At 45.9% G+C, this 64,766-nt stretch overlaps 1 long non-coding RNA gene across 2 annotated transcripts; it reads left to right on the top strand.

Annotated features, from left to right (window-relative positions):
* The first annotated feature begins 33,508 nt into the window (after window positions 1-33,508).
* On the top strand, window positions 33,509-63,619 carry LOC309369994. Of its 2 annotated transcripts, none has more exons than XR_014168324.1 (3): window positions 33,509-34,167; window positions 62,938-63,069; window positions 63,493-63,619. It is a non-coding gene; the product is annotated as an uncharacterized lncRNA (long non-coding RNA). The 2 variants fall into 2 exon arrangements; XR_014168325.1 differs by lacking the exon at window positions 33,509-34,167 and adding an exon at window positions 39,730-39,973.
* The last annotated feature ends 1,147 nt before the right edge of the window (window positions 63,620-64,766 follow it).

The following is a 64,766-nucleotide window of genomic DNA, read 5'->3' as shown; positions in this document are numbered from 1 at the left end:
AGAAAGCGTACAGCAAAGACACCTGCCTGATGTCAATGGGCAGGGAGTTCCAAAGTGCAGGTGCTGCCATACTAAAATATTGATTTCTTACAAATGTGGGGTGCGTTTGCCGGCTACAAATGACGGAAGCTCCTTAACATGGCCAACTTCCTGCAACACAACTATAGGAATTCTGGTTAAGTTCAGTGATGCTTCGGTGCGTGCATTCCCGGTGTTAAGGTTTTGGGACTTGGAGAGTATTCTGGTGTCTTTTTGGGACCTCCCTGCGTTATCCCAGAGAGCTCTTTTTAAAGTCCCTCCTTCTGTGAAGTATGCAGTTGAGACCAGGATGGCACAGAATGCCATCTTTGTTCTCCAAACCATTGCAATCTGTTCTATGCAGAGTAGTCTTTGAAGATGCTCCAAGAATTTCAGCCGTTGAAGCAAGCTGTGAGCAAATGTGCATATTCTTACTTCTGATGCCCTAAACAACTTGGGTTTCCAGTTATCGCCTGGAATGCATCCTTCCCTAGGACTTCAGGCCTGGTGCTTGAGACCTTCTGATGAGGCCCTGCTCTGGGTACAGGGTTCAAGGTTACAGGGAGCTTAGAATCACCCCTGTCACAAGCAGGGCCTTTTCCGGAACAGCCCCGCTGCTACAGAACCCCTTCGGAGAGAGAGGTTCATGCATCCTTCTCTCTGCTGGCTTTTCCAAGCCAAGTTTAAAAATGTTTCTTCTTCGGATGGCTATGGAAAAAGGACTTTTCCTTTCCCATTTCACAGAATTGTAGATTTTCAAGGGACCCCAAGCGTCACCCAGCCCAACCTGTTCCTTCTATTACTTTTCATTATAATATTTCCCAGTCATTTTGCTAGAATTTGGGGCGTTTGTTCTCATTACTTCATTTTTTGTCTTCCGCTCCGTAAACCACAATGTTTTATTAAAAGGAAAAAAAGAACGAATAGCGGTCCAGATTGGGATTTATATAGGACCCATCCTATTATCCTGATTCGTTCCAAACTGTTTCTAGCATTGTGCTTTAAACCGTTGCAACCCACCCAGGGACCTTAGAGCAAAAGGTAAATGAAAACAACAGGAACAATGTGCAACACCCAAAAAATTTGCGAAGTTATGAGCATGTTGCATTAACTTTGTCCCTGCATCACTTTAAAACGTGGTTTAGCTTACCTATAGGGACGCAGGTGGTGCTGTGGGTTAAACCACAGAGCCTAGGACTTGCTAATCGGAAGGTTGACAGTTCAAATCCCTGCGATGGGGTGAGCTCCCGTTGCTTGGTCCCTGCTCCTGCCAAGCTAGCAGTTCAAAAGCACGTCAAAGTGCAAGTAGATAAATAGGTACTGCTCCAGTGGGAAGGTAAACGGCGTTTCCGTGCGCTGCTCTGGTTCGCCAGAAGCACATGACCCGGAAGCTGTACGCCGGCTCCCTCAGCCAATAAAGCGAGATGAGCGCTGCAACCCCAGAGTCGGCCACAACTGGACCTAATGGTCAGGGGCCCCTTTACCCTTTACCTTAAGCTTACCTATGGTTTCAAAGGTGTGTACAGAGAATGCTGGAGCAAAGGGATAAAACCACGAGTGCTTTCCTGCTCCTCTTCTCCTGCTATCCTGCCCAGAACTAAGCCATAGCTGCCTTAGCATTATCTCCAAACTTGGTTTTGTTTCCTCCAAACGGACCATGAGCATTAAATCTTGTTTTTAACCAGCATGCTGTGCATTCGCCTTTAAACCATAGTTAAGATTAATCTATGGCTTAAGCAGTGGATCCCAAAGTGGCAGGATTACTTAGGGGGAGACCAAGAGGCAAGGGAACAGTGCCGGGTGCAAATGGTTATCAGACTGCATCACGTTAATCGGTTTGGTTGAATTAATTGAGCTAAATAGTTTTAATTGGATTTTGAATAAATCTGCAGTTAATTGTTGCTCTTTTGAATTTTATGGTGCTATTATCTTTCTTACCTTTCTTTCTACATTGTCTGCCAGTATGTTTCCGAGCACAATTCAAAATGTTGGTGCTGACCTTGAAAGCCCCAAACGGCCTCAGCCCAGTAGACCTGAAGGAGCGTCTCCACCCCCATCGTTCTGCCTGGACACTGAGGTCCAGCGCCGAGGGCCTTCTGGCGGTTCCCTCACTGCGAAAAGCAAAGCTACAGGGAACCAGGCAGAGGGCCTTCTTGGTGGTGGCACCTGCCTTGTGCAACACCCTCCCACCAGATGTCAAAGAGATAAACAACTACCAGACTTTTAAAAGACATCTGAAGGCAGCCCTGTTTAGGGAAGCTTTTAATGTTTGATGCATTACTGTATTTTAATATTTTGTTGGAGGCTGCCCAGAGTGGCTGGGGAAGCCCAGCCAGATGGACGGGGTATAAATAATAAATTTATTATTATTATTACTATTATTATTATTATTATTAGTGGGTTGCGAAACCACTATTCTGAGCCATGCTTTTTTACAGGGTTGGGGGTGTTGGGGGTGAGCTTATGCAACCTAGGAAGCGGGAGCCAGGAAAAGTTTGGGGACCACTGATTTCATAGAACTGATTGAACTGTAGAGTTGGAAGGGACCTCAAGGATCATCTAGTCCAACCCTCTACAGGGCAGGATTTTGCAGCTATCTCATGTGGGGATCAAACCTGCGATCTTGGCACTCTAACCAACTGAGCCAGTTATCAGGATATTTAAGGTGGTTTGCAAAGCAGGCCTTTATCTTCAAATGAGACTTGACCTGGACTATGTCCAGCCACTCTAAGACATAGTTTTAAATGAAGATTTAGAATGCGGGTTTGTTTCCAGAGATATGACATTGTGCACTGATGACAGCCCTTCCCCTCTCTCCCTCCCCATTAAGGGCACAGAGCTCTTGCTGCTTACTCAGTGTCTGGGCTCGGCTGAGGCCACTTGGGTGTGAGGAAGTCAACTGGGGCCGAATCCGTAACAAGAACAAGAGGTGCTTCTACTAGGCTGGCCTTCCGACTTGGGAGAGAAGAAAAGGCACGTCCATCACAGCTGAGAGGTCCAGACAGGCCCAAGAATGTTAGGAGATTCTGAACAAAGAAAAGTATTTCTTCGCATGGCGCAGTGTGGAACTATGGAACTCATTGCCACCGGAGGCAGTGGAGAATACAAACCTGAATGACTTTAAAAGAGCATTGGACCAGTTCGTGGAAGAGGAGAAGGCTTGGGATGGCTGCTGGCCAAGATGGCTCTGCCCCGCTTCCAAAGTTGGGGGCAGAAGCAATGCTTCTGAATATCGCTTGCTGGAAACTGTAGGAGAGAAGGCTCTGATGCTTGGATCCTGCTTCCAGGGTTCCCATTAAGGCATATGGGTAACCACTGGGAGAACAGGATGCCGGACTAGATGTGCTTGATCCAGCAGCCAGAGATGTTCATGGCTGGGAGTCCTGGAAGACCTGCTCCCTGCCTTGCAGGCCTTTTCCACCTGACCTGGGAGGGTGAAGCCCGGACTGACTCCAGCTACAAAAGCTGTTGAACAGATTCCTGGACTGGAATATTTTTTCAGAGGTTTCGTTGGAGGCTTTTGTTGCTGCTCTTTTCACACCTGATTTCCGTGGAAACTGTTCAATTTGGTTGTGTACCTTTTGTTGTGTTTTATTTGTTGTTTACAATTACAGTACTTTTCTTATGCTTGTAAATATGTAAACTCTTTTCATCTTGTAAGTCTCCCTAAGCAGGGTTTTAACTACAGAAAGGTGGCAGACAGATAATAGGATGATCATAAATTCCATTGCTCAGGCCGGATTTCCAGGACGCCATGTGCCAATCATTAGAGAAAAAGCAATGAATCATAGAACTGGCCTCAACCAGAGCCAGGGCTTTTTCAGCTGTGGCCCCGATCTGGTGGAACGTTCTGTCACAAGAGACTAGGGCCCTGCGGGGCTTGACATCTTTCCGCAGGGCCTGCAAGACGGAGCTGTTCCACCAGGCCTTTGGCCAAGGCACAGTCTGACCCCCTCTCTTCTTCTGTAATCCTCATAGAACTCTAGCCCAATGGTTGCCATTAATTTGACTGAATTTATTTTGGAATGTATTTCAATTTAGCATCTTAAAAAGTAGAAACATCACCTTGCCAACAAAGGTCCGTATAGTAAAAGCTATGGTTTACCAGTAGTGATGTATGGAAGTGAGAGCTGGACCACAAAGAAGGCTGATCGCCGAAGAATTGATGCTTTTGAATTATGGTGCTGGAGGAGACTCTGGAGAGTCCCATGGACTGCAAGAAGATCCAACCTCTCCATTCTGAAGGAAATCAGCCCTGAGTGCTCACTGGAAGGACAGATCCTGAAGCTGAGGCTCCAAGACTTTGGCCACCTCCTGAGAAGAGAAGACTCCCTGGAAAAGACCCTGATGTTGGGAAAGATGGAGGCCACAAGGAGAAGGGGACGACAGAGGACGAGATGGTTGGATAGTGTCTTTGAAGCTACAAACATGAGTCTGACCAAACTGCGGGAGGCAGTGGAAGACAGGAGGGCCTGGCGTGCTCTAGTCCATGGGGTCACGAAGAGTCGGACACGACTAAACGACTAAACAACAACAACAACAATTTCAATTAATTGTGATTTTATGGAAACTGTGTTACTTTTAGTGTTGTTAGCTGCTTCAGCTGGGGAGGGCGGGATATAAATAAATAAATTTTATTATTATTATTATTAACTGTAGAGTTGGGAGGGACCCCGAGGGTCATCTAGCCCAACCCCCTGCAATGCAGGAATCTCAATGCAAGCATCCGTGGCAGATGGCCGCCCAACCTATGCTTAAAATCTACAATGAAGAGGAGTCCACCACCTGCATCGGTCACCTGAGGGATCCCAGCCATTCAGGGATCTCGCTAAAACTGGGCATCTCTGAGCCTCTTTGCAATGCCCCCTTATGCCTCACTGAAGGGAGATTGTTGTCTGTAAGTGCTATGAAGGCGCACTGCAATGTACCAGTAGGTGCACTGAATCAGAAATTGCTTTCCAATTGGAATCAGAGACCTGTTGCAAATGTAAAGAAAAAGAAGGTACTTTATCCACATGTGGTGGCTATGTAAGACAGTAAAAGCTTTCTGGGAAACGATGTAAAATGAGTTGAAAAAATGATGAAGATAACTTTGAGGAAAAAAGCAGAAGATTTGCTTTTAGGTATAATTGCTGGAGAAGCAGCTACTGGACAGGGAAAAAAAAGTTTATGCATGCACCATAGTTCCTCAAACGATTTATACCCAAAGATGGAAGGAAGAAACAGTTCCGACAAAGGAAGATTGGCAATTAAAATTAACGGAATATGCAGAAAAGGTGAAATTCACCGGAAGAATAAGAAATCAAGAAGAGAGACTTTTTATAATAGAATGGGGAAAATTTATTGACTATTTGAAGACACATTGTACACAAATTGAAGCATTAGTGGGACTGATATAAAGATAAGGAAAAATTTGTAAACATATTTGAATTGGATATGCAGTAATAAAAAGATATGAAGTAAATAGCCACAGAAAGGAGAGGAGGAAAGTTGAGGGGAAGGTAAATTAGATTTGCACAGGTTTTGTTTTTCTCGTTAAAATATTTGTAAAAGTGGGAAATGAAAAATAAAATTTTATATGTATATATAAAGAAAGAAACTGCTTTCCAAGTAGCAGCAGGCTGGATGTTGGTCCAGGGATCAGAGTGATCCCCTGTGTGATCTCCCCTTTCAGCTCCAAGAACCACCCAGTCCCACAAAGCTCCTGGATCAAAAGAGAGCGGCTGGAATGCTTTGTGCTCTAAGTCTAACTCATCCTGCAAGACTGCCTGGAGCAGGGCAGCAACTGCTTACTCTGCACTCTTCCCTCCTCGCTCCACATCAGACCCTCGTATCCTCAGGGCGCGCGCAGAGGGTGATTCCACCCTCCTCCCAGGTGTTGCGCTCTCACACTCACCCACCGGCTCCCAATGCGCCTAATCTGCAAAAGATGAAACAACAGAGAAATATCCCAAACCACGCCTGCTGCCCAACACAGCATTGCTCAGTGTTGCAAAATGGTTTTCTAAGGTGTCCTACCGAACATCAAAGCCACCCAGATTCGGGCCCCAAAGGATCTTGAACCGGCAATGGGAGCGACTCCCCTGTGCAGAAATGCTGCAGCGTTTAGGAGAAAGGGGAAGGGAGATTTATAAGATTATTCATGGCATGGAAAAAGTGCATAGGGAGGAAAACTTCACTCCTAATGCTAAAGGTAAAGGGACCCCTGACCATTAGGTCCAGTCGTGACCGACTCTGGGGTTGCAGCTCTCATCTCACTTTACTGGCCGAGGGAGCCGGCGTACAGCTTCCGGGTCATGTGGCCAGTATGACTAAGCCGCTTCTGGAAAACCAGAGCAGCACACAGAAACGCCGTTTACCTTCCCGCCAGAGTGGTACTTATTTATCTACTTGCACTTTGACATGCTTTCGAACTGCTAGGTTGGCAGGAGCAGGGACTGAGCAATGGGAGATCACCCCATCGCGGGGATTCGAACCGCTGACTTCTGATCGGCAAGTCCTAGGCTCTGTGGTTTAACCCACAGCGCCACCCACGTCCCTCCCTCCTAATGCTGGAACCTGTGAACACACCAATGAAGCCAGATTCAGGCAGGTGGCCGTGTTGGGTTGATGCAGTCGAAATAAATAAAAAAATTGTCCAGTAGCACATTTGTTGTTGTTGTTTAGTCATTTAGTTGTCTCTGACTCTTTGTGATCCCCTGGACCAGAGCACACCAGGCCCTCCTGTCTTCCACGGCCTCCCACAGTTTGGTCAAACTCATGCTGGTAGATTCGAGAACATTGTCCCACCATCTCGTCCTCTGTCATCCTCTTCTCCTTGTGCCCTCCATCTTTCTCAACATCAGGGTCTTTTCCAGGGAGTCTTCTCTTCTCATGAGGTGGCCAAAGTCCTGGAGCCTCAGCTTCAGGATCTGTCCTTCCAGTGAGCACTCAGGGCTGATTTCCTTAAGAATGGATAGGTTTGATCTTCTTGCAGTCCATGGGACTCTCAAGAAAGTAAAATCTCTCACTGCCTCCATGGACAAAGACAACAGGCATATAAAAGTAGCACCTTAGAGACCAACTAAGTTTGATGATCATAATAATAATAATAATAATAAAATTGTATCTATATCATGCCCTCCCCAGCAAAAGCCGGGCTCAGAGTGGCTAACAACAGTAAAAATAACACAGTTTACATAAAATCACAATCAATTAATTGAAATGCATTCTAAAATAAATTCATTCTAAAATCAATTCAGAGTCAAATTCATGGCAACCATTGGGCTAGAGTTCTATGAGGATCACCGAAGGAGGGGGTCCGACTGTGTCTTGGCCAAAGGCCTGGTGGTCTTGCAGGCCCTGCGGAAAGATGTCAATTCCTGCAGGGCCCTAGTCTCTTGTGACAAAGCGTTCCACCAGATCGGGGCCACGGCCGAAAAAGCCCTGGCTCTAGTTGAGCCCAGCCTAACCTCCTTGTGGCCCGGGATCTCCAAGATGTTTTTATTTGAAGACCGTAAGGTCCTCCGTGGGGCATACCAGGAGAGGTGGTCCCGTAGGTACGAGGGCCCTAGGCCGTATAGGGCTTTAAAGGTTCTGGGTGTAAGCTTTCATGCGCATGCACACTTCTTCAGATGAAGCTGAATGTGGGAAGATTCAGGACAAATTGCAGAATCGCAGAATCATAGAATTGTATAGTTGGAAGGGACCCCAGGGGTCATCTAGTCCAGCCCCCTGCACAGATGGCCATCCAACCTCTGCTTAAGAACCTCCAAGGAAGGAGACTCCACCACCTTTCAAGGGAGACTATTCCACAGTCAATCAGCTCTTACTGTCAGGTTTTTTTCCCTATGTTGAATCGGAATCTCCGTTCTTGTAACTTGAAGCCATGGGTTCGAGTCCTACCCTCTGGAGCAGGAGAAAAGAAGCTTGCTCCATCTTCCATATGACAGCCCTTCGGATATTTGAAGGCGGCTCTCATATCCCTTCTCTTTCCAGGCTAAACATACCCAGCTCCTTCCACCCTTTCTCATCAGGCTTGGTTTCCAGACCCTAGATAAAAGAAAGCAATTTTTTTTATTTGTTTCAAACTATGGAACTCACTGCCACAGGATGCTGGGATAGATGGGCTATTTGCCTGATCCAGCAGGCAGGCTCCTCTTAGGTTCTCATAGCACCTCCCAGTCCAGTGGCAGTCTATTTTGGTTTCTAGGTTCTTGGGGCATTTGGCTGCTGTGAGTATAGGACGCTGGGATAGATGGGCTGTTGGCCTGATCCAGGAGGCCTCATCTTAGGTTCTTAGGTTCTCCCTCCCCCCCCCATCACACGGGAGAAGGTGCCTTTCAGAGGGCTGTCCTGTTGCCCTGTGCCAGGGAGGCAAAATTCCCTCCAAAGACCCATGCCCTTTCTCCTCTCCATCCCACTAACTGGCAGCCTTGGCTTCCCCTTGGAGGATGTAGGTGTTTGCTCTAGGCTACGATGACAGGAGAAATACTTTTGCAAGGCGAGGCCTGGGCGTATTTGGGCGTGACACAGAGGAAGTCAGCGCAAGGGGATTTGCTTGTGTGTGTGTGCTGGAGAGGGAGAAAACCCTATTCATTTTAATTATACCTGGGCTGGTAACTCGCTGTCTTCTCTTTTATATATTTTGATTATTAATCACTGGTTAGCATCTCCTTTCTTGGCTAAGCCAGGGGAGATTTCACCTATAATTTTGCAGAGTCCGGGATTTATGAGAGGCACGTACAAATGCTCGTAGCCAAAAATACCTGCCAGGAAGGGGCTGGCGTGCGGAACGGGCAGCAAAACTTTACTGGCAATTTGCAAGAGGTGCAAACTGGCGGCCCCAAGAACTTGCTGCCTTCGATTGTAAATGAGCTTTACCCAATCTGGTGCAACTTTCAGCTGTTTCGGACCACAATTCCCATCACTCCAGGAGGGCACCCATTTGGGGTTGTATCCTGACCACCAGCAGGGAGCTTATACTAGTGAAGATCATGGCACTCACACTGAAAGCAAAATGGGGGAATATATATTGCAAACAAGTGTCTTTCCTGCAAGCCGCGTTTCCCCTTTCCCTGTCTAATGTGAAATCTTGAAGCGGGCTTCCTTTCAGAAAGCAGGGGACCATGTGAGACAACTTTGGTAGCTATAGTTCCAAAGCTGGAAAGTTTCCAAAATAAATTAAGAAAAAAGGAAAAGCAGCAAATTTCTAGACATGAATGCAAATCTCTTTGGTGCAGAATTCCCAAAATGTTTCAAACTTTTAAAAAAAGAAGACACAAGATATAATATATACAACGAGTTTTAATCTGTTTTTAGCCTTTTGTTATTTGGAGTTTTTGGACATTTTAAATAATTGTATTTTTTCTTGTTGTTAACTTTATCTGTTCTGTAAACTGCATTTTTTAAAACAACAACAACATCCAAGTCAGGCTACAATAAGGTGTGACTGGTTTAGAGAGGTGATGAAACGATTTCCAATAAACTTTCAGAAGTAAAGTAAAGTAAAGTAAAAAGTAAAGTAAAGTAAAGATCGAGAGAGGGGAATCCTGTTTTCTACTTTGACGTTTTGTTGGCCACTATGAGATACTGGACTGGGCGGGTTCCCTATGGTCTGATCCCACAGAACTTTTCTTATTAATGATGTCTCCAGGCCATAAGGCCAGATATGTGGTCATCATGATGACATCATCAACCCATATGACACCCTCCTTTGAGCATGATGGCTTCTCTTTAGGGCTGACAGTCTTTTAGAGTCTCTGCACTGTTCAGACCCATTTGAAGGTACTGTGCTGACCACTGTACTCCTGCACTGCAGGGGGTTGAACTAAAATCGTAGAATCATAGAATCATAGAGTTGGAAGAGACCACAAGGGCCATCGAGTCCAACCCCCTACCAAGCAGGAAACCCCATCAGAGCACTCCTGACATATGGTTGTCAAGCCTCTGCTTCAAGACCTCCAAAGAAGGAGACTCCACCACACTCCTTGGCAGCAAATTCCACTGTCGAACAGCTCTTACTGTCAGGAAGTTCTTCCTAATGTTTAGGTGGAATCTTCTTTCTTGTAGTTTGGATCCATTGCTCCGTGTCCGCTCCTCTGGAGCAGCAGAAAACAACCTTTCTATGATTCTGTGTTTCTATGATTCTGTGTTTGGGCTGGGCTGGGCTGGATATTGCTTTGCACCAGGAATGCTACTTCAAAAAAAGAGAGAGATGTGATCATTAGCATCATCTGCATCAGATAGCAGGCTAAAATAGTATGTTGGTGTGTGGTAGCCAATAGGTACACCGTGCCTCAACTTCCATTAGATCACCTCAATGGGAGAGACGGGAAGAAGGACAATTTCTTTAGCTTTGCTGAAGGTCCAGCTCCTCCAGGCACTTCCATGCTTCTGAACTGGTCAACAGAGCATGGAGTTTGGCAGGGGGGAGACCTCACTGCAGTGTCCCTCCTGAAAAGGGGGCAGAGGGATGTGTGGTTGTGCAGGGACAGCAGTGGGGCTGGTGCCCACGCATGGATCTTGGGGGGCACAATCTGGCTGGACCTTTTCCTGCAGATGCTCCACCAGAGTGCACAGGATATGTGCAAGGCCCCCCACTTTGGTTCCCTTCCGTGGGAAAGCGTTCCACAGCGGGGCTTGGCCCTCAGGAGAGCCCTAATGGATCTCCCTGGTGAGCTGTTTCCTGGACTAGGGGGGCACTGCCTGAGGGTGCCCCCGCCGCCACTACTTGCAGCCCTCTAATACTCACCTTTGTAAAGAACTTAGCAGTTAAATGTGTCATTTTAAATAATGTTTCTACTTGTAAAGAAATGGTAAATTGTCAACAGAGCAGCAGCTCCTTAGAAATTGTTGCCCAAATTTGGATTCTGTTTTTCCTCTTCCCTCCCCGTCCCCTTTCCTTGCATGCTGTGACTTTCTTAGATCATAAGCCTGCAGATGAGGACTTGTTCTGATGGCATGTAACCTGCTCCAGGAGCCTTTTGGGCTGAACAGTGGGGTACAAATATCCCAAATAAAGACATAAATTTCAGTGGAAACAATATTTTCAGTCCCTCTCAGCTTTCCTGCCCCATTCAAAGGCAGTACTGGGTGAGAATATAAGTATATAAGCCATTGCAGTCCTACTTACACAAGACCCACAGTAGTGGTGGCAGTGGTTGTTATTGTTTGTTTGTTTGTTTGTATACAGCCCTATATGCACAATTGGGGTGCTGCACTAATGTAGTTCAAAAGAAAAGCAGTTTGCAGCTGTCACTGAGGTGCAGGCAGTAAATGCTTCTTGATTAAGGGGAACAATTTTCAAGCACTCAAATTTCTGTTTGCATCATTCAGAATTATGTTCTCCTAATGCGCTGTGGGTTAAACCACACAGCCTAGGACTTGCCGATCAGAAGATCGCCAGTTTGAATCCCCATGACAGGGTGAGCTCCCGTTGCTCGGTCCCTGCTGCTGCCAACCTAGCAGTTCAAAAGCATGTCAAAAGTGCAAGTAGATCAATAGGTACCGCTCCGGCGGGAAGGGAAACGGCGTTTCCGTGCGCTGCTCTGGTTCGCCAGAGGCAGCTGTCATGCTGGCCACATGACCCGGAAGCTGTACGCCGGCTCCCTCGGCCAATAAAGCGAGATGAGCGCCGCAACCCCAGAGTCAGTCACGACTGGACCTAATGGTCAGGGGTACCTTTACCTTTTAATGCCACACTATTATTTTGGCTGTGAGTTGGTGGTGTTGATGGTGCTGTGTATTGGAGCGAAGCGGGTTTCAAAATTCAGGCTGGGGAAGTTCTGAGTTAGGCTAAAGAATAAATGAATTGAAAACTGGATTTGCACATTACGAAAACTCACCAGCAGGGCTTTCCAGTCAAATTGAACTTTAAGTAACACCGTTGGAGATTGAAGGCATCAAATGGACTATACCAACTAAATTCAGTTTTCGGTTCACATTTTTAAACCAACCCCACCCCTTACAAATTATGAACTTGTTAACATTTCTGCCTGGAAAGGTTTTGGAAACCTGGCCCAAGTTCAGATTTGGTTAAAAGTTCCCTTTCCTTTTGGGTGAGAGCGAAGGGTTCTGCGTGGCTGAGCCAGGAGAACAGCCCAACTCTCTCCATTGTGCCTTGACATCAGCGCCTGGTGGAGAATCCTTCATCTCCCTGTCACCAGGCTTTGCAAACAATGCTTAAGTCAACACAGACAGCAATGACAGCTAATATAAGCCACGGAGAGCAGCTAAAATGGCTGAAATAACCAGCTTTCAAAACTAACGAGGTTGTGACTCACAGGCTTCTTGGAACCAAAGCTTCCCTTTCTTTCTCTTTCTAAAGGCATACAAAAGAAAGTACTTATTCACACAGAACAACCCGTGGAACCTGAGGCCAGAAGATCGACAGCCTAGGGCTCATCCACCTTATCCTTCTGCTCCCCGCAGGGGAAAAAAATCTCTCTGTAGTTTCAGCTTTCCGGTGTTTCATCCAGTTCCCACAGCAAATTACGATTTCAAAAATGAAACGAAAAGTCGTGAATACCCACCGGCGTTTTAGAGCGAATTTTCCCCATATGTTCGTATTTTTGCATGCAATTCACCCAAAAGCACATTTTTACAAAGCAATGCCCCCTAATAATAATAATAATAATAATAATAATAATAATAATAATAATAATAATATTTATATCCCGCCCTCCCCAGCCGGGCTCAGGGCGGCTAACAACAATAAAATAATACAACATTCTAAAATCATTTCATTATAAAATTAATTCAAATCAAATTGATGGCAACCATTGGGCTAGGGTTCTGTGGCAATTGCCAAAGGAGGGAGTCAGGCTGTGCCCTGGCGAAAGGCCTGGTGGAACAGCTCTGTCTTGCAGGCCCTGTGGAAAGATGTCAAGTCCCGCAGGGCCCTAGTCTCTTGTGACAGAGTGTTCCACCAGATCGGAGCCACAGCCAAAAAAGCCCTGGCTCTAGTTGAGGCCAGCCTAACCTCTCTGTGGCCTGGGACCTCCAAGACAGTTTCTTGCATATATATATTTTTTTATGCACCTGTTACCCAAAGATTTTAGGGGCACGTCACATGGCTAGAGAAGAGCACCGCAAAATTCAGAGAAGTGCAAATTTCAGAGGATCCTAGAATCACAGACTCATTGAATCGTAGAGCTAGCCTTGCCTTCCGGCAAGAGAAATTCAGCACCATTGTTAAGAGGAGAGATGTCAAGAAGTTCCTTTTGTGTGTTTTTTCTCCACGCCACCCTGCCTCCAAGGAGCTCAGAGCTGCGTTTCTGATCTTGGCTCACCCCACTTTTTCCCTCCTGGCAACTTGTTAGGTAGGCTGGACACACAGTGAGTAATAGGCCCAAAGTCACAGAATCTTAAAGTTGGAAGGAGAAGCGAAGGGACATCCAGTAGACTTGAAGGAGCATCTCCACCCCCATCATTCTGCCCGGACACTGAGGTCCAGCTCTGATGGTTCCCTCTCTGTGAGAAGCCAAGTTACATGGAACCAGACAAAGGGCCTTCTCCATAGTGGCACCTGCCCTGTGGAACGCCCTCCAATCAGATGTTGAGGAGAAAAACAACTACGAGACTTTTAGAAGACATCTGAAGGCAGCCCTGTTTAGGGAAGCTTTTAATGTTTAATAGACTATTGTATTTTAATATTCTGTTGGAAGCCGCCCAGAGTGGCTGGGAAAACCCAGCCAGATGGGCGGGGTATACATAATAAGAAGGCCCTCTGCCTGGTTCCCTGTAACCTCACTTCTCGCAGTGAGGGAACCACCAGAAGACCTTTGGAGCTGGACCTCAGAACAATGGGGGTGGAGACGCTCCTTCAGGTCTACTGGGCTGAGGCCATTTGGGGATTTGCACCAACACTTTGAATTGTGCCCGGAAACGTACAGGGAGCCAATGTGGGTCTTTCAAGATGGACTCCTAAGCCAGATTCTGGAAAGGCTCATTTCTCGTATAGCCCATGGCTCTTAAGGAAAAGCTACACAGCAAACCATAGAGACATAGTCTATGGGAAAGCAAAGTACAGAAACTTTATTATTGTTGTTGTTTAGTCATTTAGTCGTGTCCGACTCTTCGTGATTATTATTATTATTATTTATTATACTGCCCTATTCAAGCTGGTCTCAGGGTGGCTCACATGGTAAAACCGCAATATAAAAACATGGAATACATAATCAAAATAAAAACAGAAATAACAAAATAACCTTCCCCCCCCAAAAAAAAACCATTTTAAAAGGGCACTGGGTGACAATAGAGCAGCGCAAGGCTTCGTGGGGGGATCTGCTCTGAGTCACGATGCTTTGCTGACATTGCTTTCTGATATGCCGAACGGTACCTTGAACCACCCCATTTCCCCATATTATTTAGTTAATTTGGGCCAGATTCAACTGAATCACAAGTTTTTAGAGACAGAGGGGGTCCCCGAAGGGTTGGTCATCTAGTCCAGCCCCCTTCAGTGATGAAAAGAGGAGGGCAAGTCCTGCTGGTGCAACGAGGCAAAGGTTTAGGGCACAATCCTGTACACGTTTACTGACTCCAAGAAGCAAATCCCATTCAGTGGGGTTTACTCACAAGTAAATTAGCCATAGGCTTCCAACCTTCTGCTCCAATTCTCTGCTGTTATTCAGAAGCAAGTTCTGCTCTATTTCACAGGTCTGGCTCTTTTTTTTTTAACTATAACTAGTAAAACAGAATGAATATAATACTAAAGGGAAATTTATGATAGCCAGACACTCCTGCTAACCTGTAGCCATTAAATCACATAGATTTTTGCCATTAGTAGTAGTAATAATAATAAGAATAATTTATTTATTTATACCCCACCCATCTGGCTGGGTTTCCCCAGCCACTCTGGGCGGCTTTCAACAGAATATTAAAATACAATAATATTTTATATAATAATTTAACAATCGATTAAACATTAAAACCTTCATGAATATATTTGTATAAATGCCCAGCAACACAGCACAGAAGTTTGACTCGGGCTTTTCATGGTTTATGACAGACCCGCAGCAAACAATATGAAACGACATACATTATACTTACCAGTATTGAAAAATGTGCCCACTTGTTTTTGTGTGTGTGTCGTTCTGCTGAGTTATACATTAAGCTTCATATTCGGGGGGGGGGGCGGACTATATTGCAAACCAATAAAGGGTACATATATATATATATATATAATGAATAACTCCTTCCTGGGTCTTCCCGCCCATTCTTGTTTGAGCACCTGGTCTTAAGAGAATATTGGGATTTAAGGCTCTGGAGATGACAAAGCGACCTCAGGCTCACTTCAGAAAACGTCTTAAGCAAAGAAAGGCGGAGATTAGGCTTTCATCGTTCTGTGGCTTGACTCAGAGAGGGGAAGGGCCGGCGTGAGTGTGCGCGCACCGTTTTCCGTGACCTCGGCAATGACTCCAGGTACATTCCAGAGAAGTGGCTCAGATCACGGATGCATTAAATCTGCCGCTGTCAAATGCGCTCTGGCTCTGGGGCAAAAGGAGGGGAGGCAGTCTCACCCCACCGTGGCGAGAACAGTGCTACAGGCACACCCTAGCTCCCATTTAAGACAGTGGGGCTTACTCCTGAGTAGCTGGGTGCAAGACTACACTGCGGATAACATAAAGGTAAAGGACCCCTGACCATTAGGTCCAGTTGTGGCTGACTGGGGTTGCGGCGCTCATCTCGCTTTACTGGCCGAGGGATCCGGCGTACAGCTTCCGGGTCATGTGGCCAGCAGGACTAAGCCACTTCTGGCGAACCAGAGCAGCTCACGGAAACGCCGTTTACCTTCCTGCCGGAGGGGTACCTATTTATCTACTTGCACTTTGACGTGCTTTCAAACTGCTAGGTTGGCAGGAGCAGGGACCGAGCAACGGGAGCTCACCCTGTCGTGGGGATTCGAACCGCAGACCTTCTGATCAGCAAGTCCTAGGCTCTGTGGTTTAACCCACAGCACCACCTATGTCCCTTACACTGCAGATAACATAGTAAATAATAATAAATAATACATTTTTATTTAGACCCTGCCCTCCCCGGCCGGGCTCAGAGCGGCTAACATCATATAAATAATACAATATGCATAAAAACAAGCAAGCAATTTTCCCCACCCTCCAGTGGAAAAATACCATCAGAGTCGGAGTGGCAACAAAAATTAATGGAATACGCAGAGCGGGCTAAATTAACAGAAAGAAGGAGAGACCATACAGAACAAACATTTATTAATAAATGGGGTTTGTTTAAAAGGCACCTGAAAGACTGTTGTAACAGCATGATGCCTGTGGCAGCCTTCGAATAACTTCTGCAATATAGTGGATAAGTGTAAGAAAGTACAATCTTTCTGATAATTAACAACCAAAAACTGCGCTAGGTAAATGAACATTTTAAGACACAAGGAGTGAGCGGGATGTTGTTGGAACCTTAAGAAGACTGTGATAAGGTGTATCAGATATTTGTAATTTTTTGTTTTTTTATGGATAACTCTGATTTTATGTTATCTTTTTCTAAGTTCAATAAAGCATTTTGTTTTTTTTTTAAAAGGATTCCCCCCACCCTCCAGGCTGGAGATGGAGAACTTTGGCCAGGGGTGCAAGACACTCCTATGAACATGATTTATATCTTTGACTGTAGGGAAACGATAAAGAGAGAGCCAGGGTGATTTAGGCTGCATTCCAAGTGCAGAACATCCACACCCATTCCAGGAAGGCTCCACCTTCCTGACTCATACTGAAAGCGAAATTGGGGAACATATATTGCAAAGAAGCATCTTTCCTGCAAGCTGCTTTCCCCCTGTCGCTGTCTGATGTGAGATCTCGAAGCGGGCTTCCTTTCTGAGAAAGAGAGGGACCACACGAAACAACTTTGGCACCAATATTTCCAAAGTTGAAAAGTTTCCCAAAATAATGGGGGGGGGGGGGAGCAGCAGCCCATTTCTACACATGAATGCAAATTTATTTGGTGCAAAATTCCCCAAACGTCTCAAACATTTAAAAAGATGTGAGATATCATACATATAATGAGTTTTAATCTGTTTTTAGCCTTTTGTTATTTGAAGTTTTTGAACATTTTAAATAGTTGTAATTCTCTCTTGTTGATAACTTTATCAGTTCTGTAAACTGCTTTGAGGTTCTTTTCTTTTTCATGCAATCAAGCGGTGTATAAGTTTTATGGAATAAATTAAATGAAAGGATTCCTGCAGGGATGAATTATTACATGCTTTGAAAAAATTACTCTATCAAAACAGCGGGGGCTGAGAGTTGTCATGTTTCCTGAGGCTCAAACTCTGGTAGACTCAAAGGGAGGAGCCTTATTGCTAAGGGGCGGTGCCTGTCAGATGAGGGTGGAGCCTTGTGGGGTGGGTGGAGCCTAGTTCAGAGGTCTCCCTGCACCCTGTACCACCTGGGTGAGATTCCCCCAAGCCCTCATCCTGCCACTTTTTAAGTACTAGTTTCTGAGGAAAAAGAGGACCTTGTCTATGTACAGCTGGAGGCATCTGAAGGCAGCCCTGTTTAGGGAAGTTTTTAATGTCTAATGCTGTATTGTGTTTTTAATGTTTGGTTGGTTGCTGGCCTGAGTGCATGGGGAAATCCAGCCAGATGGGCGGGGTATAAATAAATTATTATTATTATTATTATTATTATTATTATTATTATTATTATTAGCAGGAGTTTGATGGGAAATACAGTAGCGCCCCCTGGAGTCAGTGCAATTAACTAGGGTGGCAAAGGGGCACAGGAGGTGTAAATGAATATAGGACTTTGAAAGGCTGGTTTCCCTGGATCGAATTCATCCATTTGTGGAATTAGAGGAGATGCCTCTCATTGGATTTTGAATGAATGTGCAACCAATTCTTACTGTTTTGAATTTTGTCGTGTTTTATCTTCCTAAGCGGGTTATTCTGAATAACACTTTTTTTTGTTTTGTTTTTAATATGGAACGCTTCACGAATTTGTGTGTCATCCTTGCGCAGGGGCCATGCTAATCTTCTCTGTATCGTTCCAATTTTAGTATATGTGCTGCCGAAGCGAGCACCTGAATAACACTTTTTATAGAGTGGACAGCACTGCGGATGACTTCGTGGAACCAAGGGGCCTGTGGCTCAAAAGAGTTTGGGAACCCCTGGTTTAAATCAAAATGAACCCTTCTAAATTTGCATGTATACGTATGCATTAGGAAATGTGAATTTTATGCAGATCAGAGCCTCCTGCAACGACCACCCTACTGATCCATCACTCCTGCCCTAAGTAAATCTCCATTTCAGGCTCTTTCTTTCTTTCTTTCTTTCTTTCTTTCTTTCTTTCTTTCTTTCTTTCTTTCTTTCTTTCTTTCTTTCTTTCAACATCTTTATTGAAAGTTCAAAAAGTATAAAACCATACATGCAGCAAACACGGTGAGACGCAAACCAAAAAGAGAAAATGAGAAAGAGAAGCGGAACCCGTGCCAAAGGGAAAACAAAGGGGGGGGGACAGACCCAAAACTGTATATTTTACAAAGTTGTTATTGTACAACTTCACCAGATCTTAACCTATTGCAGTATTTGTAAGAATGGATTCCAAATATCATTGAATTTCTCCATGGCAAGTCTGTGTTTATATGCAAGTTGTTTGTATGTTTTTATTTTTCCAGTTCATCAGTATCATGAATTATTGTATTTTAATATTTTGCTGGAAGCCGCCCAGAATGGCTGGGGAAACCCAGCCAGATGGGCAGGGTATAAATAAATTATTGTTATTGTTATTGTTATTATTATTATTATTATTATTATTATTATTATTATTATTATTATTATCATTATCATTATCATTATCATTATCATTATTTCAGTCTTTTTGCTGTGGAAAGGGCGTGGAGAGTCCACTCGTATTGTCCTATCGTAAGGTTCCATGTGCTGGGTATGTAATTCAAGGACATTTTGCTCTGTAAATGCGAGGTTCTTCTGTACAGTTCTGCTGATGGTTTCAGTTACCTTCTGATAATATACCCAAATTTCAGGCAGTTTCTTAACACAGTAAAGTCAGTATTTCCTCAGTCGCTCCCAGCGCCGTCACCGGATGCTAATGAACACTTCTTCCCTGTTGGCAGAATCCAGACGTATTGAAATGGTGTTTTCTGCTGCACCAGCAAAAGCTGTCAGGCACCTGGTGAACTGTTGACTCAGAGAGAGGTGACTCAGTTTCCCCCCAACCTCTTGACAACAAATCCATCTCGGAAGCGGGCAAGGGGAACGATCCGAGGGATGGACTGACTGCTCCATGAGGGAAGAAGTCAGTGGAAAAAGGACAATCACGGAACCAAGAAATTATTTAAAGGAGCCAAGCAATAGTAATAAGAAATTGAGGACTCGGCTGTAAAAACTCTAGCATTGCCTTTACAAAAAGGTTTTTTATAAAAACTTACAAAGGAATACGAGATAAGCCGTTTTAGATTTTAAACAAACTCAAAAACAGGGCTGAAGCGCTCCTGACTGCTGATGTTCAAGACTGGTCATCTTGGCTCTCTTAAATACCATAAGGTGCCCAGCTTTGCTCAGTCGCCCACTCTGATGCCCTGGGCTGGTTTGTTGCACTCCTTATGTTTCCTGTTTTCTTTTCCTGAGCAGAGATAAGTGAGGCGTCAGCTCCCCTCAAGAAAGGTCAACAACTCTGGGGAACCTTTCCTTATTTCCTTAAAAAAGGTTGACAACTTTGGGGTTCCCCCCTAAAAAAAGGTTGACAACTCTGGGCAACCTGGGGGGGGGTGCCAGGCGGATCTTTGCACCCCGGCGCCGCATATGCTTAAGATGGCCTTGCTCCTATGATGTAAATCATGGGCCATGCCTGCTAGGCAGCTCCCTCAAATATCACTGCTTTGCTCCTTTCTATATATAGAGTGCCTACATTCTGCATGGACTGGTTGCATGGCAACATGTTCAGACGGCTTGAGATACCTATGAGGTCCATTTGTTGTTGCTGTTTAGTCATGTCTGCCTCTTCTTGCCCCCCTGGACCAGAGCACGCCAGGCCCTCCTGTGTTCCACTGCCTCCCGCAGTTTGGTCAAACTCATGCTGGTAGCTTTGAGAACACTGTCCCACCATCTCGTCCTCTGTCGTCCCCTTCTCCTTGTGCCCTCCATCTTTCCCAACATCAGGGTCTTTTCCAGGGAGTCTTCTCTTCGCATGAGGTGGCCAAAGTCTTGGAACCTCAGCTTCATGATCTGCCCTTCCAGTGAGCACTCAGGACTGATTTTCTTCAGAATAGAGAGGTTTGATCTTCTTGCAGTTCTTAATGGATCATAGTGGAGAGTTTTGACCAAACGTGATCCACCTGGAGCAGGAACCGGCAAGCCACTCCAGTATCCCTGCCAAGAAAACTCCATGGACAAAGACAACAGGCATATGAGGTCCATAAATTATCATATAGCATCTATTCAACACAAAAAACAGTGACAATTTGTTGTGGACAAAGGACAGCTGGACATATCAAGGGCCCCATTACCTTCAGGAGCTGAGGGCCTCATCAAACCTCAATCCGGCCCTGACTGTGAGGACAGGAAGCTGGACTAGGTGGGGCTGTGGCCTGATCCAGCAGGACGCTTCTTGTCTTCTCTCCTCCGCCTTCCCCAACCATGGGCTTTGCTGGCCCTGGATAAATGTTCATGGCCACCCATGAACCCATGTTCCCATGAACCACCCATGGACCCAAGAACCCATGTTCAAGACACCATCCCTTTGAGTCTCAGGGCTGAGTCATTCCAGCTACTCTCAGTATGAATACGAGACTCGGCTGCATCATGGCCTCCTCGCGCAGGAAAAACCCAGAAAACCTGCAGAGAGGAAATGTGTGCGAAGCTTCACCAGCGTCCGAAAGCAACTCCACGTTGTCAGAAAGAGAAGGATTTCGCATCAGACTTCAAGCCTGCTGCATTGCTGTTTGTTGTTGTTTAGTCGTTCAGTCGTGTCCGACTCTTCGTGACCCCATGGACCAGAGAACGCCAGGCACCTCTGTCCTCCACTGCCTCCCGCAGTTTGGTCAGACTCATGCTGTTTAAAAACTATCAAAAATAAATCGCCAGAACTGCTTTTAGATCATGCAAAGTTTAATTGGAAAATACAGAAGACTGTTATTCTGGCTCACGCAATGCAGAATGACTGACAGAATATAATTCAAGGCACTTATACTTTGGAACTCCCTGCCTGTTGACATCAAACAGTATCCTTTTCAGTGATTGTTAAAAACATCCTTTTTTTAGATGAGCCAAACCAGATGCTTAGAAAGTCAAAGTCAATTTAACTTTTTGTATGTTTTAAAGCATTGCTGTGATTCCCTCCCCTTTGCTATTCTTTTTTTACTTTAAAAAATTTATTTCTGATATTTTCAGCACCAGGAAAACAACAACATCCCCCCCAAAAGTAATAGGAAATAGGAATAAGAAATTTACATATTACATATTCTATGACATTCAAAACAACGACAACAACGTTGTTGAAGGACTTCCCTTCTTCTCCTTGCGTGGATCCTTTTATCTTCCACTTCCTCTCTTGTCTTCTTAGTTTCCCCAATCTTCTTGTTTTACCTTTCTATATACCACTTTGAGGTTTTCTTTTTACCATCAATCGGTGCATAAGTTTAATGAAATAACAGAAGTGAATAAAGGAAACCCTCTAAAGCTCCCCAAGTTGGTGAGGTTTCTCTTTTGGCAATCAATCAGGATATAGATTGCATGCAATAAATAAATGAACTGCTTTAAAGCTCTCCAAGTTGATGCCCATAGCCGCTTCCTTTTCATTTTCTCTCGGCCCTAATGGAAAAAATCATTTCCGTGACTTGCCCTCTAGCCAGGAGATTCCTAACCTAAGCAATTGACTACTGGTGCTCCTTACAGAAAGGGGCTTTGAATCATTGAACTGTAGTGTCAGAAAAGACTACAAGGGTCATCTAGTCCAACCCCCTGAAATGCAGGAATCTTTCGCCCAACATGGAGCTCAAACCCTTGACCCTCAGATAATGTATTTTTAATCTCCTGTTGGAAGCCGCCCAGAGTGGCTGGGGAAACCAAGCCAGATTGGTGGGGTATAAGTAATAAATTGTTGTTGTTGTTGTCTCATGCTCTGCCAACTGAGCTGTAAGCCTTCCTTAAACTGTTGCCTGTTTGGTGCTTTTTTCCATTTTTTTATTAGTTTTCCACATTTATAACAGAAATAACATACAAAACATACAAAAGAAAACACATTACAATACTAAATAAAAAGAAATAAAAAAGAAATAAAGACACTTCTTACTTCTAAAACCTAATTTAACTTTCATTGTTAACTGACTTCCTCACATCCCCCCTAACTGAATTTCATTGTATCACTTTGTAATAGTTCTCCAAAATCATATTTCTAATATAATTTACTTCTTCAGCTTACTATCCTCTTCTCTTTTCTTGGTATTCTAATCCTTAATACTTTACAATAAATTCTTATTCTAATCCTAAGTCTATTTGATACTTCCAAGTTAATTCTAGAAGGGACACGGGTGGCGCTGTGGGTTAAACCACAGAGCCTAGGGCTTGCCGATCGTATGGTCGGTGGTTTTCGAATCCCCGCGGCGGGGTGAGCTCCCGTCTTTCCGTTCCAGCTCCTGCCCACCTAGCGGTTCGAAAGCACCCTTAAGTGCAAGTAGATAAATAGGTACCACTTTATAGCGGGAAGGTAAACGGCGTTTCCGTGCGCTGCGCTGGTGCCGGCTCACCAGAGCAGCTTCGTCACGCTGGCCACGTGACCCAGAAGTGTCTTCGGAGAGCACTGGCTCCTGGCCTCTTAAGTGAGATGAGCGCACAACCCTAGAGTCGGACACGACTGGCCCGTACGGGCAGGGGTACCTTTACCTTTAAGTTAATTCTAATTATCTTATGTTACAATATTTGGCTAAATAATCTTTAAATTTCTTCCAGTCTTCTTGATACTCCTCCTCTTCCTGGTAGCGGATTCTACCAGTCAGGTCGGCCAACTCCAAAAAGTCCAACATCTTCATCTGCCTTTCTTGCTTGGTGCTTTTCAGCTACAACTTCCATTAGCCAAAGTCAATACGTGTTGTCCGTGGCTGATGGGAGTTATAGTTCACAACATCTGGAAAGCACCAAGTGCGAGGAAGGCTTGGTCAGTTTTTACTCTGTTCTTCAGCACAAAATGTTTAGAGCATTATAAAGGTAAAGGGACCCCTGACCGTTAAGTCCAGTCGTGGACGACTCTGGGGTTGCGGCGCTCATCTCACTTTACTGGCCGAGGGAGCCGGCATATAGCTTCCGGGTCATGTGGCCAGCAAGACTATGCCGCTTCTGGTGAACCAGAGCAGCACATGGAAATGCTGTTTACCTTCCCTCCAGAGCAGTACCTATTTATCTACTTACGCTTTGACGTGCTTTCGAACTGCTAGGTTGGCAGGAGCAGGGACCGAGCAACGGGAGCTCACCCTGTCGCGGGGATTGGAACAGCCGACCTTCCGATCGGCAAGCCCTAGGCTCTGTAGTTTAACCCACAGTACCACCCACGTCCTGCTAAGAAGGAGGTAAAAAGGTAAAGGTAAAGGACCCCTGGCAGTTAAGTCCAGTTGCGAACGACTCTGGGGTTGCGGCGCTCATCTTGCTTTACTGGCTGAGGGAGCCGGTGTTTGTCTGCAGACAGTTTGTCTGGGTCATGTGGCCAGCAGGACTAAGCCGCTTCTGGTGAACCAGAGCAGCACACAGAAACGGCGTTTACCTTCCCGCTGGAGTGGTAACTATTTACCTACTTGCATTTTTATGTGCTTTCGAAGTGCTAGGTTGGCAGGAGCAGGGACCGAGCAACGGGAGCTCACCCCGTCGCGGGGATGCAAACCACTGACCTTCTGATCAGCAGGTCCTGGGCCCTGTTGTTTAACCCACAGCGCCAGCCGCGTCAAGGCAGTGCCTCCCTACCCTCAGAATTACACTCCCAAAGGTGCAGCAGGAAAGGAAATAGGTTTGGCGAGGGAAAAGAAAAATGAGCAAACCCAGGCACCAGTTCTTAAAGAGATACAGCTTGGGATGGAAGATCTCCAGGACCACTGAGGTGACGCTGGTTAACAGAAGCAATTTGTTGCTGTTTATTATTGCAGAGTGTCCTGATCTCAAAAAAAATAAAATAAAAAAAATCCTGTCTCTCTTTCTATAACCAGCACTACCTCTCAGCCCAGTTAAAAATAACCTGCAGATGCTTAATTTTTTATCATTTTTTTTTTTAATGAATTGGAAGGGTCATGTAGTCCAACCGCCTTCAATGCAGGAATCACAGAAGGAAAAAGGGTGTGGAAAGGAGAAAAAAAGGGGGGAGAAGAGAAAATGGGAAAAGAGGGGAAGGGGGGTACAGAAAAAAATGTGTGTGTGTATTTTGCCGAGGAGAGATAGCCAGATAATTGAAAATAGTTTATAAGGGTAGATGTTCCCCATTTGACTCTTCCATTCCAATAGCTTATGAAAAGCTCCCATCATTCTACGAACTTGTTCTGTTGCTTGTCTACTGACTAGTGGGATAGCTCAGCCAACAGAGCATGAGACTCGTCATCTCAAGGTTGTGGATTCGAGTCCCATGTTGGGTAAAAGATTCCTGTGTTGCAGGGGGTTGGTCTGGATGACCCTCGTGGTCCCTTCCAGCTCTACAATTCTCTTCTTGAGTATGTCATTTATTTTTATTTTTAAACCCAACCCGCTTCACTGCTGGGTGCTTGGGATTTTCCCCCAGCAGTTTCAAAAGCAGCAGGTCAGTGGGAAATTCCTGAGAGCCCTCCTCAAAGATCCTTGGGCCCCAACGCGTGCTGGGCAGGAACAGAGAAGTTTCGGTGGCGTCTTTTGAACTGGTTGCAGTTGTCTGTGTGCCAGTGCGAGGCAGAGAAACCCCTCACTGGTTTGCACAGGTTGGCCAACCTCTTAAACTCTGGATTCTTAAAATGAGGGGTCGCAGCCCAGATCAAGCAAGGAAAAGCAGATAGGACAAAGCACTATCCAATTACGTTTGTGGTGTGAATAGAGAAAAGGGTTTTGCCTCCTTCTCCAGCCCAAAAGGAGAAGGGGGGGGGATGTTTTTTACTCAGATCAAAACCCACTTTCAGTGGCCCTGATTTCAACAGGCTCTGATCAGCCTGGATTAATACGAAATGTTGGTGTTATTGTTTAGTCGTGTCCGACTCTTCGTGACCCCCTGGACCAGAGCACGCCAGGCACTCCTGTCTTCCACTGCCTCCCGCAGTTTGGTCAAACTCATGCTGGTAGCTTCCAGAACACTGTCCCACCATCTCGTCCTCTGTCGTCCCCTTCTCCTTGTGCCCTCCATCTTTCCCAACATCAGGGTCTTTTCCAGGGAGTCTTCTCTTCTCATGAGGTGGCCAAATCTTGGAGCCTCAGCTTCAGGATCTGTCCTTCCAGTGAGCACTCAGGGCTAATTTCCTTAAGAAAGGATAGGTCTGATCTTCTTGCAGTCCATGGGAGTCTCAAGAGTCTCCTCCAGCACCAGAATTCAAAAGCATCAATTCTTTGGCAATCAGCCTTCTTTATGGTCCAGCTCTCACTTCCTTACATCACTACCAAATAGGTCATGACTTTTCTTTCTTTTTTCCCCCTTTCCCATTTCAAGTGTACAGATCAAAAGTCATAAACCATTTCCTCGCGTGTAATGAAACCTATTCAACTCCCTGCCACAAGATGTGGTGATAAATAGCAGCTTGGTTGGCTTTAAAAGGAAATTAGGCAAATTTGGAAAGGCTTAGGTATGCTTACTGACCATGATCGTGAATGCCATTTGTAAGACATTTGATCTGCGCAAACCAGCATTGAGGTTTTACAATGTTCATTTTATGAACTTGCAAAGGAACGGAAGACTCCTTGCGACCCTCTGACCTCTCCTAGCAACTCCAGTTTTGCAATGCCCATTTTGAAGCGAGAGAGTCTTGCAGATTGTTTTCCTTTGCGAAAGCTGGAGTCTGATGGGGTGACATGAGAATTTTTGTTGTTGTTTTTCAGCAGCAAAACATTTGCATGTGTGTAGTTCAAATTTCTGCAAAATATATTGACACACTTCCAGGAGGGGGATTTATCAGACCCCTTTGGGGTTCCCGGTCAGGCCCCACTTTGTCAAGCCCCCCCCCCCTCAAACTTCTTCTGATGGGAGGACTCTAACCAATGGATCCAAATTTCAGGAAAGGAGATTCCAACTAGGGAGAATTTTCTGAGATTAAGAGCTGTTCAGCAGCAGAACAGACGAATTGAGGTGGTGATGGACTCTCCTTCATTGGAGATTTTCAAACGGATGTTGGATGGTCATCTGTCTGCTGTGATTCCTGCACTGAGGAGCTGGCTTTGATGACCCTTGGGTTCCCACCCAACTACAAATCAGTGGTATGGTATGGAAGCCTCTTCAGAACTGGGAAGACTAAATGCTTTCCGTTAGCAACAAGGTGGAGCGAGCCATAGCCTCTCCTGGTTGCCAAAGCTCAGAACTCTCCTCAATCCCCTGCAAGTTAGCAGAGGAGGTGTTAAGGTCTGCTGAGATCTCGGAGAGGCGTAATCCACAGATTGCCATTATTTGCCCCCAAGGGGTGTGGAGAGACTGTGGAATGGAGTCACTGCCCAAACTGACTTTGGATGACAGTGATGTTTAGGATAACAAGGAAGAGGAGGACAGCTGCTTGGTCTTGCAAGAAGATTTCAGAGGTTGAGCCATGGGGCAGGGGGAAGGTGGAAGTTGCAAGCTCCAGTCTAGTGGGTAGGGTGGCAAAGACAGTAAAGGTAAAGGAATCCCTGACCAATAGGTCCAGTCACGGATGACTCTGGGGTTGCAGTGCTCATCTCGCTTTACTGGCTGAGGGAGCCGGCGTACAGCTTCCGGGTCTTGTGGCCAGCATGACTAAGCCCCTTCTGGCAAACCAGAGTAACGCACGGAAATGCTGTTTACCTTCCTGCCAGAGCAGTACCTATTTATCTACTTGCACTTTGACGTGCTTTCGAACTGCTAGGTTGGCAGGAGCAGGGATCGAGCAATGGGAGCTCACCCCATCGCGGGGATTTGAACAGCCGACCTTCTGATTGGCAAGTCCTAGGCTCTGTGGTTTAACCCACAGTGCCACCCGCGTCCTGGCAAAAGCAGTGGGGGGTGGCAATTTCAGCTGGGGAGTGGATATCAGGGAGCTAACCAGCAACAAATCACATGGAGTACAGGAACTCTTTATTAGCAGAAAGAAGGTCTGGCCAGAGGAGTCACAACAACCTTCACAGTAGGTCTTGCCCCCTTGAGGCAGTTGTGGAGACCAAAGGTCCCCACCTTCCTACAGCTGCGTAAATTCCTCCTCCCCAAGGTCTTCCTCAAGCAATCTGAGACGCTGCCTCCTTGTCTGTCTTTGCTCCACCCTCTTCATATCTCTTCTGGTTCTGGAAGTCCAGCGGGGAGGGGTTGCTGGTGACAGAAGGAGCAGAAGACCCCCTGGCTCCCTCACCAGCTTGACTGATCTCTGCCTCTTGGCCTCCCTCCTCTACTGCATAAGCTCCAGCTCTTGCTTCCGCACTTCTCTCTGCCACAGACTCTCCCTGCTCACTAAACCCTGTTACCTCTTCAACCTCTGTCGCCTCCTCTTCTGCCTGTGACCGCTCATCGTTGTCCCACTACCAATCCCCGGGCTCTGAGCCAACCACTGAACAGAATTGCAGCCCTAAAGGCAATAAAAACACCAAGCAGCTCTTGATATTTTGCCGAAACAGCCTAAAACAATCCCGTTCAGTTTAAGGAAGGCCTATCTAAGGCCTGCCGTCAATTGCTTTGCAGAGTATTTTTGGCTGAAGACACTTAAAGACCTAAGGAGCGGCTGTGACGCTCGATCCCGTCCTCGTTTGCATCTTATTTCACAAGTGTTTTTGGAACTAATTGATTTGCTGCCGTAGCTGTTTTGTACTCTTGCTTTTGCTCTATCTCCTTGCGATCTCAACACCCAGTACTGGTTCTGCTGGTCTTGTATAAGATGGTTCACACCTGCCTCTTCAACGGCTGAACTTCCCCTCCTTTGCACCACCCGTGATTAATCCGAACCTCTATTTTGTCCATCTACCCCAACGTTTTAAGAAGGCGTCAGTAATCGCATTCGCTTCAGTGAAAATCTTATAAAGCTTCTGGCTGTAGCCCAGCATTCATCAGGGGTGCAAACATGCGCTCCCCCACCCCAGGTAAAGAAAAAAAGGAAAAAAGAATCTCAACCAGGAGACATAGTCATGCTCAATGCGACCTGGATTCCTGATTCTATGGGGGTTTCCCATTGGGGGCACCTGGAAAGCCACTGAGGTCAGGATTCTGTTTGTTTTTTAAAAAAACAATATTTATTACTTTTCCAACAATTTAAACATTACAAAACAAAATAGACAATACAATGCAATACAATACAAAAACACCACACAACACTAACATATTAAACTAACACAACAAAATAAAAACAGTTTAAAACACATCGTACAGTTTCATCATCCTATCCTTCATTCATTTATTTCAACGACCTCCTCACACCTCCCTTTTTGTATTCCACTTCTGTTAATTGTTTCAGCAATTCCTTTCCATCTTCCTCTGTTTTCTATCCTATAATTATCTTAACATATTCTAACCTTATTTTTTCTTTTAATACTCTAATAATCTATTTATACTTAATTCCTTATAGCATTTCTACTAAAGCCATATAACTTCATTCCCACATTTTTCTAACATTCATTAATTTTACAATATTTCTGTAAATAGTCTTTAAACTTTTTCCAATCTTCTTCCACCGACTCTTCTCCCTGGTCTCGGATTCTGCCAGTCATTAGGATTCTGGACTAAATGGGCCATTGGGCCTCAGGACTGATGAGGGCAGGGTGGGGGAAAGCTGGGGGCCCCAGTCTGGAAGGGGCCCCGGGCCCCAATTATATTGCGTATGTTTTCATCTTTCTTAGTACTACAATTACTTCTCTATTGTAAAAGTCAGCAAATTCCACCCAGTGTTTCTGACTCCATGCAAAAGCTATTTCATAAATGTTATGCACTGTTTGGTTGTAAAAATAACCAGCACCTCAAAGTGCTTTACAACAATATAAAATGGGAAAACTGAGAAAAAACATACAAGAATAGTTTAAAGCATACAAGAAGTCAACGTAGTAATACAGGTTGAAATTCACGTCCATTTTCAAAGTACCTGAACGGGGCAGAAAGGAATTATTTTAGCGGGTGCTGCAAAGAATACATGGAAAGTGCTTGACTGATATCAATAGGCAGGGAGTTCCAAAGTGCAGATGCTGCCGCACTAGAAGATTGGTTTCTTACACATTAGCTCAGCCAGTAGAGCATGAGACTCTTAAGCTCAGGGCTGTGTTTTCGAAATCCAGGTTGGGCAAAAGATTCCTGCATCGCAGGGGGTTGGACTGGATGACCCTCAGGGTCCCTTCCAACTCTACAGTTTTATGATTCTATGAAATGTAGAATGGGTACCCTGTGTGGCACCTGTAGCAGTGGCAATTCTGCCAGTTGAAGTGGTCAAGTGGGCACAGGTTGAATAAGGCAGTCTTCTGAGACACTGCCATCTCCTCTTTGGATGCATGGCTGCAATTGTGAACACTGTGCGAAAACAACAACAACAACAACAACAACAACTAATAATAATAATAATAATAATAATAATAATTTATTTATACCCCTCCCATCTGGCTGGGTTTCCCCAGTGGTTGTGTGGTGCCCATTCCTTTGTGTTACACAGACAAGTTCAACATTCAAAATGTCCTCTTCTTCTTCTTCTTCTTTGGTGATCCCTCATAGCCAAGTAAGATTGTCTTCCATGAACACTGTTTTAACAGTGAGTCCATAAGTGACTGTGGAGGCCAATTCTGGATCCACACGTCCTTCTACAGTGGGGACATGGGTTTCCGGGGTGGGGGGAGTCAATCACGGTGTGGATTTGCCAAGTGTGCCTTCCTCTTAGCACATTTCTCCCTTGTGTCCTGAGTTCAAGTGTCTTCAAAGCCCATGACACCTTTGGTCAAGGCTGTTCTCCAACTGGAGCACTTGCAGGCCAGTGTTTCCCAGTTGTTGGTGTTTATACTACCTTTTTGGGGGGTGCCTTGAGAGAGTCTTTAAACCTCTTTTGTTGACCACCAGCATTACGCTTTCCATTTTTACATTCAGAACAGAGTAGTTGCTTTGGAAGACGATCATCAGGCATCTGCACATCATGACCAGTCCAACGAAGTTGATGTTGAAGAATCATTGCTTTGACACTGGGGATCTTTGCTTCTTCCAGTACACTGGTTTTAGTTCACCAAAATGTATGCTTAGTTCAGTAGCCACCGTGGGGCTGCTTATATTATAAAAATTAGCCATTAGGATCTTAACCTTCTCTAAAAGGACCTAATATTACCATATTTCTCATTAACATAAAAGTGAGATCACACATCCTGAATAAATAATTTTAGCTGCTCCGTGCTTGCTGGGGGAAGACCCTGCTTTCTCCACTGGGACTTGAACCTGTTCTCGGCATCCCTGTGGGCCTGATTCTGCTGCAGATCTTTCATTAGGTTCTTTGATGCATGGCGAGTGGTGTCACCGACAGGACACAGAAGCCCAGAGCAGGAACAGTTCAGTTTTTCTAGTTTTGTTTTCAAAGGAACACAGTGAGATATATAATTTGACGCTTGATCTATTAGCTGTTCTGTTCGGTGATATTAAAACAGGCAGCCTTGGAGAATGGTAAAGAATTTATCATCTCTTTACTCCTGGCAGCTAGGATGGGAACCAGCCTTTAATCAGAGATTGGACTTCCCTCTGTCATGTGTGATGTAGTCGAGATCCTTGCATTGCAGGCGGTTGGTCCTAGAAGATCCTCAGGATCCCTGCCAGGTCTACAGTTCAATTTTTCTAACCATTTACTGTGAATTGACATTGGTGGTCTATTCCACCTTGCCCCCCCCAAGGTAAGGTAAAGGTAAAGGAACCCCTGACCATTAGGTCTAGTCGTGACCGACTCTGGGGTTGCGGCGCTCATCTCACTTTATTGACCGAGGGAGCCAGCATGACTAAGCCGCTTCTGGCAAACCAGAGCAGCGCACGGAAACGCCGTTTACCTTCCCGCCAGAGCGGTACCTATTTATCTACTTGCACTTTGACATGTTTTTGAACTGCTAGGTTGGCAGGAGCAGGGACCGAGCAACGGGAGCTCACGGCGTTGCGGGGATTCGAACGGCTGACCTTCTGATTGGCAAGTCCTAGGCTCTGTGGTTTAACCCACGGTGCCACCCGCGTCCCAAAGGAGCTCCCCATTTAATCCCTACACAACAATCCTGCCAGGTAGGTTAGGCTGTGAGGGCTGCGCATGTCACCCAAGGTCACCCAGTGAGCTCAGCTGTGGCCGAATGGGGAGATTCAAACTGTGGCCTCTCCCAGCTCCTGGTGCAACGCTCTAACCACTACACCACCGCTGCCTCTTTTTACGCACACTCTTCTGTGGCCCAGTTCTGTCACCCCTGTCTCCTCTTTCTCTAGCACAACTAGAGAATCGAATGCACTGAGCATTGGGGGGGGGTATTTTCAATCACCCAGATTCCCCTTCCAGGAAATATTCACCGCAAAGATGGGGACGGCGCTGCGTGGGAACAGTTGGGCCGCTATAACGCCCTCCCAACCTGCCGCCCTGCTTTTGTTTGCTTCCCCCAGACTTAAAAATGGCAACGGCAAATGAGTCACTGCATTTTGAGACCACCTACACACATTCTCCAGACATAGCTGCTGGAGCCACCTGAATATTGTGGGTCCCCAGAGTCCCAGAGCTCTAAATCCTCCTGCTCAGATGTTTGTGGCCGGCACATCTCTGCCCTCAGCTGTCAGGGGGATCCCCAAACCCCACAGCCAGGCGGAGAGGCTCAGGCCTCACTGAATAGCTCTCGCGTCATATAAGGATTGCAAGTCTTCTTTGATTGGTGGAATCAAAGAATTGTGCCATGTAATACCCATAGCACATTTTAAAGAACTGTGGGACTCCCATCAACCAGGCAGCTTCACTGTGCTCTGTCCGGTGCATGCTCAAAACATCTTTGTTTAGACAAGCCTGTCCAGGGACTTAAGAAAGTTGAGTTTAGAACGATGTGGATTTAGAAATTAAGGGGTTTTTAGCTGTAATGATTAGGTAATTAAGAAAAGAAAGATTAAAAATTAAACAGAAATTAGGGGAAGGATTTGCTGAATTGATTTAATTAGAGATTGGAACACAGGAAGGGGAGGTATGAGGAGGTCGGGAAAGTAAGTTTTATGAAGATAAGGGATTGAACTTATACCTGTTTTGTATGTATTGTGTATGTACTGTGTATGTATGTCTTATTGTTTTTTCTGTTTTTTCTTGTTTGAAAACCTTAATAAATATCTTTAAAAAAAAGAAAAAGAAAGTTGAGTTTAATAATAATAATAATAATAATAATAATAATAATAATAATAGCCGGCTCAGGGCGGCTAACACCAAATATAAATTACAATAAAACGTAACAGAAAGAAAAAACCAGTTGCTTAAAATATGGCTTAAAGCACGGCTTAAAATACAGCTTAAAATGCGGTCTCATTCTAGTAGTAGCCCATAATCAAGACCATAAAGGGAGGAAACATCAAATATTCACCCGAGCCAGCTATCCATGCTGGTCCTACATGGACCAGCAAAGAAGGCAAGGGAAAATTTATATACCAAATCCCACATAAGGGGTCAGAGTGAGTCCAAGCCAAAGGCCAGGGGGAACAGCTCCATCTTGCAGGCCCTGCAGAAAGATGTTAAATCCCACAGGGCCCTGGTCTCTTGTGACAGAGCGCTCCACCAGATCGGGGCCAGTGCTGAAAAGGCCCTGGCCCTAGTTGAGAGTTTCAATCTGTATTTAGTCTACTGCTGTTTTAACCTTTCAAATGTATTCAATCATTGTTGCTAATTCTTCTTAGTGATAATTTTATTGCTTCATATTTCATGTAATCTGCTATTTTGGTTTTTTTCCTGGAATATAAATTTCATGAAATGAAATGAAATAAACAACAAAACAAATTGCCTTTCTGCACACAAGGACCTAAGCTAACCTCAGCATGGTCCAGGATTGAAGAAGGTTGTGTGACATCAGCCCCTGTGACTGGCGGGTAGGATAAAGTGTCCTGATTGGCTGGGCCTGTTGTCACTCCCAGGGAATCTTGCCTTACTCTGGTTAACATTGGGAGGGATGGAGGAGAATTTTCATCTGATCTACCTATTGAAGCAAAACCTACTTTTAAAAACTTTTTTTTTTTACACCACCCAGCCTAATAGACCGGCTGGAAAAGAATTATCCTTCAGAGTTCGCGCTTTATCTGAATTTTGTGATGCAGTTCTTGGCTCTGAAAAGTGCACCCTGTGAGGTCCCTGCCAGGATTTGTGGGGAGGGAACCCAATGGACGGTTTTCTCTGTGACCCTCCTCCCTTAGAGGTGCATCTGTCTCTGTTATGTACTGAGTTGAAGAGGATCCAAAATGCAACAGTCTGATTGGTCCTAGAAAAATAGGATTCAGAATGCAGCAGTCTGATTGGCCCTAGAACAATAAGATTCAGAATGCAGCAGTCTGATTGGTCCTAGAACAATAGGATCCAGAATGCAGCAGTCTGATTGGTCCTAGAACAATAGGATTCAGAATGCAGCAGTCTGATTGGTCCTAGAACAATAGGATCCAGAATGCAGCAGTCTGATTGGTCCTAGAACAATAGGATCCAGAATGCAGCAGTCTGATTGGTTCACAGGAGCCACCCAATCCAGCTCCAGGTGGGAGTGAATCTGCAGCCTGATTGGCCTACAGGAGAATCTCGGAATTAGCCAATCACGTGGGGCCCATTATGTAAATATTGTATATAAAGCAGACATTCTGGGGGAGCTTCCATTCCTCCTCACCACGATGAGCTGAATAAAGAGCATGAAATCCACTCTCGACTCTCAGCATATTTCAGTCTCCGACATGGTTGGTCTTCTGGTGTCGGATATAGTCATTTTTATTCACCCAGGTTTTCAGGGATAATCGCTCTCCTGAGGAAAATAACAGCAAAACTGAAATGAGCAAAAGGAACGAAAACACGAGGACACTTTTGCCGGAGCTTGGGAGGAACTTTATAATGTGCACCAGCATCTGAGGAAATGAAAGGCCAGCCCCAGAGGTAAGTGCCAACTTGTGGATTTGAGTAACAAATAGTAATTTGCTTGTTGTTTTTGTGTTATGTTTCCTGCCATAGGGTCTCCAAAGCTGAAGTTGAAGGGGATGTTTCGTTGTGAAAAATCTCTGTTCAAACAGCATGCAAGAGGCTGTAGGTCCTGGGCTGCTGGAAAATAGCAATAAGAAAGGATTCAAAAGATAGCAAGCAGTCCGTCTCATCATTGAGGCTGAGACCAAGTTGACCAATGTTTGTACCTGCTCCCTGTGGATGGTCATCTTCAAGGCTCCTGCCCTCCCTTCTTGTGGTTAATGATGATGATATGAACTTATTACCTGCCTTTCTTCACCAACAGCTTCCATGAATTTGTCTAATCCTCTTTTAATGCCATCTAAGCTGGTGGCCAAGATTGCTTCCTGCAGAAGTGAGTTCCATAGTTTAACAATGCACTCTCCTGATTCCCTTTGCCCCCTCCCAATTACTACTTCTTAAAACAAATATTCATATACAGTGGTACCTCAGGTTACATTCGCTTCAGGTTACAGACACTTCAGGTTACAGACTCTGCTAACCCAGAAATATTACCTCAGAATTTTGCATCAGGATGAGAACAGAAATCATGCTCCGGCGGCGCGGTGGCAGCTGGAGGCCCCATTAACTAAAGTGGTGCTTCAGGTTAAGAACAGTTTCAGGTTAAGAACGGACCTCCAGAACAAATTGAGTTCTTAACCCGAGGTACCACTGTATATCTAACTGTACCCTTAAAAGAGATTGTTCTGGATTTGGTTTTTGTTTGTTGCAATGGTATGCGTTCTTGTGTTTTTATATTGTGAACCAGCCCGTGATCCTCGGATGAAGGGCAATACAGAGATGGGATAAATAATAACAATTATATATATATATATATATATATATTTGCTTTCGTAGATTTTCACGGGTACAGGAATGCAGGTTTTGGTGTCCTCGGGTGTCTTCCCGTGTAAAAGTTGGGGTGTCTAGGCGACGTTTCGACGAGGTCTCACTCGTCATCTTCAGGCTGGTGCTTTCGGCTTCTTGTTACTGGAACAGAGCAGGATCTCAGTGTTTGAGTTCCTATAAATACTGTTGAGGGGGTGTGGTGTATAGCCTCCAATGTTCTGGGCAGAGAGGAAGTTCCCAGGCTAGTGTGCCTTTTCTTCTTTTGTTCCTTAATTACTTGAGGGATATCTTGAGTGATTTCTTGAGTGATATCCTGAGTACCACTTAGGTGGGTCATTAGGTGTGGATTAGTTGCTAAAGTCTTTGTGTCTTGACCTCTTGAACTTTGTGAAGAGTTTTTCTGAGAAGATGGCTGTACTGCACTTAGTTGTGCAGACACCATCCAGTAGCCAAACCATGGTGGCACCTCCAGATGCTGCACCCCCCTGCAATCCCTACACAGATCTGGCTGACACAGGCCACAAAACCACAGCTCGCCCCTATACACGAAGCCAAGCCAGAGCACAACTAAGTGCAGTACAGCCATCTTCTCAGAAAAACTCTTCACAAAGTTCAAGAGGTCAAGACACAAAGACTTTAGCAACTAATCCACACCCAATGACCCACCTAAGTGGTACTCAGGATATCACTCAAGAAATCACTCAAGATATCCCTCAAGTAATTAAGGAACAAAAGAAGAAAAGGCACACTAGCCTGGGAACTTCCTCTCTGCCCAGAACATTGGAGGCTATACACCACACCCCCTCAACAGTATTTATAGGAACTCAAACACTGAGATCCTGCTCTGTTCCAGTAACAAGAAGCCGAAAGCACCAGCCTGAAGATGACGAGTGAGACCTCGTCGAAACGTCGCCTAGACACCCCAACTTTTACACGGGAAGACACCCGAGGACACCAAAACCTGCATATATATATATATATATATATGTGTGTGTGTGTGTGTGTGTGTGTGTGTATGTATATATATATATATATATATATATATATATATATATATATATATATATATATATATATATATATATACATATACACATAATATATATATGCTTTCGTAGATTTTCACGGGTACAGGAATGCAGGTTTTGGTGTCCTCGGGTGTCTTCCCGTGTAAAAGTTGGGGTGTCTAGGCGACGTTTCGACGAGGTCTCACTCGTCATCTTCAGGCTGGTGCTTTCGGCTTCTTGTTACTGGAACAGAGCAGGATCTCAGTGTTTGAGTTCCTATAAATACTGTTGAGGGGGTGTGGTGTATAGCCTCCAATGTTCTGGGCAGAGAGGAAGTTCCCAGGCTAGTGTGCCTTTTCTTCTTTTGTTCCTTAATTACTTGAGGGATATCTTGAGTGATTTCTTGGGTGATATCCTGAGTACCACTTAGGTGGGTCATTAGGTGTGGATTAGTTGCTAAAGTCTTTGTGTCAGGATATCACCCAAGAAATCACTCAAGATATCCCTCAAGTAATTAAGGAACAAAAGAAGAAAAGGCACACTAGCCTGGGAACTTCCTCTCTGCCCAGAACATTGGAGGCTATACACCACACCCCCTCAACAGTATTTATAGGAACTCAAACACTGAGATCCTGCTCTGTTCCAGTAACAAGAAGCCGAAAGCACCAGCCTGAAGATGACGAGTGAGACCTCGTCGAAACGTCGCCTAGACACCCCAACTTTTACACGGGAAGACACCCGAGGACACCAAAACCTGCATAATATATATACACATATACACATAATACATATACACATAATTTATTATTTATACTCTGCCCATCTGGCTGGGTTCCCCCAACCACTCTATACGGTGGTACCTTGGTTTCAGAACAGCCCTGTTTACGAACTATTCAGTATACGAACTCCGCAAAACCGGAAGTAGTGTCCCGGTTTGCGAACTTTACCTTGGTCTAAGAACGGAATCCGAATGGTGGAAAGACACCGGTGGCAGGAGGCCTCATTCGGGAAAGCGCTTCTCGGTTTAAGAATGGTTTCGGTTTAAGAACAGACTTCCGGAACAGATTAAGTTTGTAAACCGAGGTACCACTGTAATAATAATTCAAACCCGCATTTTGGACCAAGATATGGAACAGAATGCTAACATCCATTGGCTCGGAAGGGGCCTACTAATAAATCAGTAATTATTTTTGGGTAGGAATGGGGATGTTTTTGTCCGAATGTTGACCTGGGGGTGTTTTTTGATGGAAAGGCCCCCTGCACGTTGCTGAGATACTTCCCAATTAGTGCAAACGTTTTCTGCAGCCACTGCTCTCCATGTTTGCAGCCAAGTCTTCCTTGTTTCTTGGACCCGGACCAAAAGAGAGCAATTCTCTCCCCCTCCCCTCGCCTTCCTTGAGTCCACAATTCACAGATGCTGAGGACTCATCAGAGACAGGGGTGGGCGGTGGAGAATGTCAAGTTTTTAAATAGCTTCCTCCTGCCACTCAGGCGCAAGCGGCAGAGGGTATTTTATTCCACGCCACGGCCTTCCAAGCAAGGATCTGGGCAGACACCTCCTCTCTCGGCGCTTCCACAGAAAGACAGAGTAGAGGGATGATGAGTTGCTGGAAACATCATGCGGCGTGTTGACATAGGCTTTAATCTGTTTTCAGTTGATTGCTGATTTCATTTTTCATCCTTTAACCATAGGTAAAAAGGTAAAGGGACCCCTGACCATTAGGTCCAGTCACAACCGACTCTGGGGTTGCGGTGCTCATCTCGCTTTACTGGCCGAGGGAGCCGGTGTACAGCTTCCAGGTCACGTGGCCAGCATGAGTAAGCCGCTTCTGGCGAACCAGAGCAGCGCAAGGAAACGCCATTTACCTTCCCGCCAGAGCAGTACCTATTTATCTACTTGCACTTTGACGTGCTTTCGAACTGCTAGGTTGGAAGGAGCAGGAACCGAGCAACAGGAGCTCACCCCTTCACGGGGATTCAAACCACCGACCTTCTGATCAGCAAGTCCTAGGCTCTGTGGTTTAACCCACAGTGCCACCCGCGTGCTTCCTTTAACCATACCAGCTGATAATTTTATAATGCTATTCCTTTGCAAACTGCTTTGGGGTATATTTTTCATTTGCCTATAACCAAGCGGTGTATAAAATTTCTCGGGTGGCACATGAGTGTGTGAGCAAAGCACTTGCAGGCCTGCATGGCATTGTCTTCTGTGGAGCATAGGCACGTAGTCACCGTCTAGCTACCCCCACCCCCTGGAATCCATTTTAATTTAGCTCCTGATTAATACCCCGTTCATTCCCCAAAACCACAAAGTAGTCTAGGTTTGCAGCCTGCCCTACTGAGCGAGACGAGGAGGAACTTAATCAGTTACGTCTGCCCTGAGAAAGGGGCATTGTAAAACTTGTTTTCTTCTTGATGTTGATCGGATCTATTTATATATATCTCTCTCCTTCTCTCTCTGTCAAGGCTCAGTTTTCTACTGCAGAGGTTGGTGGCGTCTCAGCCGCCCCTCTGATAACCAGGGAGATCAGGTCCTCTGGGGGACTGATTCCCCTCTACATTCACAGTTCTCTCCTTGGGAATTGCTTTAAAAATATCTGTGTATCCAAAGTGGAATCCTGTTTCCAGCAAGGGCTGATTCACAAGCAGAGACTGCAAGCTGGTGCCAAACCCTCATTCTCTCCTTCCTTCGCCTTATCTCGTATTCAGAGGTATAGTGCTTAGGTGGCTGGAGGTTCCATTTTGCTGTGAAGGGTGAGCAGAAAAAACAGGCTATAGAAGCCTCCTTGAGATCTTTCTAATAGGTGCATGGGTCTAATAGGTGATTAAGATGGACCAGGCTTGTTTCCTCCTGCTCTGAAGGGTAGGACTCGAACTCATGGCTTCAAGTTACAAGACAGGAGATTCTGACTCAACATCAGGAAGGACTTTCTGACAGTGAGAGCTTTATGACAGTGGAACAAACTCACTCGGGAGGTGGTGGACTCTACTTCCTTGGAGGTTTGTAAACAGAGGTTGGGTGGCCATCTGCCATGGCTGCTTTAGCTGAGATTCCTGCATTGCAGCGGGTTGGACTAGATGACCTTTGGGTTTCCTTCCAACTGTACGATTCTTTGAGTCTATGGTTCTATGGCAGACTGGTGGTGCTTGAGTCCCTGGGCTTTTTATGAGAGAGAGAGAGAGAGAGAGAGAGAGAGAGAGAGAGAGAGAGAGAGAGAAACTACCCTAGTGGGATTTCCCTAAGTTTGCTTTTAAAACCACTGCCTGTAACTGCAAAATAACGGGCCAGCGATATTAGAAAGAAAGATCCTTTAGCTCAGAGTTTCCGGCAGAGGCAGCTGAACCTGAAAGCTGCAAAGCGGCCTTACCTCTGCGGGGGACTGATTTGAGGTGCAGTTGCTCCGTATTTCCAGGATTACGCCCTGATATCATCTGTCGGAAACAGCCAACCAGCGACGAGATCAGAAGTTCAGCGATGGCCTGGACCACTTCCCAAAATCCTGGTCTTCAGGGCTGCCAGTGTCCTGCAGGCAGAAGGGAGGGAGGGAGGGTGTGACACTTTTGCAAATAGAGAGAGAGAGGAGAGATGCTTGGTTTGGGGAGAGTGACACTTTGCAAGGCTGGTGCCGGGGGGGGGGGACAGATCCCATTGGCCAGCCCCCCGGACGGCCCCACCCCTCTGCAAGTGTAAAAGAAACCTTCGGAAAACCCTATCTCCAAATGCCTCTTGACCCCATCGCGCTTTGCCGGCTGACCTTATTATACGCCCAGAGATATTTATTTATTTGGCTTGGTTGACACCCAGAGAGGACATCCTGGGAGGAAATGACTTTTGAAGCTGCCCCATATCCCACCTTGCCATGCTGCCCTGACGCCTACCTCCAGCGGTGAGTCTCCTTCTTTCTTCTTGTAAGCTTGCATTTGCTGTGCATTTTTTTTTTATCTCTTCTGCTATCAGATGGTGGCAGCTGGTTGGGCCGGGCTCCCTGCACGCCTGTCTGTGCTGTGTGTCTCCGAAGAAATATACCACTTGCTTCACGCTCTGCAAGGCTGATTATTATTTTTGGCCGCCTGGTTAGTTATTGTTCCATCGGAGGCAACCCTCCGTTTTGGCAACTCCTTCCCAGTAAATAAAGAGGGGAGGATAGGCAGAAAAGCCTGCCCGGAGGACAGATCGCTTGACAAGTGTCACGCGGAGTGACTGAAGACGAGAAAGGACCTTGGGTCCTGCCAGCAGAGTAAAAGAAATAATAATATCTATATCTGTGTCAATCTGTATGTTGACATCTGCAGGAGACCCAGAGAAGATACAGCGAGCAAGTGTAGCTGAGTATGTTCCTAGCTAAATAAATAGTTCCAGAATTCCATGTGCATTCCAGCATGGGTGTACACTGAGAGAGTGCACCCTGAGCATCTCATTCAGGGGAGAAAAAGGCAATCTTTGGATGCAAAGGAATGTGTGTGCATCAGAATGATCAGGGCAGGTCCCAACATCCGAGATACTTGAATGCTGTGGATAGTTCCTAAGAACCTCAGGGTTGCTGGTCTGCATCAGAACAGCCCCCAGGGTTAAACTACTATGAAACTAATGGAGCTTAGCCTTTGGGGGCCCTAATCCCAGAGGGACCCCAAAAGTGTCTTTTATCCACATTGCAGACCCTCCAAGAGTCCCTATTTTCCAGGGAGAGTCCCAGAACCTAGCAGTTCGAAAGCACGTCAAAGTGCAAGTAGATAAATAGGTACCGCTCCAGCGGGAAGGTAAACAGCATTTCCGTGCACTGCTCTGGTTCACCAGAAGCAGCTTAGTCATGCTGGCCACATGACCCGGAAGCTGTACGCCGGCTCCCTTGGCCAGTAAAGTGAGATGAGTGCCATAACCCCAGAGTCGGCCACGACTGGACCTAATGGTCAGGGGTCCCTTTACCTTTAAGGGAAAACTCAGGTATATGGCAACGCGATGGAAAAAGCAATGATGGGCAGAGAATCACTATTGGGGGGAGGGCTTTCTTAAAAAGAAGATAACAGTGGTTACCTGGACCTCTTTGCTGGTTGTGAAGGAGGCCCCATAACAGTTCAAGCTTCAGGGGCCCGCAAATGTAGGTCTGCCACCTCCCATCATCTGTGCAGAATTTTGTTTCCAAGAAGGGATGGTTCACAAGCAGAGCATGCTGGTAATCCTTCTTCTCTTCTTTGTTTCACATACCTGGCATTCAGAGATATGTTGCTTAGGTACCATTTTGCTCCAATGGCCATTGTCTGCATGCTCCACCTTGCCCGCTATCCTATTTTCAAAACATCTAGTCACCTCTGTCCCCCACATCTCATGCCTGAGGGTTGCAGAAGTTAATGGCCCGCTGCTTGAACAATCGTTTGCTCAGCTTTCAGTGTTTTAGCTTAATCACATCAACACGAGGACAGTTGGATAGACATAGGCTTTGGTTTTGGCTTTTCCAGATGTTGTGATGGTTTTTCCAGGTTGTGGTGAGCTGGGGATGACGGAAGACACTTTGCATGTGCTCAGAGGCACCCATACTTATAATGACTGAAATCCCACTTACCTGGGAGGAAGCCCTGTTGAATTCTGTGGGTTTTACCTTTGAGTGCACATGGCTAGGATTGCAGTCCCTATTATCGAGCCCTGGATTTGTACTAGGTCTCAGTTCCTAGGAAACCACCTGCTTCTGGATCTATATATTGGTCCTTGCCATTTCTGACGGATGTCTGGTTGTGTCAAGCTCTCAGTTTCTAAAAGAAGTTATTGGGTTCTGATCTGCTTGGAAATCTGATCTTCGGAGACTGTGGTTCAGTGATCGAGTGTTTGTGCCACATGCAGAAGATCTCAGGTTCAGTCTCCGATGGCATCTCAAGACACGGCTGGAAGACAGCCCTGCCTGAAATCTCAGAGAGCCGGGAGGCATTCCCCCCAGTCTAATGTGTGCAGAGGCTGGGAAGCATGAGGAAGAAAAGGACTCTGCATATGCTCAGAGGTGGGCTGTTCTGTGCTACCCTTGTTGCAAAGATTTAGTCTGACATTGGGAGGGGGAAATGGTTTGGGAACAAAATTTCCATGCAGAGCCAAGACGAGCTCTGCTATAGGGTTAATACTACTAAAGAAAGTGTGCCTCTGAGTATGTGCAGTGTATATTCTTTTTTGCTATTTGGTATGTGGACACAGGTGGCACTGTGGGTTAAACCACAGAGCCTAGGACTTGCCGATCAGAAGGTTGGTGGTTCGAATCCCCGTGACAGGGTGAGCTCCCGTGGCTCGGTCTCTGCTCCTGCCAACCTAGCGGTTCAAAAGCATGTCAAAGTGCAAGGAGATAAATAGGTACCGCTCCAGTGGGAAGGTAAATGGTGTTTCCATGCACTGCTCTGGTTCACCAGAAGTGGCTTAGTCATGCTGGCCACATGACCCGGAAGCTGTACGCTGGCTCCCTCGGCCAATAAAGCGAGAGGATCGCCGCAACCCTAGAGTCAGCCACGACTGGACCTAATGGTCAGGGGTCCCTTTACCTTTACCTATGTAGCATTAGTGAGCAGAGCTTCCCAGTTAGATGAAATGTGATGTTAAAGCTGGTTTTTGGAATTTCACCCATCCATGGTAAAGTCAGGTTTCCTTTCAAGACCTCTTGCATTGCCTAAGAAATGGACTGAGGCTGAAATCCTATCCACGTTGAACCAGAAATAAGTCCTACTGAAATCAGAGGGGCTCGCTGCCAGGTTAGGTGGTGGACTCCCTTTCAGTGGAGGTTTTCAAGTAGAGGTTAGATGGTCATATGTCCGGAATTCTTGAACTGTGATTCCTGCATTGCAGGGGGTTAGCCTAAATGACCTTTGGGGGTCCCTACCAACTCTACAATTCTGTGATTCTCAGTGTGGTTACGACTGCAGTCCGGGGCACATCATTGTGCCTGGGTCTCTTTCATCGCTGGTGCAAATATCACAGGGCTGTACAGACATATAGCATTTGGCTGGGTAGGGTGGTCATGCTGTTTAAGGTAGATAGGAAGATTTAAGGTACAGTGGTACCTCGGGTTAAGTACTTAATTCGTTCTGGAGGTCCTTTCTTAACCTGAAACTGTTCTTAACCTGAAGCACCACTTTAGCTAATGGGGCCTCCTGTTGCTGCTGCGCCGCCGGAGCACGATTTCTGTTCTCATCCTGAAAAAAGTTCTTAACCTGAGGTACTATTTCTGGGTTAGCGGAGTCTGTAACCTGAAGCGTACGTAACCTGAAGTGTATGTAACCCAAGGTACCACTGTACCTGCACCAAATCTTTGTTGTCCATATGATATTATCCTCCAAATCTCTCTGTTTCCACACTTTCCCCTCCCTCAATCTGAGTTTTTTTCCATACAGTTTCTCCCTTTTGGAGTTCCTTTGCTCTGAAAATGTTGGACTGAGAGAGGGGGAATTGCGGGAAGGCACTGATTTGGAGGAGAGCCAGTGTGGTGTAGTGGTTAGAGTATCAGACTGGCGGACCGGGGTTCAAATCCTCTACTCCGCCATGAAGCTCTCTGGGTGACCTTGGGCCATTCACTGCCTCTCAGCCGAACCTACCTCACAGGGTTGTTGTTTGGGGGGTTAAATGAGGACGGGGAGAAAACCACGTATGCCACCTTGAGCTCCTTGGAGAGAGAAGTGGAAACAAAATGCAAAATAAATAAGATAAGATAAATACGGACAATGGAGAATTAATGGATGTATATTAAAAAGTGTAGGTGAGCCCCCCTTTTCTTTAGCTTAATGGGATTTGTTCTTGCATGGAGGTCTTCTTTAATCTGCTCGGCTCTCTTTGCTGTGTTCCTCTTCGCTGCCCCATTTGGCAGACCTGTGCGAAAAGGAGAGGGCCAACTCCATCTAGCAGGGAACTTGCGGTGTGAAATTGCAACCACCTCTTGTACTTCAGCTGGCAAGGCTTGGGGAATGTGGAATCCAGCCCAGGAAAAGGGTAGCATGGAGGAGATAAGATGGGAGTAGAAGGCAGGTCTGTTTTCCTTCTGAAATCATCCACGCAACAGACAGTGCCTTACCAGCTTCTGGTCGTAAGGAAATCTCAGCTGCGCAGCTGCCCGACTGAAGGGGGCTCTCTGGGTTTGGACAGTGATGGGAAATGGAGAGGGGGGCAGTTGCATTGCAGCGGGTTGGGCTAGATGACCCCTGGGATCCCTTCCAACGCTACAATTCTGTGACATGTTACCAGGAGACGGAATTATGTTCCTTCCCAGAAACGTCTCTTTCCCGCCGCTGAGACTGAAAGCAACCACAGCCAAGTCCACGATGGCTGTGTAATTGCGATCAAAGGCTCGATGCTCCCAGCTATGCAATTACACCCCCTGCCCCCCCCCCCCCGAGATTAGACAGGGGGAGGGTTGTTTGCAGACCAGCCACTCCCATTTCGGAAATGACAGCCAGACGATGCTGGAACTCCGAGGTGTAGGGGCTCGGATTAAGGGCGGCTTTGAAATTGTTGCACCTGTTCCCTCTAAAACACGGCGCTTTCTGCTCCATCCCTCCCTGCCCCCAGCGCCTTCACCCGGGGCTAAAAGTCCTCAACACAAAACCGTCATCAGCCACGAACGTCTGTATAATTCTTCCCACCACATTGGTTGCTAAGTGGGTCGTGTGAAGAGGCCTGTAGAACTGCTGGCCGCAGGTGGCTTGAGTGAGCGAGCCTGGCTGCAGGGCAACAGAAAGGGGGAGCAAGCTCTGAGTTCAAGACTTTCCTATTAGTATATTATAGCTCTTAACAACCTGCAACCAGCATCCCTGTGAAATCGCCATCCCTGTCGATGCCTATTCGACCCCATTGATCAGCAGAACTGGCAATGTTACAGATACCCCATAATGCCCATTCCACATTTGTAAGAAATCAATATTTTAGGGCAACAGCACCTAAACTTTGGAACTCCCTGCCTATTGACATCAGGTAGTCACTTTTGCTGCACTCTTTTCAGTGCTTCCTAAAAATATTTTGCCTACCCAGACTACTGATATATTTTTTTAAAAAAAAATCTCTCTTTTTTGTAATTGTGCTTATTGTTTGGGTGTCTTTAAAAACAAAACAATAAAAACACACCACTTTGAGGATTGTTGTTGCTGTTGTTTAGTCGTTTAGTTGTGTCCGCCTCTTCGTGACCCCCTGGACCAGAGTACACCAGGCACTCTTGTCTTCCACTGCCTCCCACAGCTTGGTCAAACTCATGCTGGTAGCTTTGAGAACACCGTCCAACCATCTTGTCCTCTGTCGTCCCCTTCTCCTTGTGCCCTCCATCTTTCCCAACATCAGGGGCTTTTCCAGGGAGTCTTCTCTTCTCATGAGGTGGCCAAAGTATTGGAGCCTCAGCTTCAGGATCTGTCCTTCCAGTGAGTACTCAGGGCTGATTTCCTTCAGAATGGAGAGGTTGGATCTTAACCGTAAAATCATACAAACATAGAGTTGAAAGGGATCCCGGTGGTCATCTAGTCCAACCCCCTGCAATGCAGGAATCTCAACGAAGGCATCCAGGACAGATAGTCATCCAACCTCTGGTTCAAAACTTCTGAAGGAGTGTCAACACCAATCAATCAATCAATCAATCAGTCAGTCAGTCAGTCAGTCAATCAATCAATGTATAGCCAATGTATGTACACAGCTTTGTCCCTATGTTCAGTGCAACATGTTAACAAGCCTGTGTGGTGTAGTAGTAGTAGTAGTAGTAGTAGTAATAATAATAATAATAATAATAATAATAATAATAATAATAATAATAATTTATTTATACCCCGCCCATCTGGCTGGGTCCCCCCAGCCACTCTGGGCGGCTTCCAACAGAATAATAAAATACAGTAGTCTGTTAAACATTAAACGCTTCCCTAAACAGGGCTGCCTTCAGATATCTTCCAAATGTCTGGTAGTTGTTTTTCTCTTTGACATCTGGTGGGAGGGTGTTCCACAGGGCGGGTGCCACCACCGAGAAGGCCCTCTGCCTTGTTCCCTGTGACTTCACTTCTCGCAGGTAGGGAATCACCAGAAGGCCCTCGGAGCTGGACCTCAGTGTCCGGGCAAAACGATGGGGGTGGAGACGCACCTTCAGATATACTGGGCCGAAGCCAGAGTTTGAATCCCCCCTCATCCGGCAAATTTGGGCCGGCCTCTGACTCTCAGCATTACCTACCTCACAGGATTGTTGTGATGATAAAATGGGGAGGGAGAGAAGCCATGTACACCACCTTGAGCCCCCTGGAGGAAAGGTGTGGCATGGATGCAATGAATCAAACACACAGATCCCCCAGGCTCCAGCAGGCAGCCTGCAGCGGTCGGCACTGGGAAGAGCATTGCCCCCTCTTTCTGCTGCCTCGCCCTGTTCTTCCTCCCCCCCTTCCTCGCGGGGATCTCACCTGCCTCCTCTTTGAGCCATCCAGGGGGCTTTAGATGTTCTAAAGGAGATTTGGAAGGAGAATAGGCTCCTAAGCTGCCTGTCTGAGAGAAGTGCAGATCGAGTCTTTTAAAGGATTACACAGGAGCTGATTCCCCCATTACTGCTCTGTCTTCTTTTCTCTCCCCCCCTCCAAAAAAACCACCCCCACCTAAGCCCTAAAGGGGGAGGCAAGCTAAATATTCCTGATCTTTCATGTGGTCCCTGCCTTGGAGAAAGCTGGGAATGGGAATTAATGGCTCAATAGCCGGGTTCCTCAGATGTGCTTCGTGTTGCGGGAAACGCTCTAAAATGGATTTCTGCCGTATCAGCCTACGGGTTCCTTCCTTAAAAGTGAAATTGCTGTGCCCATTTTGTACGCCTCTGCAGGATTTGGTCGGGTTCTGTTTGTATGTTTGTTTGTTTGTCAAAAAGCAACAACAGCAGATTTCCCCATGTTGTTGTTGTTTAGTCGTTTAGTCGTGTCTGACTCTTCGTGACCATGGACCACAGCACGCCAGGCACTCCTGTCTTCCACTGCCTCCTGCAGTTTGGTCAAACTCATGCTGGGCACTTCGAGAACACTGTCCCGCCTTCTCAGCCTCTGTCGTCCCCTTCTCCTTGTGCCCTCCATCTTTCCCAATATCAGGGTCTTTTCCAGGGAGTCTTCTCTTCTCATGAGGTGGCCAAAGTATTGGAGCCTCAGCTTCAGGATCTGGCCTTCCAGTGAACACTCAGGGCTGATTTCCTTCAGAATGGAGAGGTTTGTTCTTCTTGCAGTCCATGGGGCTCTCAAGAGTCTCCTCCAGCACCATAATTCAAAAGCATCAATTCTTTGGCGATCAGCCTTCTTTATGGTCCAGCTCTCACTTCCATACATCACTACTGGGAAAACCATAGCTTGAACTATACGAACCTTTGTTGGCAAGGTGATGTCTCTGCTTTTTAAGATGCTGCCTAGGTTTGCCATCGCCTTTCTCCCAAGGAGCAGGCGTCTTTTAATTTCGTGGCTGCTGTCACCATCTGCAGTGATCATGGAGCCCAAGAAAGTAAAATTTCTCACTGTCTCCATTTCTTCCCCTTCTATTTGCCAGGAGGGATTTCCCCATGGATCACCACAATTATGGCTCCAAGTGCCTTGGAAGTCGAACAACTTAGTTCCCGAACGTTTTGGCTACCAAACATTGTTTGTAAGAAGTGAGTGTTCCGGTTTCTGAACATTCTTTTGGAAGCCGCACGTCCGATGGGTCTTCCGATTGGCTCCGGAAGCTTCTTGCAGCCAATCAGAAGCTGCGCTTTGGAAGTCAAACATTTTGGAAGTCGAATGGACTTCTGGAATGGATTCCGTTCGACTTCCAAGGTACGACTATATGTAAAGAGATGAGGTCTGATTCACATGGAGAAGTTTGGAGCAAGGTGGCAAATTACCGATGGAGAGAAACAGGGCTGGCACGGGATATTTGGATGGCTGAGGCAAAGGACAAAGTGGTCCAAAAATGAATTTTACTTCAGCATTGGGGACAGGATGCTAAGAGTCCTTGTGACAGCACAGCAGCAGGTCTGAGGCCTCAGGAGGAGAAGCCAGAGGGTGCCATTGCCAGCCCTGAGCATCTGTTATAGAATTGTAGAATTGTAGAGTTGGAAGGGACCCCCAAAAGTCATCTAGTCCAACCCCCTGTATTGCAGGAATCTCAGCTAAAGCATCCACCACCACCATCACCATAATTTTATTCATACCCCGCCCGCCCTGGCCAGAGCCTTGCTCAAGGCGGCTAACACCAGTAAAATTACATTTTTAAAAAACCCAATTTAAAATACAGGTTAAAATGCAATTTAAAATGCAGCCTCATTTTAAAAGTAGCCCATAGATCAAAACCATAAGGGGAGGGAAACATAAGGGTCAGACTGAGTCCAAACCAAAGGCCAGGCGGAAAAGCTCTGTCTTGCAGGCCCTGCGGAAAGATGTCAAGTCCCGCAGGGCCCTGGTCTCTTGGGACAGAGCATTCCACCACGTTGGGGCCAGTACTGAAAAGGCCCTGGCCCTAGTTGAGACCAATCTAACCTCCTTGAGGCTCGGGACCTCCAAAATGTTGTCATTTGGGGACCTCTCCGCGGGGCATACCAGGAGAGGCGGCGCCGTAGGTATGTGGGTCCTAGGCTGCATAGGCAGATGGCAGATAACCACCCAACCTCTATTAACAAACCTCCAAGGAAGGAGAATCTGCCACCACCCGAGGGAGTTTGCTCTACTGTCGAATGACTCTTACCATCAGAAAGTTTCCCCTAACGTTTAGACGGAATCTCCTTTCCTGTAACTTGAATCCATTGGTTCAAGTCCTACCTGTCAAACACCTAGACATTTCAGTTTATCTTAAAGGTGGGTGAATTCATCCAGGTCACCTTGGATTCACTTGGAAATGATGGAAGGACTTCCACACACAGAGAAATCAGAATATTCAGATCTGCAAAATTCAGATCCAGCAAAATTCAGCTCAAGAAACAGTGTTCAAGCTTACAACTTCTGCTAAGATTATAATGGCTAAAAATTGGAGCGTATTTCCTACTATAGCTGAATGGATGGGGGGGAATTGGCCCAAACTAATTAGGAGTGGGGTAATTTATTACAAAAGAATGCATATAAATCAGCCTAACAGGTTTATGGGGAAATGTATGCTTGTTGTAATAGTTTGAACCTCATCTGTGATAATGTCCAAACATAGGCTGTTTTCAACCTGCTCTGTGGTATTTCTTTATGCTCTTTATCATTGGTTTATTTTGTCTATATATTAATTAATATCAGGAGATATCAGAATCTTTTTTGGAGATGAATAATAATATTCATCTTCAGTCTTGTGAACCTCCCTGAGACCTGTGGGTACAGGGCGGTATATAAATTTGAATAATAATAATAATAATGTCATGAAAAGCAGATAATTGGCTAGCAACAGGTCCCTTCCATTTCTATAATTCTATTATTCTATAGTGAAATGCCTGTGTAGGCTTGCCTAAAGGGAAAGAAATCTTTTAGCAGGCATCAAAAGCAGTACAATGAAGATGTCTGCCCGAAGAGCAGGACCTGTGAAACTAAAATATTGATTTCTTGCAAGAGCAGAACAAAAACTATGTGGCACTTGCGAAGGAGCTGGTTTTGGAGTCAAAGCGGTCTGGTGAGCCCAGAGGAGCAAGGTGACCTTCCTTTAGTTACCTCCCTTTGGTCTTGGGCATCCGAGGGCTTTGTACACCGATAAAAGCACAGCACCAGTGCGAATCCTGCTGGGGGTTGTTTTTATTATATTTTCAACAGCCTCCTCGATTTCACGCCTGCGTTGCGTGGTCACAATCCCACTCCTCTGAGGCTAGCCTTCTAAATTTGAGCTCCCTGTCATTTCGTCCAGGAGGCGTCAGTTTCTGCGACAGCCTTTCTCTCTCTTTCTGAGATGGGGGGGGGAACCCTCTTTAATTCCCTCCCCACCGGGAATGATGTCACCTCGGCTGGCTGTCACTCTGGCTTCTCTCACCGCGCCTGAATCTGGGGAATGTCTGCCTTGCCTGACCTGTGATAGCAACCCTTTGGCACCTGCTCTCTCCAAAGCACTGCAACCCTTAGTACAGTCATACCTCAGGTTACAGACGCTTCAAGTTGTGCGTTTTTGGGTTACGGACGCGCCGAAACCCGGAAGTACCGAACCGGGTTACTTCTGGGTTTTGATGCTCTCACATGCGCAGAAGCACTAAATTGCACTTTGCACATGTGCAGAAGCACCAAATCGCAACCCGCTTGCACGCAGGCGCAGCACTGTAGGTTGCGGATGCTGCGGGTAGCGAACGTGCATCCCGCACGGATCACGTTAACAACCTGAGCATCCACTGTACTCTCACCAGGGTGACTATCTCCAGGACCTTGAGATTTGTTGCAAGGGGCGACGGGGGGGGGGGGAGAAATAGAGACATGGGTCTGTCAAATGTTTCGAGATCAGCCTGATGCCGGCGCTTTTCGTCGAGGTCCCGACTCCTGGGCCTTACCCCGGCCAATTGAAAAGGTCCGGTCTGTGACTCCTGTAAGAGGTAGTTATTATGCATTTGATCTTGGTGTTGCGCCATGCCTTCAAGGCAGACCAGAGACCCATCTCTACATCTGGATAAAGGACAGGACATTGTTGTTGTTTAGTCGTTTAGTCATGTCCGATTCTCCGTGACCCCCTGGACCAGAGCACTCCAGGCCCTCCTGTCTTCCACTGCCTCCCGCAGTTTGGTCAAACTTATGCTGGTAGCTTCGAGAACACTATCCAACCATCTCGTCCTCCGTCGTCTCCTTCTCCTTGTGCCCTCCATCTTTCCCAACATCAGGGTCTTTTCCAGGGAGTCTTCTCTTCTCATGAGGTGGCCAAAGTCTTGGAGCTTCAGCTTCAGGATCTTCAAGACGAGATGGTTGGATAGTGTTCTCGAAGCTTACCAGCATGAGTTTGACCAAACTGCTGGAGGCAGTGGAAGATAGAAGTGCCTGGCGTGCTCTGGTCCAGGGGGTCATGAAGAGTCGGACACAACTAAACGACTAAACAACAACAAATATATTTGCTCCAGGATTTGTTGAGTTGAAGGCTGGCTTAGAAGCATGATGAGAAATAAATACTCTGAGAGCCAGTGTGGTGAGAAATAAATACTCTGAGTGCCAGTGTGGTGTAGTGGTTAAGAGCAGTGGACTCGTAATCTGGGGAACTGGGTTCGCGTCTCTGCTCCTCCACCTGCAGCTGCTGGGTGACCTTGGGCCAGTCACACTTCTTTGAAGTCTCTCAGCCTCACTCACCTCACAGAGTGTTTTTTGTGGGGGAGGAAGGGAAAGGAGATTGTGAGCCGCTTTGAGACTCTTCCGGGTAGTGATAAAGTGGGATATCAAATCCAAACTCTTCTTCTCTACTCAGTTATGTTACATGTCCCCTTGCATAAGATGTCCTGCTAAATCAAACCAAAGGCCTGTCTCAGCCTTTGGCATCTTGGCACCTCCAGGTGCTGCTGAATTACACCTCCCACCAGTACCAGGCAGTGTGGGGCAGCTGCCATCACTTGCTTTAACTCCAAATTATCAATGCAGGATATCAGTTTATTGGAATCTCAGCGTATCGTCTCCAATACAGATCAGAGTCCAGGTATTTGAGATGCAGTTGCAAATTGCAAATACGTGCTTCAGAATTTCTTCCTGGCAAATGCGCTTCGCTTCTTGGGGTATGTTGCAAAGCAGACCAGGGGGAAAAAAGAAAAAGAAAATTACAAACTATCAGACAGAAGAATGTAAAGTATTGCACAAGGGGACCATTTTGCAAGTTTTATATTTGAAGTTCAGAATTCATGTTCTGGTGCCAAGACTCTGCTGACAAATTGAGTCGCCTTAAACACAGTCAGAAAGAGAGATCCCCTCAAAGTGAAAGCCTGGCACACACAAAATCCACTCGCCATTTAAAAGAAATATAGATTTTCTTAAATAAAAAAAGGTTCACACTTCGAGGTGCAGATTCCCCATGCAAGCCGCAGCAACTCTTCTCTCCCCCGCTAGACACACACAAACACGTTCAGAAACAGATATCAGAACAGTATCCAGCACAAACTATTCTCCATTTACCAGGGACAGTCCCTGTAACATCACACTCAGGGTTTGTGGGTTTGGGGGATGTTCCCATCCCTCAAGTTTCAGCCCTTTCCCAGGGTCTTTAGAAGCTAAGACTGTGCCTGCGAATCTGCACCCCTTTCCCTGGGAGTAAGCGCCACTGAGCTCAATGGGGCTTTCTTCCAAGTAGAACTATACAGGATTACACTGCAAATTTTCCCATGGGTGTGATCTTGCCACTTTCAAACCAGGGCCTCTTTTGGACAGCTTTGTCTTGGCCGCTGTATTGTCCAGCTTTCGGAGGATGTCGAAGACGCAGCTCTTTTGACAACTGAAATGCATATTTTTCGCCCCCACCGTATCTCTGTGATGGAAAGCTGTTTAAAAGTGATTTTAATTATGTGATTTAAAGGTTGTAACCTGCCTTGGGGCCTGAGGGGGGTGGGTAAGTAACAACAACATTTATACTTTGCACTTATATGCTACCTTTCTCTCCAAAGAGCTCAATGTTCTTTTCTCCCTCTGCATTTAATCCTCAGAACAACAACCCTTTGAGGTAGCTTAGGCTGAGAGGGAGTGACTGCCCCCCCAGGGTCACTCAGTGGCTGAGTGGGGAGATTCGAACCCTGATCTCCCAGGTCATAGTCCGACATGCTGAGCAGTCCCCTCATGCCACCTGCCCCGAATATTCAAACTTTTGCTTCCATGGGATTCCCAAGAGTTCAAATACAAGAGCGCTCTCCCTTCCTGGGGATTCTAGCAACAGAAAATATTAAAATTGAAAACATTGTCGTCGTCCCATGCCATTATTGCAATTATTGCAAGTCCCTTTGTCATTGGGAGAGAAAATCTGTTTACTCCCAGGGCAGATATGAAAGGGTGAGCTCCCAGCCTGCTTTTAAGTCCTTGACTCGGTTGTCCCAGATGGCGATAGGATGGCGGAGTCAGGGGTATGTGGGGAATAAATGGGACCCTGCAGAATTAGGGGAATTCCAGATGACGGGATGCCTTGCTTGAAACTGGTTGGCCCATCCAGAAAAATCCTCTCCCTCCCTCCCTCCCTCCTTCTCCCTTCGCACAGCTGCGCGCTCCATTTCATAGCCTGCCTGCTGTCTACAAATCACCCGCGTGTTAAAATGCGGCAGAGGGGAATTCCAGCACACTGGGCACTGCCAAGACCCTCAAGCTCTGACGTGCCTTCACCCCCCCTTCCCCACCCCCTGTCAAGGGCTAAAAATACAGGAACAGAGTCCAGGGCTTGGCTGGCAGTCGTGGCCAAATGGACACCCACCATCTCCCTAAGCAGTTTTCCTGACCCTGGTTCTGCCTGGAGCATCAATGGAACAAGAGGCCAGCTTCAGACTGTGAGCAGTGCCGTGCAGTGGTAATAATAATAATAATAATAATAATAATAATAATAATTATTATTATTTATTTATACCCCACCCATAATTTATTTATACCCCACCCATCTGGCTGTTTTCCCCTAGCCACTCTGGGCAGCTCCCAACAGAATATTAAAAAACACGATAAAACAGAATATTAGGACTCAGACCTGGGAGAGAGAACCGGGTTTGAATCCCTGCTCAGCCTCAAAGCTCTCACTGGGTGGCCTTGGGCCAGTCATCTCTCAGCCCAACCTACATAGCTGTCAACCGTCCCTTATTTGGCGGGAAACTCCCTTATCCCAGCACTGTGTCCCGCCGCTGTCCCTTATTGATGATGTCCCTTAAATTTCCCAGGTTTCATGGTCGCCCGGCTCGGGAGGGAAGCAGCGGCTCGGGGTCCTCCACCGTGAGAGGGAGCGCGCGCACGAGTTGCTGCGTCTCCGTCTCTCCCTTTTCCCCCTCAGGGGAGCATCGTGAGGAGACGGGTAGCGGCCGGCGGGCAGGCAGCCCCTCTCTTACAAGACTTCCGCCGCCCTGCCAGGAGAAGCCAGAGGCGGCAGTGGCGGCAGTGGCGGCAGCGGCTGACGAGGTGGCCTGAGGGAGGAGGAAGAGGAGGGGCTGGGGAGGGATGTAGAAGGGCGGTGCTTCAGTGGCTGCCACGGCGCCACAACCACCTCATGCTGGGCTCGCGGGCGGCATGGGCGAGAGTCTCTCTCCCTCCCTCCCTCCCTCTCTCTCGGGTGGGCAAGAGCCGATGGAACTCCTGGGGCCAGGACGACAGCAGCCCCGACATGCTGCTTAGCATCCCCTCCAACCAGTGCAGCATCTTAATGCAGTGATTTCCCCCTCTGCATCCCTTTCCTAACTATTTTTATAAATCATTTGTCCATCCATAGTTCAATTTTTTACTACAAGTTTTCTGTCAATCCTACCAATGTATGTAACTCTTTACAATAGCTTTTCAAATTTATTATAAACTTTCCCCATTCTTTATGAAAGAGGTCCTCTTCCTGGTTTCTAATTCTGCCTGTAAGCTTTGCCATCTCGACATCGTTCATCAGTTTTGTCTGCCCCTCTTCTTTGGTGGGAGTCGTAGACCCTTAGGATCATCTAGTCCAACCCCCTGCAAAACACAGTCAGTGGCAGCCAAAGCAGCACGGCTCCATCAGTGCCGGATTCCTGTATAAGCTAAGCAAAATCCCTTATTTTGGCTGCTGATCCCTTATTTTCAAATCTGTAAGTTGACAGCTATGCTAACCTACCTCATAGGGTTTTTGTGGGGGTTGAATGAGGAAGGTAGATAAATGCAATAAATAATCATTACAACCATTTCGCCCAGGGGGGTGGTCCTGAAGGCTTCAGAAATCCTGTGGCTGAGCTGCTCAAACCGCAGCTAGCAAGCAGGGACTTTGATCGCACTCCCCAAGTCTGCAGCCTCTAACTGGGGTGCTAGGAACAGCCATAGAATGATGGAATTGTTGAGTTGGAAGGGACCCTGAGGGTCATCCAGTCTGACCCCCTGCAATGCAGGAATCTCAGCTGAAGAATCCAGGACAGATGGCCATCCAGACTCTGCTTAAAAACCTACAAGGAAGGAAAGTCCACCACCTTCCAAGACAGTCCGGTTCTTACTGTCAAGAAGTTCTTCCCGATGTTGAGTCAGAATCTCCTTTGTAACTTGAAGCCCTGGATTCAAGTTCTGCCTTATTGCTATCCTACCTATAACCCCGTACTACCATTCCCAACAGCAGTCCTTCCAACACAGAACTCTCTTGCAATTTTCTTCTCTTCTTCAGCCATCACTCATAGCCGAGTAAGATTGTCTTCCATAAACACAGTTTTAACAATGAGCCCATAAGTGACTGAGGAGGTCAATTCTGGACCCACAGGTCCTTCCACAGTGGGGACATTGGTTTCTGGCCGAGAGTTGATCACGGCGTGGATTTGCCAAGCGTGCCTTCCTCTCAGCACGTTTCTCCCTTGCATCCTGAGTTTGAGCCTCTTCAAAGCCCATAACACGTTTGGTCAAGGCTGTTCTCCAACTGGAGCACTCGCAGGCCAGTGTTTCCCAATTGTTGGTGCTTATACTACATTTCTTTAGATTTGCCTTGAGAGAGTCTTTCAACCTCTTTTGTTGACCACCAGCATAACACTTTCCATTTTTAAGTTGGGAATAGAGTAGTTGCTTTGGAAGACAATAATCAGGCATCTGCACAACATGACCAGTCCAACAAAGTTGATGTTGGAGAATCATTGCTTCAACACTGGTGATCTTTGCTTCTTCCAGTACACTGATATTAGTTCGCCTGTCTTCACTAGTGATGTGAAAAAAAATTCAGAGACACCGTTATGGAATCTTTCGAGGAGTTGGAGATGGCGTTTATAAGTGGTCCATGTTTCACAAGCATACAGTAAAAATGGTAGTACAATAGCTTTGTAAACAAGAATTTTGGTTTCCCTGTGAATGTCCCGGCCCTCGAACACTCTGCATTTCAATTGGGAGAAAGCCGCACTTGCAGAGCTTAAGCGATGCTGGATTTCGGCATCAGTGTTGGCCCTTGTGGAAAGATAACTGCCCAGGTAGGAGAAGTGATCAACATTTTCCAGCGTTACAACAATGAGTTGGATTTGTGGCCCTGCAGAGAGGTTATTTTGTACATGCTGGTGCAGCACGGCTGCCAACACAGAACTCTTTTGCAATAAAATGATACAGTCACAAAGACTAGTGTGTTGTGTTCTGATTTCATAAACCTATAGATCTGCATAACTGGCAATATGTTCAGATTGGGATCCCTTCCAACTCCTAGGGGCCGAGGGATCTTTGCCCCCACCCCAAAATAAAATATTTGAGGGGGCCAGGCCCACCCCCAAGTTGATGGACATTGCCATTCAAATTGGTCAGGTGACCGATTATGTTTAGAAGGAGCCAATTTTGTACACGCTGCCCCCCCTCCCAGAGCAGAGTTTGGGCGAGGAAGCTAACGGGGAATTCTAAGTCTACAAACAGTTTAAATGAATTCGGTATATGTAAATAAACTCCAATGGAAGAGATGACAAAACGTGAAGGCAGTAAATCTATTGGCGCAGCAAGCAAATAGGAAAGTCCGTTTAGTAAGTTTATTTCCATTATACATGTGGAAAAACTGAGGTCAGTTGCATCTGGGGTTTTTTTTTTTGGGGGGTAGAAAAGGAAGCAAGGCATTTTACATATTTTTAAGCAGCTGTTTAGACAAGGTTTGTTTGCTGTTTAATAATAATAATAATAGTACCTGCAGTGCTTAATATTTGGAACACGTTTGCAATCGCCTCCTACCCTCTTGTTGCATTGAGTAGGCCTTCAGCACACCTTCTCTATATAATGTTTTTTAATGTATTTAGCTGTATGTTTTAGTAGTTCTCACATAGTGATAGATACAGCAGTTCATATATAGTTTTAATTCTAATTTAATAAGTATTAGGGGAGAGGGGTTTATTGGTTCATGTCTTTTCTTCTTGCTATCTATTTTGGGGTTGTTATTTTGCATTTTTATATCATGAACTGCCCCAAGATCTACAGATGAAGGGGGGTGTACAAATTCATTAATATAAATAATAAATAATTTGTGTTTAATTGCTTTCTAGTGATTTCCCCCTGCTATGGTTTAGCTACTTCTCCTTTATTTGTAAAGCCTCCTTGAGTCCCAGTCTGGAGAAAAAGTGGGATAGTAATAATAAAAAATAAAAATTCACCCTCCAGCAATGCAAGAATTTCAGCTAAAGCATTTCTAACAGATGGCCATCCAACCTCTGCATAAAAACCTCCAGGTAAGGAGATTCCACCACCTTTTGAGGTCATGCATTCCACTGCTGAGTGGCTGTTGCCCTCGGAAAAAGCTCTTCCCAATATTTAGCTGGAATCTCCGTAGCTAAGAGGTCCTGAAAACTTCCTCCCTGCAAGAAGAAACCCTGAACAAGCTTCATGGTGCCTTCTTTGCGAGACTTTCCATGAACACATCTGCATTCCCCAATAGCTTAGGTCAGCATTCTCCAATGTAGTAACAATAACAACAATAACAATTTATTTATTATTTATATGCCGCCCATCTGGCTGGGTTTCCCCAGCCACTCTGGGCTGCTTCCAACAAAATATTCAAAATCCCTCCTCCCCTCCGCGGGTCCTTTGAATATTTTAATCAACTGCATATTGTATTTCATCCCAATTATAGTCATCCAAAATGTCCAAAGTCCTTGTAACATCGCAAGAGTTATTCAAAGCCTGCCAAAGACTTCAAGTGTTTACAGTCTTCTTTCAAATACAATCTGTATTTATCCCATTACCTGCTCAGGTTTTGGTCCTCCTGATTCCTGATTTTCCCAGTCAGTCTAGCCATCTCTGCAAAGTCTAATAGTATCATATGCCAATCTGTTTCCCCAGCCACTCTGGGCAGCTCCCAACAAATTAAAAACAGAATAAAACATCAGATATTAAAAGCTTCCCTAAACAGGGCTGCCTTCAGATGTCTTCTAAATGTCATATAGTTCTTTATTTCCTTGACATCTGCTGGGAGGGCATTCCACAGGGCAGGCACCACCACCAAGAAGTCTCTCTGCCTGGTTCCTTGTAGCTTCACTTCTCGCAAGAAGGGAACCGCAAGGAGCCCCTCGGAGCTGGACCTCAGTGTCTGGGCAGAATGATGGGGGTGATCAGGTTCTCCAACTACAGTTCCCAGGAATCTTTGGGGTGGGGAGGAATGGGGAGAGCCAAGACTGTGAGAGGGCTGCTAGGGCTCTTCAAACTTATTGTAATGGTTGTGGCCTCAATCGGTCTGGGAATCTGTCTGGGAAGAGTTGGAGAAGGAAGGAGAAGGAAGATGCAGCTCCGAGGAAAGAGAGTTTGGGTTTTTTTCCATAAACTAATAAAGCTTGGGCTCCATAAACTCTGTAGATGGTGACAGCAGCCATGAAATTAAAAGACGCCTGCTTCTTGGGAGAAAAGCAATGACAAACCTTGTTGTTGTTGTTTAGTCGTTTAGTCATGTCCGACTCTTTGTGACCCCATGGACCAGAGCACGCCAGGCACTCCTGTCTTCCAATGCCTCCCTCAGTTTAGTCAAAATGACAAACCTAGACCCATCTTAAAAAGCAGAGACATCACCTTGCCAACAAAGGTCCGTATAATAAAAGCCATGGTTTTCCCAGTAGTGATGTATGGAAGAGAGAGCTGGAAGTCATTCTGGCCACATGACCCGGAAGCTGTATGCCAGCTCCCTTGGCCAATAAAGCGAGATGAGCACCGCAACCCCAGAGTTGGTCACAACTGGACCTAATGGTCAGGGGCCTTTACTAAATGAATATTTTAACAAGTAAAACAGAAAAATTAATAAAAATTATACACACAAAAAAGAAAACCAACTTTGCCTCCTAACTCCATCAAGGGCCTTCTTTCCATGATACTCACAGCACAGCATCTCTGCAATGCCGTCTATGGCTGCAATGGCAGCTGATAAATGAGCATCATCATCATCATCATCATCATCATCATCATCATTTACCATAGTTTTCGCTCTATAAGACGCACCAGACCACAAGACGCACCTAGTTTTTGGAGGAGGAAAACAAGAAAAATCTGAATCTCAGAAGCCAGAACAGAAAGAGGGATCGCTGCGCAGTGAAAGCAGCGATCCCTCTTGCTGTTCTGGCTTCTGGGATTGCTGCACAGCCTGCATTCGCTCCATAAGATGCACACACATTTTCCCTTGCTTTTTAGGAGGGAAAAAGTGAGTCTTGTAGAGCAATCTGGTAATCTGTATGCCGCCTTTCCATAGTTAAAACAATACTCATTCTGCACAGGCAACAGGCTTCTCTCTCCTACCAATGAACCTGTTTAATCACCACTTCCCACCCCAACAACAAAGCGCGGCTCTTTTCTCTCAGTTCCCCGACAGCCTTTAGCTGAATCCTGTTTTGCAGGAGCCTCTCAAATTTTGCAAACAGGCCCAGAGCAAGAGGAGGGCATGCAACTCCCGGCACCGTGCAGAAATAAGGAGGGCCCTGTGCGATTTAAGCCACCCCCTTTGCAACCTCTCTTCGGTTCATCTACAGGTCAGCGCCTCCCTGCAGGCTCCAGCACCCCAATCCTGCCAGAGGTCATCCGATCTCAGTGCGCCTCCCAGAATGACATTTGCTTGCTTGTTTGCTTGCTTAAGTTGTGTGGCCTTCAGTGCTAGTCAGCGGCCAGGGGGAGAATGAAATTGATGGATTGATTTCATTTATCTTCTTTAGCGATCCCTCGTAGCCGAGTAATATTGTCTTCCATGAACACGGTTTTAAAAGTGAGTCCGTAAGTGACTGTGGAGGCCAAATCTGGATCCACACGTCCCTCCACAGTGGGGACAGAGGTTACTGGGTGGGAGTTGATCCCAGTGAGGGTTTGCCAAGCATGCCTTCCTCTTAGCACGTTTCTCCCTTGCGTCCTGAGTTCGAGTATCTTCAAAGCCCAGGACACCTTTGGTAAAGGCTGTTCTCCAGCTGGAGCACTCGCAGGCCAGTGTTTCCAAATTATTGATGCTTATACTATATTTTTTTTATATTTGCCTTCAGTCTTTAAACCGTTTTTGTTGACCCACCAGCATTACACTTTCCATTTTTATGTTGAAAATAGAGTAGTTGCTTTGGAAGATGATAACCAGGCATCAGCACAATAAGACCAGTGCAACAAAGTTGATGTTGAAGAATCATTACTTCAACAATGGCGATCTTTGCTTCTTCCATTACTCTGGTATTAGTTCTCCTGTCTTCCCAAGTCACGTGTGGAAATTTTCAGAGACCCCGTTGATGGAATCTTTTGAGGAGTTGGAGATGGTGTTTATAAGTGGTCCATGTTTCACAAGCATAGCTCCTCTCATTCTCTGCAAAGAGGGACTGGTTTTTAAACCACTGTGGAAACTGCAACCCTCAGAGGAGAACAGGGGGTGTTCTTCACAACTCCCAGCACCCTTAGCAAACTACAGTTCTCGGGATAATCTGTAAGAAAGCATTGCTCCATATTTGATATGTGGTGGACTTGTAAAAGGGTAAAAGAGTATTGGGAAATAATTTATAATAAATTGAACAAAATGTTTAAAAGTTCTTTTACCCCCCCAAAACCAGAGTCCTTTTCCTTGGGGATAATTCAGATGGAAATCCCCAGGTGTCAAAAAAAGGTTATTTATCTATGCTACTACCACGTCCCATGTTTTGTTTGCCCCCAAATGGAAAACAAGCGAGGTCCCAACCAAAGAACAATGGCAAGTAAAATGATGGAATAAGAGCAGATTGCAGAACGAACTCATTGACTAAGAGAACAGGAAGAAGATTGGGAAAATGTTTATTTATTTTTTAAATCTTTTTTATTGCTTTTTTCCAAGGTCAAATACATCGTCCAAAAATTCCACAGAAGCGGTTTTACAGAGAAAGAGAAAAGGAAAAGAAATTATAGAAAAGCCAATTTCTCATTTTGAAAACAATTTTTCATGTTCCACTGGACTTCCCCACATCCCCCATCCCCTGCATCTTTTACAATAAAGAAGGGTAACAGCAAATTGATATCTTGTTTCCTGCGTTTTTGTACTTTCGTCTAATTTATAAGTTAGATTTAGAGTATTTGTTATTAATTCACTTTCCATCCATCCTGAAAATAAAAACCTTACTCTAAACTTTAGTCATTTCACAGTCCTAACTTAATTTCCACAATAATCAAAATTTAATTACTGAAGCATGTTGTCCCGGAACTTAGCAAATTCTCAACATTCATATATTTTAAAGTTTTTTTGTAGATAGTCCTTAAATTTTTTCCAGTCCTCTTCCACTGCTTCTTCTCCCAGATCTCGGATTCTGCCAGTCATTTCAGCCAGTTCCATATAGTCCATCAGTTGCACATGCCCCTCTTCCAGCGTGGGTAGCTCCTGTGCTTTCCAATATTTAGCTAATAAAATTCTTGCTGCTGTGGTTGCATATAAAAAGAAAGTTCTATCCTTCTTTAACACTCTCTGATCCACAATGCCCAGGAGGAAGGCCTCTGGTTTCCTGCAAAAGGTGTACTTGAACACCTTTTTCAACTCATTATAAATCATTTCCCAGAAGGCCTTCACCCTCGGGCATGTCCACCAGAGGTGAAAAAAAGTTCCTTCAGCCTCTTTACACTTCCAACACTTATTGTCAGACAGATGATATATCTTTGCAAGTTTGACTGGGGTCATGTACCACCTATATATCATTTTCATAATGTTTTCTTTCAAGGCATTACATGCCGTGAATTTCATACCGGTGTTCCATAACCTTTCCCAGTCTTCAAACATAATGTTGTACCCAGTATCTTGAGCCCATTTTATCATGGCAGATTTGACTATCTCATCTTGAGTATTCCATTTAAGCAGCAAGTTATACATTCTTGGAAGATTGGGAAAATGTTTATTGAATATATGGGGGGGCGCAATTGTGTACACTTGAAAACATTGGCAGCATTAAGATCAATTCAACATTGTAAATGAGTTTTGATGGATGCAATGACGGAATACTGAATTGTTTAGTTTATGTAAAATATGCAGGGATTTATGTTATGTAAGATGGAAAGAGAAGAATAAGAGAAGTCATGGATATTTTAAGGTTGTTTAAATGAATATTCTAAAATGTAAAACAGAAAAGTTTAATAAAGAATTATACCCCAAAAAAGTGAAAAGGAAGAAGGCATTGATGCTTAAAGTGGTATGATAGCGCTCTAAGTGCATGGTGTGATTGTCCGCCTCTTTGTGACCCCCTGAACCAGAGCACGCCAGGCACTCCTGTCTTCCACTGCCTCCCGCAGTTTGGTCAGACTCATGCTGGTAGCTTCCAGAACACTGTCCCACCATCTCGTCCTCTGTCGTCCCCTTCTCCTTGTGCCCTCCACCTTTCCCAACATCAGGGTCTTTTCCAGGGAGTCTTCTCTTCTCACGAGGTGGCCAAAGTCTTGGAGCCTCAGCTTCAGGATCTGTCCTTCCAGTGAGCACTCAGGGCTGATTTCCTTCAGAAAGGATAGGTTTGATCTTGCAGTCCATGGGACTCTCAAGAGTCTCCTCTAGCACCAGAATTCAAAAGCATCCATTCTTTGGCGATCAGCCTTTTTTATGGTCCAGCTCTCACTTCCATACATCACCACTGGGAAAACCATAGCTTTAACTATTCGGACCTTTGTTGGCAAGGTGATGTCTCTGCTTTTTAAGATGCTGTCTAGGTTTGTCATGGACTTACTTCTGAGCAAATATGTTTAAGATTGCACTGCTAGATTTGTGCCTGCATGTGTTTAATCCTGCCACTGTGTCTTAGATTTTAAAACTTTTAAATGACAATTCAATCATTTTTGTTTAAAATACTTTACTGATTGCCTTTTCTTTCACCATCCACTTTGCGGAAAAGGTGGTTATATATATATATATATATGTTTAAAAATACGATTTGGACCATTTGTGTAGGTTTGTGGACACCCCAGGCCATTTCTCCTGGACGGAGAGTTATTACCGCTCTACCATGCCTCAAGGCCCGCAGGCGAGAGAATATGGCTGTCCGGAAGTTTTCCAGCAAATCTGGGATATCCTCGATCATCAGTGAGTAGCAAGGTGGATGAATCAGACGGGGGATTGTCTGGTGTGGGGGTGTGTTATGTTCTACTTGTCAAATTGGAGTCCCACCCAACAGTTGCTTAATATGCCAAATGTCAGAGGCAGCCAGTCGATTTCTCCATCTAGCCTAATAGTGTCTACTCTGACTGGAAGGTGCTCAGATCGTAACTCAGTGGTGGAGCACATCTGCTTTGCATCTCCAAGTAGTAGACCTTCCACGTGTCCATGTTTTCCAGGGACAGTCCTGGATTTACCGATGCCATCTCGGTTTCTGGTTTGAGGACGCTGGGTGAGACGGGCCTTTGGCCTTTGGCCTTTGGCCTGATCCAGCAACCAGACTCTCCTTGTGTGGCCTTCCATCTTTGATGTCGAGTGAAACACTTTTCAGACCCCTCTCCTATTCCGCAGGCCCATCTGCTCAGTCCAGCCCATTGACTTGAATTTCCTGGAGGAGGAAACGGAAAATGGCCCCGCGAACAAAATTGAGATCAGCATGGATTGCATTCGGATGCAGGATTCAGAGATCAGAGACCCAATGTGGGTGAGTAGCCAATGTCAGGATGCTGCGGTTAGGATGTTGGGCTCTGACCCGGGACTCTTGGGCCAATCTTGGATGCTTATCTTAACCCGCCTCGCAGGGATGTTGTGAAAATAAGATGAGTGTCCGTGTATTGAGGGTGGGGGAGAACCACACACTCTGCCTTGAACTCCTGGGATGAAAGGTGGGATATAAATAAACTGTAGAACAGGGCATATGTGGAAAGAAAGGTTGGGTTTTTTTAAAGTACCAGTTTATCATAGAAGGTAAAACAGGTTCAAAGTGGTGGTTGCATGAAAAATATCGTATGTGTGGATGTGCAATGCTTGCTCCCTGCCAAAGGTTTTGGCAAGCTGTACTTGATCATGCATTATTTTTTGGCTTTTAATTATCTGTGGCCTCTTTGAATGGGAGGAATGTTCTTATTGTGCTTCTCAAAAATAGGATCGCTCTTTAGATCTTCCTTCGTTTTCTTTCATGCTGGTTTTAACATGTATGTTTCTTCGTTGTAAGTCACAACGAGTTCCCTTGCTGAAGAAGTGATTCTTAAACTTAATAAAGCGAGAACAACCCCGTGGGGGAGTTCTGTGCATCGCAGAAGCTTGCACGTGTCTTTTCAAACTTGGGTTCTAATCAAGAGGACCCCACCGCTTTTTTATTTATCCCAATCTCAGGAGAGCTGTCTTGTTGCCCCAAACCCAAAGTCCTGCTCAGGCTTGCAGGAGAGAACGACCTTTCCCCTCCCCCCCCCGCATTGCCGTGGGTTGGACTAGATGACCCTTGGGTCCCTTCCGACTCCTTTCCTCTCCTTTTTGGTTGAAGTTAAATCCTTTGAAGACAGAGGTCCTTTGGCTGGGTCAGGACAATATGGGATTGGGGGGGGGCAACTCCCATCTCTTGCGGGGGTGCAATTAGTGCCAGCATCGTCTGTTAAGAGTTTGGGTGTAATCTTCGATACCTCCCTCTCCATGGAGGCGCAGATTGCAGCTATAACAAAGGTGGCATTTTTTCATCTCCGCCAAGCTAAGCAGTTGGCTGCTTACCTCTCTCGCCCTGACCTAGCCACTGTGATCCATGCGACGGTCACCTCCAGACTGGATTATTGTAACTCGCTCTATGTGGGGCTGCCCTTGAGACTGACCCA

This window comes from Podarcis melisellensis (assembly GCF_964234715.1).
Source record: "Podarcis melisellensis genome assembly, chromosome: 5".
NCBI lineage: Eukaryota > Metazoa > Chordata > Lepidosauria > Squamata > Lacertidae > Podarcis > Podarcis melisellensis.
Note: the sequence above shows the minus strand (reverse complement) of the source record. Positions and strands in the feature narration are given on the sequence as shown.